The sequence below is a fragment of the Lygodium microphyllum genome, chromosome 23, assembly GCF_053477565.2.
Source record: "Lygodium microphyllum isolate KBCC chromosome 23, Lygodium_microphyllum_v1.1.10, whole genome shotgun sequence".
NCBI classification, from domain to species: Eukaryota; Viridiplantae; Streptophyta; class Polypodiopsida; order Schizaeales; family Lygodiaceae; genus Lygodium; species Lygodium microphyllum.
In genome coordinates this window covers 29,285,195-29,357,283 of record NC_141157.1, presented here as the reverse complement: position 1 = coordinate 29,357,283, position 72,089 = coordinate 29,285,195, and the positions used below count along the sequence as shown (strand labels likewise).

At 39.4% G+C, this 72,089-nt stretch overlaps 1 protein-coding gene across 1 annotated transcript; it reads left to right on the top strand.

The window, feature by feature from the left end:
* The first annotated feature begins 19,801 nt into the window (after positions 1–19,801).
* On the top strand, positions 19,802–53,348 carry CLPP4 (CLP protease P4). Its single transcript, XM_087664502.1, has 2 exons — positions 19,802–20,297; positions 52,787–53,348. Exons 1-2 carry the CDS (start codon positions 19,870–19,872, stop codon positions 53,268–53,270), a joined length of 912 nt encoding a protein of 303 aa, XP_087520628.1. The 5' UTR covers positions 19,802–19,869; the 3' UTR covers positions 53,271–53,348.
* Positions 53,349–72,089: the final 18,741 nt, after the last annotated feature.

Below are 72,089 nucleotides of genomic sequence, written 5' to 3'. Positions count from 1 at the left end.
TATCCTTATATTTTCCCTCCCACCCTCCCTTTTATAGGTTGACACACTGGTGATATGGCTTCTCCTAACAGATAGTCCACTGGGTGCTCCTATTATAGCAAGAATGGTGATACCACCAAAGATTTTTGACTTCAACCTTTGCTTCCCACACCATTGGAGTATATGCTATTAGTCTACCTATTTTAGGATTTTTCAGTGGGGATATAGATTGGCCATTCAATTTGGTAAGAATTACCTTGTCCCTAGTTTCTCGATCATAGGCATTTGTATGCCCACTCAAGCCATGTTGGTCATTGTAAGCATGCTTCCCACTATATCCACAATCCCCATTGTATCCATCCTACCCATTGTGGTCATGGTTCCCATTAAAAGCATGTTGCCCATTAAATGTATCTTGCCTATTGGGACCTTGTTGTTCATTGTATGCACGTTGTCCATTGTGGCCATATTGTCCATTATGTGCATGCTACCTAGGAGTATCAAATTTTCTATTTTGGCCATTGTGAGGTTAAAAGCAATTCAAAAGTGGGAGTTGACATCTAATGCCAAGGAGCTTAGGGAAAACACTCATCATCAACTCTTCATTCTTGGATGGTTCACCCACTTCAAAGCTGCCAATGGGGAGGTCTCTATTGTCGATAATACCAGGCTACAAGTTTGCATTGGGGGGTAGAGTGGGCTGCATTGGCTGAGAATTACCATTTGGGGATGAAGTGGGCCGCCTCAATTTGGTCTTATCTCAACTTTTTTTATCTTGCAAAATTATCCCAAAACTATCTCAAAGCAAAATCCACCTTCATTGCTTCATAAAGTGTGCCAATATTACTCCGCACAATAATACATTGTGGTACCTTGAAATGTGTGCCCAAAAAAGTCAATGTTAGTAATGTAATGTTGTAAATATCAAATATTTCACAAATTTCCATAACCAATCTATATTAATAAGCAAATAGATGTTGTACCTACACTTGTTTGCTACCTTGGGATGAGTGAAATGCAAAAGCCCCAAATTTTCTTAATCAAATTTTGAGAAATTAAAGAAATTTAATATTTACAACCTTATGATTTGATAAAATGTCATCTCAAGATGTGAATTGATTGCAAACAACAACTTCACTACACCTCAAGATGAGTGCCATATCCAAAGATCACACGCCCAATTTTATTATGAAATTTTAATGAAATTTCAAAAATTATGCAGGCTGATCAAAACCTCCCAAATTTATTGGCACTAACTATGAGAAATTAAAATTTCCTTTGAAATCAAAGATGAGATAAGCAAGATGGATGAGAAATTTCACAAATTTTCAAAAATCCCCAAAATTTTAAATTAGGTTTTTTTACATATTTAGGGTTTTTGAGTATTTTCTGCATAGCAAAAAATAGTAAAGATGCAAGATGGACCAAAAATTACACATATTTTTTAGAATCCCCAAATTAAAAAATTAGGATTTCTATGTTTTTTTAAAGATATGTAGAAAATGGTAGGCAAAGTTGAGAAATTGGCAAGGAGGGCTGAGAATATTAGGAGCAGGATAGAGAGGCTATGTGCACAAGGTTGTGTGCAATATTGCATACGGGATTGCATGTAGGTTGAGAAGAGCAACAGCTCCTCCAAAATAGCAACTTCCCTTCTACAACAATAGCTCCAAAATAGCAACTTCTCTTCTAAAACAATAGCTCCTCCCTCCAAAATAGCAGCTCCTCTTCCTTTCTGAGCTAAGGGGACTTTACGTGGGTGGCACTAGTTTAGTGGTGAGATAGGACCCATGTGTCAAGCTCTAATACCAACTATTGAAAATGGAGAGAGAGAGATTGTTTGTGTGTGTGTGTGTGTGTGTGTGTGTGTGTGTGTGTGTGTGTGTGTGTGTGTGTGTGTGTGTGTGTGTGTGTGTGTGTGTGTGTGTGTGTGTGTGTGTGTGTGTGTGTGTGTGTGTGTGTGTGTGTGTGTGTGCGTGTGCGTGTGCGTGTGCGTGTGCGCGCGCGCGTGCGTGCGCGTGCGTGCGTGCGTGCGTGCGTGCGTGTGTGTGTGTGTGTGATACCAGTTAGCACAACACATAGCGAAAATGTGAAAACACAACGGAAACACTGATGATTAGAGGCACAGTGACACCCAAAGAAGAGTGGACACAAGAGTCAAATATATATTGCTTAGAGAATGAGGATGCTCGATTACAAGGGGGTTCTGAAAAGAGTTCTAGTAAGAGTTTGAAAATAGTTGTTCCTTGTCTCTAGCTCTCGGTATTTATAGATTTTACAAGGCCGATGGGTTTGAGAGACCCCAATAATAGAGGTTAATGGAAGGAGAATAACATCTTTTAGTGGGCATCTTTGTACAGTGCAAAAGAGTGCGCACATTGTAGTGGCTACAGTGCCATTGTGGTTACGGTGGCTATACAGTGCATAGTGGCTACAGTAGTCAAGGTGGTCGATGGGATAGCAAATCTGCCACAATATTGTATTTCCCATTTACATGCTCAAAAGTCACAACTAGGTCATCAAAGAAAAGGGACCACTATAATAGTCTTTTGTTGCCAATTTCATTTGGAGCCTTTTTGGTCAAATAGCCTTGCACATGGTGTGAATCCATGCCGACCATGAAAGGCATGAATTCAATGAAGATTCTGAAGGCTTTGATAGCCTTGATAATAGCTAAAATCTCTCTTTGGTATGATGGGTAATTTTGCTATATTGAGAATATCCTGAAAGCATAACGGCAAATATTCAATTGTTTACTTGTTTGGGTTTTGGCTTCTTCGCAAAAAAGTGCTCCCCATCCAGAATTTGAAGCATTTGTTAAAAGGACAAGAGGTAACCGTGTAGGGAGATGCAATGGCGGCAGATGTTGGATGATTTGCTTGATTTTTTGTAAGGCTAACATATGTAGGGGCTTCTAGTTGAAGTGGCCTTTGCACAAAAAGAGGGTAAAGATCTTTGGTATACATTACCAAATTGGGGGTTGATGAATTAATCTAATGTAGGCAGCCCGACAACTGTTGTAGTTGCTTTGGAGAAGTTAATTCTTTAGGGAAATCCAAATTTTTTTAAAGAACATGATCCTACAAATCAATCATGCCATGATGAAACTTCAAGTTTAGAAATTCTACTTTAGTAGTGAAGAGAATGGACTTGGTAGGAGAGAGCACCATTCTAGCTTTTTCGACAGCTTCAACAATTTTATATAAGTGTTTAACATGTTCAAAAATGGTTTTTGAGAAAACAAGAATATCATCTATATAAACAAGGCAAAATGGAAATTTAGAAAAAACCATAGCAGTCCAACCTTGGAAATAAGTAGGGGCAGTTTTAATTCCAAAGGGTAACACCATCCACTAGGAGTGACCATGTGGTACACAAAATGCTATCTTACAGCAATCTTCCTTTTTTAGAGGTAGTTGCCAAAAATTTGACTTGAGATCAGACTTGCTAAATATTTTTGCTTTCTTGATGCGTTTGATCAATGCATCCCTTAAGGGGATTGGATGCCCATGACCAATCAAGTACTTATTTAGGGGTTTGTAGTTAATGACCAACCTTTTCTTACCTCATTTTTGCTCCAAATGCTTATTCACATAAAAAGCTTGACATGACTAAGGAGAAGTTGTTGGCTCAATTAGTCCTTTGTCCAATAGTGTTTGGATTTCTTGATTGCAAAGCTCCATGTCAACCTCTCTCATGCCTTTGTGTACGGCTTTAGTGGGGACTGCATTATCTTTGAGAGGTAATCCAATAGCATACTAAGTTTGTTTCTCCTAGAAGATGAGGAGATCCTCATGTATGAACAACTGTAATTTGGATTTGACTTGCTCTATTTTAGTGTCATGCTTTGACATTTCTTGTTGAAGCCATTCTTCAGTTTCATTAATCTTCTAGTGAGGTGCACTTTCAATAAGATAATGAATACTTCTGCCAATTTTGTCAAGGAGAGGAATATCCGCTTTAGCTCCCAAATACGAAATAGTAAAATGATCCTACCAAAAAGTACATGGGACCAAATGTTGTAAGTTATTTGTTCCTAAGAGCAGATCATACCGCATTTGCTTCATGAGTTGAATTTCTATAGGCACTTTGATTTTTCCTAAATAAAAATATGCTTGAGTCATGTGTGTCAAAGTAATTCTTTTGTTGTTTGAAAGTTCAACAACAATAGGACTATTGGCTTTGCATACAATCTGGAGAGAACAATTCAAAAGGGGCAAGTGTGAGATTAGAGCCAATATCAATGAGGGCTCAAGATAGAGACTAGATTTTCCTGCACTTTTCAATTTCATAGAAATGGTTGGGATTGGCCCACCATTATTCAATGCATTAATTTTGTGCCTAATTGAAGGAGACTGCCTAATTTGATTTATGGGCTTAGGCATATTGTCTTTGGGAGAGTGCAAAGAAGATGTTAGTTTTGTCAAAATCTCTATAGAAGTCACAGATATCTGCTTCTGTGCTCTTAATGTCCTTTTTAGCACTTTGCACAATGAATATAGCTCTATTTGCATTTGTCTAAATGCAACAACCATAGCTTCACATTCACCTTGAATCTCTCTTGAAGCCTTGTGTAGGTCTTGGAGGAAATGGGTCGCTCTCCTAGGAGTATGCACATGTTCTAAATTGTGAGGGACAAAGTGATTAGCCTTTTTCATTGTCTCAAGACTTAACACACCTTGTTTTGGTAAATCATGCAGATTTTTAAAAAACTATTCTCTAATTTTTGCTTTGCCTTTTTTAGTTTTCTCAGAAGATTCTTTAGTGCTTGAACTAGAACTATTGTCATTATCGGAGTGATGGCCAACTTCCTCTTCATCTAAACTATTCTTCTTAAATTTTCATTTATGTTTGCCATAAGATTTGGAAGGCAAGGGCACATTAACAAGTGTAAACACAATTGGAATTGGAGACTATGACTCTACATGTACAGAACCTTTTGAAGGAATAGAATCATCAAAACTATGAAAACTTTCTTCATCTGAGTCACATGAATCATTCCAATCAGATAGGATACTTTTAGTGTGTCAAAACTAGAAGAGTCCACATCGAAAGAGAGAGAAGAAACACAAGAATTGTCTTTAGAATATGATCACTATCACTAGTGTAAGAGTTGAAAGAACTTACATTCTCTGAGTCAATTGAATCATGTGAGGGGAGATGATGTACATTGGCCTTCGCTTTATCTTTTCCTATATTGATTTGTTGATCTTTGCCTTTGGACATTTGTTAGCAAGATGTCCAACACACACACATGCGCGCGCGCACACACACACGCACACACACATGCACACGCACACACACACACACACACACACATACAAATTTGAGATGTTACATTTACTCTTATGATGAATCTATCGATTAATTATTACAAATAAATTTATTATTTAGTTAAATAGTTTTTTGAAAAGTCTAAAAGTATTTGGGTGAAAATGAAATTCCAAATTTTGAATAAAATTTACTCTAGTTCAAAACAATAATGAAAATAAAGTTAGATGTCATTATGCTAGATTTAACAAATGCATACATTATGTGGTAGAGCATTGCCTTGTGCTAATTTTTTATTTCCTCTATGTGCTACTTTCAACATTGATAAGGAAAAAATCAAAGAAAAAAGAAAGTTACAAAGGGATAGTTCACTAACTAGGATACTATTTTCCTCCAAGAACATGGTGGATCCCCCTAACCATTTCCTCAAGAACAGGCTAAGACCCCAAAAACCATTACTATAGCGTGCTCTTTTTTCTCTTTTGTAATGTGATAACATTAAGGTAAAGTAGCATTATTGAAGTTAGAGTCTACATTAAGCATCAATATATGTAAGCTTCAATAGAACAACGTTAACGAAGTTATCTTTTCCAAGGCAAGCCAAAAGCTTAAGACACCAATCGAACACCTTACTGAACTTATCTACTAAATTTATTGCAAGCTAAGCCACACCTTTTGATTCCTAGCCTCCCAGATAACTAGCAAGATCACTCCCCTAATCACACTCTAGAGGGGAGAAAAAGTAGGAGATATTACCTTTAACACCCAAAAGTTATTCTTTCAAGTGATTACATCATGTAAACCATTTTTACACCTTCTTCCAAATCGGCCTAGCACATTTATAGTTCCAAGATAGGTGATATAATGCTTTCCTTGATATGACATAGAGGGTGCACCAAGGCGACATGGCCACTTAATTTGACCCTTGAGGCCACTTTCTTTATCCCCACCTTCTAGCAAAAGAAATTCATGCTTGGGAAGGGATAAGCATACCAAAGCTTCTTAACAACCTTCCTCATCTCTTCCTCTAATTAATTAGCATACTTCTACTTCCTAAAATCATTTGCCACTTTGATCCAAGTGGAAGGATCACTCTGTTTCTTTATTTTAACCTTTGGGGGAGGGGAAAAGGGTATGGGAGGAATACATCATTGAGTTTGTAGAACTTTAGGCTAAACTTAGCTATATATCTAGGTGAATATGGCTAATCATCTCTCATAGCTAAGAGGACCTGCAACATCCGCTCATTCTTGTGATATGTCAAATATAATTTTTGAGCAATCTTCCCATACATAGCCAATCCACTTGGCCAAAATCCCATGGATCTTTCCATTCCCTAACTCCCTTCCCAAATATAGCTTTGACAACTTGTTGTTTACAAACACTATGGAGGGACCATCCTAAACCAAGAGACAATTCCACTAGATAGCTAAAGCCATTGGATTTACCAATTGACCTCCGCACTTTATTTTAGGTAGAAATTTAGACCAAGTGTCAATTATGGAATTGGTAGTCCTCGACCACACGATCATCAAGTGAAGCAACTTTCACATTAGACAATCCAACCAAGGTACATTGATACCAACAACTTTTGATAGTTCCATCTAAGATCTAAGTAGAATGGCCCAAGGTTGAGAAGATTCCAAATTACATGGCAATTTGCACACAAACGCAAAAGCATGGTCAGTGGGTCCAAGGACCACGAAACCACCACCTTGCTTTTGTGAAGTCAATTATTTCTAGCTAACGCTATGCCAAGATTTCTTCTCTCCATTTGACCATACAAAATCTTGGAAAAGCTATATTCTCTACTTGCAATCTTGTAGGGGAGAAATATTGAAGTACAAAAAGTTGTAGACTAAAGCACATATTAGAGTAAGGAGAGAGGTAGAGAATTCTGATAAGCAAGCTTTCCACCAATTTAAAGAAAATCAAATCTTTGGTTCTCAATAACACCAATGCCCACTCAAGAGCCAAGGTGTGTGAGGATCTGATTCAAAACTATATCCTTCACCTCATTCCCTTCTAGAAAGTGAAGCTTTAAAACCTCGGTTTTAGCAATCCTAACTTTAGATCCAGAGATCACATAAAAATATTCATACATCCTAAACAGAGTAGCCAAGATAGCCTCATCTTCTAATATGATGTTAACATTGTCATTAGTGAACATCTACCCACTAAAGATAGACCCACTAAAGATAGACCCACTAGGGAGGAGGAGACCTTTAAGCATGTATTTATGAATTAATAGATCCATTATTCCAAAGTAGAGGATTTGAAATTTGAGCAAATAGGAGTGGGTTGAGGGGGAAGCCACACCTTATGATTGTTTAAGAGGAGACAACTCTTGAAAATATCAATTACTCCTTGAACATATCATGGGGGACTCACATTTGTGCTTCTTGTCAGGCCGCAAAATTGATATCTAGACCACCTTCAACTATAATGAAAATTATCTCAAACCAAGAAATAGCTTAGGCCATAGAATCAATATTTGAACCTCCTTCAACTCTAATGGAAATTATCTCAAACCAATCATGTCAATCTTGCTTTGACAAAAAACTCTTGAATAGAAGTTGCAAAACAACAAAGGTAGGTCTTCAACTCGCTCTTAATTCCTATTCATATTCATTTCATATAGATACCTAGATTAGTTGGGTAGCCAAGTTGTGCAAAGGTTGATGTAGCTTGGCACACTTTAATGTATAAGACATCTTGAGGAGCAATGCCATCAATTTAAGGCATAAAAGTAGTTTGATTTTTCCCTTACTAATATATCTTGAAACCCTTACCAAGTACATAGTAATTCCACATCACAAAACTTTGCTCATCAACAACAAGATTACTTTCAAAAGAGAGTTGAAAATTTGGGCATAAAAAGTGATCCAAAAGTGGGAGAGCTCTTTAATCATGTTTCTTTGCATTTTTTACAAAATTGTCAACATATATTAGCAAATTAATGGTGTAAGAGGACAACTTTATCTAATTCGTAAAAGTATGTGTTATGCAAACATTTGTTGTTTGAAGTCATATAAGTAGCATTACTAGCAAATCCTCCTCCCAAAAAGAATATGATTTGAGGAAGTAATTATTTGCTTTTTCTCGATGCACAAAAATTGCAAGGTCAAAACCCCCTAATGTGTGTGTGTGTGTGTGTGTGTGTGTGTGTGTGTGTGTGTGTGTGTGCGTGTGCGCGCGTGCGCGCGCGTGCGTGCACGTGCGTGTGTGTGCGTGCGCGTGCGTGTGTGTGTGTGTGTGCGTGCGCTTCCCTCCCCTTCATCTCTCCTTTTCTTTTCTCAATTTATTTATGTCATGAGATAAGACACATAGACCTAAATTCAAACAAATGGGGTGCACCCTCATAGCATCCCACATGCAATTCTTTGAATCATGCTCAATTGCTCTATCCATAATCCTATGCTAATTACAAGCCATCGTGTGTGTAGCATTACATTAAGCTCAACGTGATTAAAAAATATCATTCTAAAGATTGGCCAAAATAATAACGTTGTTGATTATCTATTACTAGAATGGGATTATATGATATCTTGATTTATGTGATCCATGGAAGGTTTCGACCTCTCTTCTCCTTTTGTCATTCATCAACATGAAACCTATGGGACATGTCCAATTAGTAAAATTCTACATTTTGCTTTGTTGCATCAAATGGTTCACAAGCTAAATAGTAAAATAACATTAAAATAAATTTATGATGCTATTTTAGACAAGAGTAAAACATGGCCTTTCATAATCTATCATCTATAATGGCAAATTGTTCCATTAAGGTGCACTCTTTCAATCAAAAGAATATTTTAATGGAAAAGTTTGTATATGTTTTCAATTAAGCTCTTTTGTATAGAGATCTATCTAAAAACATTCAACTTTGATGAGTATTTTCGATTATTTGCAACAAACAATACTTCTTCCCACAAGGAATGAGGTACTCACAAGGATATCACCCTTTTCATAGCATTCTTGTAAGAGCTCTCTACAGAGGCTTTCAATGGTATAGTTCATTTGAGTTTGCAAGTTGGTTAGCTTGATGAATTCCTAAGCAAGAACAGGTTTTGAGCATCATATTTTACAATATGTGGGGGTTTGGCCATTCCTTGCTAATGTGAGCTTCACACATGTAGGAAAAGAGAGTTTAGGAGGATTGTGGTGGTCGTGATCAACTACCGAGACCCATGGACCTCTTATTGTTTCAAGTGTTCCAAGCTGAGCACTAATGGCTACCTCTCACTTAGCCGATGCGCCGTCCATCTTTACGGGTGTAGTGAGCTTACCTCCATGCCTGATCGAGTTACCTCCTCTCCCAAGCACTCCCGTAGCTCCACAATCCAAGTGCAAGCTTCAAGCAAGCTCCATCCTCAAGCTCCACACTCCAAGCTCTATTGCCGTAACCAAGACAAGAGAAGAGAAGAGAAGAGAAGAGAATAAGAGAGGAGAAGATGGAGAGCTTTTCCACCCCGGTCCCTCACCCTCACACACTCACACCCTCACACTCACTCACTCCCTCACAAGAATGAGCTTCTCATTCACTTTTCAACTTTATATACAAAATCTTAAATCCCTTTTTGGGAGGTCATCCCCTTATCCCCTTTTTTACATGGCTAGCCGTGGCATAGGCCCTTTTTCCCATTGTCCTCCTATCTTCCTAACTTCCTTCCTACCGCTCATCTACCTTTACAAATTACACGGGTGAGAGCTAGGCACTCTTAAAATAAATCATGGTGCGCCTTGCGCTTTTTTACAAAAGTATAGACTCACGCTTTTTCTCATGCGCATTTTTCCTTGATTTAGGACTTTTCTGCACTTCTTGTGATTCCAGATTCTTCTTGGCCTATTTCACTTTTGCCTTGGCCTTGTCTTCTACTTTAGATTTTCTGGCTTTTCCACCTTGTTCGTTTGAGGGTTAACATTACCCCCCTCCTAGATGAGTGCCAGTCCCATGGCACTCACCGTCATAGGTAGCAGACTTTAGCATGCACCGAAGACTTGGGTGGCAAGGACGTATGTGGTTGCCTTGGAGGAGTTCTGGTGGTGGTGCACATGAAGGTTGTTGGGGCCACATTGTTGGTGTGGGTGGCTGGCGATAGGGTGGTTGCAGTTGGGGGTAGGTCTGTTCATTGTTGGGAATTGCGCTGGGGACTGGCATAGGTGGTGGTTTGTGGGAATTATGCATAAGATGTTCTTTGGTGGGCTTGCATGATGGGAATGGTCAAGAGGTCAAAATTGACTAATGATGAAGAGCTGACGATGCATTTGATGAAGTCTTCGGTATCTGCGATTGAAAACCTCGCATGTGTGGTCTCTCCCTGGGGGTAGTGCTACTCTTCTTATCATGCACAAGACGTAGTTTGATTAGTTTGGGAGACATGTGGAACTCTAAGTAAACTGAGAGTAATGTCCTACACTTGAGGATCCAAACTGTGTATAGGTTGTGGTTCAAATATTATGTGTGTGCATGTGCATACTTAGATATTACGTAGTTCGAAGACTATTGGTTGGGTGCCTCACAGCAACGTGTGGATGAAGCAAGGGTTCAATGGGGTGGAAAAAGTTATCAAGGTTGGGGAGAAGTACACATGAAGGCATATGAGACTTAATTTGTGCTGTGACAACACAATGTAGCATGGTTGAGCTCATCGACACCTTACTTTCAATAGCAGGTAGCTACTTATACTGCTTGACGAGTGCAATGTACTTTCTATGGTTGTTCGTGTGTTGCTTACCATGATCAATTGCAATGGTACTAAGGCGAAGTGCAAAAAGGAATCATGCAAGTGGGTCAGGGTGATAGGTCTAACCATAGGCAAGACAAGCTCTCTAGGTATGTCCTGCCCTTGATGTGCCCTGAACAATTGTGGGGGATGTGTAGAGAGCTAGGGGACTAGGGACGAAGCCAATCGACCAAGGTCACTGGGCATACCTAATTTGAGGACCCCTAGGTGTCGTATTGTGATTGTGAGTGTTGTTTTCTTATTTCTTTCGTTCTTTTCTTTTCTTTTCTTTCTTTAAAAAAAAAAAGAATAACATGTGTACAACCATTGCAATACGTCGAGGCTATCAGCCTTTCAATTGGATTGGGAAATGTCGAGATTCAAAGGTTGTGAAAATGGATATTATAGCGATGATTGTGTCCTAGCCTCGTTGCTAGAGGAACAGTTGTTGAGATGGGGAGATACACTGGAGATTTTGCAAAACCTTTTTGTAATGTGCGATGTTGGTACAATTGAGGTAACAGCTGCCGTGAGTGCCAGGTGTAGAGTTTGACCTAGAAAGACGGAGTGGCCACTGATCATGCTTTGCGCCATGCAATATGGGCGATTGGAAAGGGTGATTTTTACTTTTGACATTGAGGCTTCCGTCATGGCTCTTTGTGAGGTTGGTGATCTTGCGGTGACTTGGGCATTAAACACTTTCATACAAAGACCTGTGTCGTCCTGCATCCATTGACACTTTGTGAGAGTATATACAAGTCACATGCGTCAATTATGACAAACAGATGCAATACAAAAAGATATTACTTTATCTAAATCCTATGGTGTTGACTGTGATGCATCTCATTAGCACTTATTGAAGACATGACGTGTATTAGTAGTAGGTAAGGGAGGTTTGTACAGTTTGGGGAGCTTACCCCTTTAACCACTTAAGGACAAAAAGTTATGGCAAGATGGCCTTTGGTAAGCAGCTTCTACAACATAGGGGCTATTCTATTTGTATGAGGCGGGGTGAGTTAGTATGGTTGGGTGACTGGGGCTGTGCCAGTGAGGGGCTCCTATCAAGCCGGGCAGGGGAGATATCGGCTACGACCACCCAAATGGTGTAGTCCCCGATTGCTGTCGTTTCAAAAATGCTTTTAAATAATTCATCAAATTCCCTCTTGTTTCTAGCTCCCTTTTCCTCTTTCGGGCACCTAGTGCCCAAGCATCTGGGGAGGGCCTGCATGGCAGGGGTCACTACCCCCCATGGGCATTCCCTTATGCCTTCCTCTTCCTGGCCTAAGGAGTTTGCGGCCTGTGTCCCGAATGGTGTCTCTTTGGGCCTCGTTTCGGCGTATACCTCTTTAGGGTAGGTACATAGCACTCTACTAAAGGAGCTTGTATCGTATGCTCCCTCCGACGAACGGAGAGCTTCCTTGCAGGCTAGTTGGACTATGTGCTCCATGATGGTTACTGTGGGGGAACCTACAAAATGTGAAGGGTTAGGCCCTAAGGTAGGATAGAATTATTTGCATGAAAGGTAGGATAGAATTACTTGCATGAAAGGGGTTAAACAATGGATTATTAAGCACATATGACGAGGAGGGGTGAGGTGAGGCATGTAGTGGTCATTGTAGAGGGACGGCCCCCGTGATGATGTTTGCCATGCCTTGACTACGGGACGTATTCTAGCCAGTAGCAGATCATTGCTCACTCCCAGTTGCACGGCTGGTTGTGACGGAATGGGGCAGGGCTCGTCCCTGGAAGGATGGATCGGAAACGAGGAAAATCCTATAGAAGGGGACGGTGCCCTATATACACCCTCAGAGTTGTTGGTCAGGGCTTCCCATGGTGACCATGAGGACTACATGCCCTCTATCCAGAGGTGGGAACGGTCACACAACTTCTAGACGTCTGGTGAGAGGAGGACCTTAAGAGCTCAGCCTGTCAAACCCAAACTTTTCTCCCTGTACTTGTCTATCATTACTTGTGTGTGTGCTTGCTTTTTTTTTGTATTATTTATACACAATCACAAAACACATTGTTCATTTATGTACAATTTATGCATCCATGTCACTTCACGAGGATAAAAACCAATTGTAGAACTCAAGATTGTACTGGAGTATGGCACATGCATCCAGTATTTGTGGCAGCTTACTCAATAAGAATAGATGTTTTACAACATTGAGTAGCATGGTACCTTGTCCAAGTCTACTTGCAACTTGTAGCTCCTCTTCAGTGAAAATCTTATCAGCCAGAGCATTTTCTTGGCTAGTTTCGGCTAAGTCCATATCCCTAATGGTAGTCAGGACTCGAAAATAAGTTGGTGCCACATAGGTTGGGTCTCTTTGAGATCACCATTTGGCCAATCGCTCCTCTGAGACCGTCATAATATGGGCTCCCAGTTCAACCATTGTAACATAGCTTTCAAACCAATGTTTTTCGAATTGACTTCGACCCTCTAATTGTCACTTTAGTTACTCTATCTCTAAGAGATTTGGCAAAGCACATCGTTGAATGTCACAATTAAGCGTAAGTCGTCGGCTTCCTCATCAGAGATCAGTTGCATACGCTTATGTAGAAGCTTGTCATAGTGCTCATCAAGATATTCTTGCTCTTTCCAAGATAGAGGAAATGGTAAGTATTCCTCAAGCTGCTCCTTAGGGAATGCATCCATGTCTACAAGGACGTAGACACGTGCAAATAATTTGAGTTTAGCATCCAACTCAGTTAAGCATTTTGTGACACTTCTATGTTCAATGAGAGCTTGCTCGGTTGCTATCTCATGCAAGGCTCTAGGAGTTTCCCTAGGCTTTAGCATAGCTGGGGACTCAGGTCTAGATGAGCAAGATTGGTCAATAGTAGAATTGCTTATGTACTCGAGGTTTCTATGTTTCTCCTAAGGCCTTGGTGTTATTGTGTCATGGTTCTCCTTGGATGTGACCGGTATAGTCTTGTCACCCTATTGTGATAGTGTTGTATCCACTCTTGATTGGTCAATGAGAGTTTTGTTGTTGGTGGATTGAGTATTGCAAGCAACCGTTGATGGTAATGGTTGCTTTGACTTCTCAGAACACATGGATGTGTCTGAGGTTTCACCGCTACTAGGAGAGATGGCGATGGGTTCATTGGTGGATGGACTTGACATTTTATTCCTCGGCTCTTTAATGCTCTTGGTCTCGATCTTCTTGGCATCTACTGCCAGTTGCAACTGCCGTTGTTGTTTTCATTGTTTCCTCCTCTTTTTCTTAGGCAATTGAGGTGTATCCCTTGAAGACTTGGGACCCTGAACTAGGTTAGCCGTTGATGTGCTTGGTTGGGCATCAACATTGTCTTTCTCTAGTGTGTCCTCATGGGACATAGTTGTGGCCTGTTGAACAGCCTCGTGAGGTTGTGAGGGTACGACTGCTGCTCCTCTTGGGGAGTCTAGCTCATTAGTAAATTTTTCTTTGTTTAGCTCCTCCTCCAATTCCTAATTAGAATCGGTAGCCTCTAGTTCAGTGGACTGGCGCAGTGCCAAGTCCTTAGGTAGATCAAAAGTGTTCATGTCTTTTGTTGCCCTTTAAGGATTCACTTGTGTAGATCAAGCATTAGTTGAGCTAGTCATAGTGGATTGCACAAGCATATCCTTAGGCTGAGAACTAAGGGTGGTGTCATGTCCCACCTCTTAGACTTTTGGAAGTTTAGATGGAGATAGAGATCAAAATTGAGTAGCTGCACTTGGCGATTTGCTGACGTGCTTCCTGTATCTATTTAAGGAAAGAGGGTGTAGGAGATTTGGGGCTCCTAGGTGGGCTTGACACTAGCCGAAATATTTGCTCATGGCTATTAGACGACTCTACCATTTGCTTTATTGAGCAATTAGCCTTATCATGAGAAACATTACACCTGTGGTGCCCATTATCCTCTTGGGAAGTCAAAGGCTCCTTGAGCACTAGTGCCTTTTGTGCACACTCGATGGTTACATATGATATCCGCTTGTTAAGCACGCTAAGCTTAGGATCTACCCTTCAAATACTCCCATTTGGTTTCTTGATTTCAATCTTGAGGGGCTCGATCACTCCAATGTTTTTGACTCGAGACTTGGTTTTCGTTTAGACTTCCTCCTGCACTTCTTCGCTCTTGATATGTCTTGGCCTTTAGCTATCAAAGGTGGTTTAGCAGGGGGTTTTGGCACCCAAATCCATCGGTTACCTGCGTAATACCCTTGAGCACGTAGCAACGCTTTGGATATCCATCGCGGCGTTGTGTTGGCTCTCCAATGATGCCTTCGTATATAATGCTTGGGCTTCTTTTGTGGTCTTCTACAATATTTGTAGGCCCAAAGCCTATCCTTGGCATTGTCTGCTAACCTTCTTGTTTCAAGCATGGCCTCGCTCACTGGTTCTCTCTATTCAACATGTGCTTGTATCAACTCTTCCAACAAGTCATTGCTCTCATTAGTAGGCTTACCTGTTATGTCTGCACATTCCTTGTCTTTCCCTCGAGGTTAGATGAGGTCACCCTTGCTAAAGGTTGTGACTATCCTCACACTTGGTAGTGTTAAGTGCATCCTCTGTGCTACGTAATCAGCCTCACACTTTGTCGCCCTTTTGAAGGGTCTTCCTAGGAGGGTTTCTTTTCCACAATTAGCACTATTTAGAGGGACATGAAAGAGGATAAGCAAGCTTTCCGTTTCAATAGTTATAAGGATTTTGCACTTCTCTATAAGTGCTTGTGAGTGTCCCATGTAAGGACTAAGAGTTGCATTAGTCGGTGTGAGCTTTGCTGGTTGGCCTAGTAGGGTCCATGCGTCAAAGGTCAAGATATTAAAATCGGCTTCTTCATCAATGAGAACATCAACAATGTACTCTCTTTTCGCAGTGAGTTTGACCCTAAGATAAGCAGGCGGTACTATGTCTTCATCTTCTAGGTCTTGGCTTGTAAATTTAAGCCTTCTAATGCATACTTTTGAGTCCCCAACTGCATGATCAGATGTGGATTCTCCACTGATGTCTTGGGTCTTCTATGCAGTGGCATTCAAGGTGCATCTATCGTCAGGACTGTCATGTCTAGGCATCCTCGCAGTTGTAGCTTGATGTTGTTCCGTTCCACTATGTAGTCTGAATGTAACCTATACATGTTTTTGTGGTGTGGCATTTTTGCCCTTGTTGGCCCATTGAGGTTTTAGGGTTTTTCGCTGTGTCGTCTTACTCATTTTAGGTTCATTTCTGGGTCTATGACTCCATTGGTTGCCGTTAAGGCGTCGACTCTCTCAACAACCTACTCAAGTTGCTAAACAGATGTGTCTTGCGAATTCGCCTATTCCTTGTGCCAGAATCGAGTTCTGGGCGTCGAGGTGGCTCACAAAGGTTTGTGCAGTTGAAACCTAGTTGGGTATGGTACAAATTTCCAAAAATTTTGCAAAAATCCGGCTCGGCCCAACTCGTCCCAATTGTAGGTCTGTTTGGATGGGCCGAATTAGCCAAATGTAAGAGGGCCAATTCTGGGACTCGGCCCAGAACCAAGCTACTTGGACGAGCTGAGTCACATGCGACGACGGCAGCGCTGATGATAATTTCGTTAAATCCAAATTTCTAAGCAATCACAAGGCACACAAACTTCTAGATCACAACAAGGACGTAGGAGGAAGGGTTTGATATACCTGACGCGTGCGAAGAACTCCCTGATAGCAAGATCGATTCGAATCACCAATGGAAGCTCTCTCTCTCTCTCTCTCAATGCTAGGGTGAAAAATGAGCTCTTCTATGGTCTCCTGGCCTCTTTTTACCCTGCCCAGGCCTGCATTCACCTTAGTCTTGCTCCCCTTACCAACATTCAACCCAAAAAATTCATTTTTTGTCCTTCTTTTCCTTGTTTTAGCTTGTTATACAACAACAGAAAACCCTACTGCATGCTCAATTGTTTTGTTCCTATCCTACCTAAATGCGAACAAAAATCATAAAGAAAGTACCTACACTACTCTAACCTACCTTTCCAATTAAAAAAAAACCAAAAACCTACTTGCTAAGGAGATCAAATACCTCTTCAAACTCCCTCGCTTCCTACCTATCTACCTTAAACACCGATTTAGGGAAAACCATACTTCAATGCTCGATTCGAAGCACGCAAGCACTCAAGGCTTGAATCCATTTGTCCCGACAATAGAACTAAAATGTGGTGGCGATCAAGCGTCGAGATCCACGAACCGCTTATTGTTTCAAGTGTTCCAAGCCGAGCACTAATGGCTACCTCTCACATAGTCAACGTGCCATCCATCTCTACGAATGTAGTAAGCTTACCTCCATGCCCAATCGAGTTATCTCCTCTCCCGAGCACTCTGATAGCTCCACGATCCAAGTGCAAGCTTCAAGCAAGCTCCACGCTCCAAGCTCCATTGCCATGAGCAAGAGAAGAGAAGAGAATAGAATAGAAGAAGAAAGGAGAAGATGGAGAGCTTCTCCACCCCGGTCCCTCATCCTCACACTCTTACACTCCCTCTCTCAAGCACAAGCTAAAGCAAGCAAGAAGAATAAGAAGAAGAAGAAGAAGAGAGCTACTTTTGGCCACACACAAGAATGAGCTTCTCATTCACTTTTCCTCTTTATATACAAAACCCTCAATCCCTTTTTGGGCGGTCATCCCCTTATCCCCTTTTTTACATGGCCAGCCGTGGCCTAGGCCCTTTTTCCCATTGTCCTTTTATCTTCCTAGCTTCCTTCCTACCACCCATCTACCTTTACAAATTGCACGGGTGAGAGCCCGACACTCTTAAAATAAATCATGGTGCGCCTTGCGTTTTTTTACAAAAGTACAAACTCACGCTTTTTCTCGTGCGCCTTTTTCCTTGATTTAGGACTTTTCTGCACTTCTTGTGTTTCCAGATTCTTCTTGGCGCGCCTTCGTCTTCTGTTTCACTTTTGCCTTGGCCTTGTCTTCTGCTTTAGATTTTTCAACTTTTCCACCTTGTTTGTTTGAGGGTTAACAAGGATGCCCCAAATGCTACAACTTTGAAGACTTCAAAATTGGATGGGGTTGGCATGGAAGTATAATCATATGCTCACTAGGTCAATAATGTTCAAATGGATTTTGAGGCACTTTTCAAAGCACTTGAGGTCAACATGCAAAAGTTATGTGAGGTCAAGAAAAATACATTGCTTGTTATTGTTGTTTAAAGTAATAAGGTCCATCAAGTCATTGTTATGCTCCTAGAGGAACTATGTGTTCATTATTATGACTTTGCTATTGCTAGTCTTTTCATGTACTTCATGCGTAGACTCTCCGCAAAAGAGGAATTCATTCATTGGTTTAACTTTGCATTCCAAGCCCGTTGCTCATTGGTGCATTTCAAGTTTATTACAGGAGGATTCTTCCAAGTGTGGGTTGGCTTAAAAGTAGAGAGGGACTAGGTCCTTTCTTGCTTTATGGGCTACAAAGGTAACGTTGTCCATACCATGACTTGGTGCACTAAATTTTCACAAATTGATGTGCACCTTTAGAGTGTTTGGTCAGGGTTTCCTTCCTTGGCCTCCATACAATCTTTGATGCCCACATTTGGGAGATCGCCCCAATGGCCTGTGCAAAGTCTATATGTTCATTGCCCACATTAATTTGAAAGAAGATGAGAGGGCATGTATCCTTTGAGATAGAAGAGTGGAGTCTCAAGTTTAACACCTACAAGATCCAAGAGGCATTGAAGTGCTTTATGAAGTTGAATTTTCTCCATTCTCGGATGCTTTTGACCTTTGCCAATAGGTCAGACACTTTGCTAAGGAATGCCTAGAGAAGGATAAAGGCAAAGAAGATACCACGAGCAAGGAGGCCCCTCAGAGTATGGCCGATGATCTCAAGAGAAAGGCAAATGTTGATCGAGTTAAGCTCAAGAACAACACATTGAAGGAGCCATCTATGTTTGCCGTGCACCAACCGCTTCAATTGAAAGATGGAAATGTCCACCCCTCCTCAACTCTTGCAAATAAGGAAAACAAGGTGTCTGATGAGTGTATCAATAAAGAGAGGAAGGAGAGTGGTAAGGAGATGAATGGATCCAAAGTGACACTCAAAAAGCTTGCAAGGAATACTATGGGGTTCACGTCTTTTTTCTTTATTTCCTTTTTTAAATCTTGCTTTTTCTAAAGAACTTACAAATAGCAAAAGCACTTAAGTGCATACAAGAAAATAATCGAGGTGACAATAGTACTAACCAATGCAATCCAAGGATGATGGCACTAATTAATAGCTTGTTTGAGAAGCGAGATGATGAATATTGTTGAGAAGGAAACCTTAGCTCAATGCTTGAGTAATGGTGATGAAGATCTTTGAGCTTGTTATTAAAGAAGCATTAGGTGATTCTTCTTGTTGAAGATAAGTGTCTTGTGAAGCAAACCATCAAAGAATTGAGTTTTCTAATGCAAAAGTTCTCACATGCTCCCATCATTAGAATTTTCCATCGCGAGAGGTGAGGTCTATTTTGCTAGCTCTAGGTGGTGGTCTTCATGCATTCCACAAACATCAAGGTAAGAGATTGATGTGCATTTGCTTGTGCGTTTCACGACTTGCCCTCTTACTTCTAATGCAAAAGTCCTCACATGCTCCCATAATAGGAGGTGAGGTATGTTTTGTTGGCTCTAGGTGAAGTCTTCATGCACTCCACAACATCGAGTTTGCAATGTTCCTCCTTGTGATAAGAGATAAAGGTAAGAGATTGATGTGCATTTGCTTGTGTGTTTCACAACTTTCCCTCTTACCCTAGTCGATTTGCTTGCATTTTGGGGGGGTGTTGAGTCGAGAGGGGAGGTCGATGGAGATGCCCATGGAAAAATCTCTATGGCCGAGGGGGTCTATAAGGGGGTGGGTCACCACCACCATAGAGGTGGCCAAAAGAGAAAACATACACTTACCTACACACACAAGTTTTGCTAGGAAGGAACCAGCAATGGCTTCCTGCACTTCATCGGCCTTCCTCCTTCACAGCCCTTCTCTCAAAGCCTTATGCACGCATTCGTCCATCCCTCGCTTTCCTTATGCCCCAGCCAAGCCGTCTCTGAGCCCTCTCACCCTGTTCTGTTCATCGCGGTCTATTTCTGCAAGACCTCCTTCTGCCTCCCTTCTTACTTCTTCTTCTTCTTCATCGTTGCCATCCTTTTTGTCCTTCGACTATGCCGCGCCGGCCCCTCCCGCTGCTCAGAAGGCAGCCGAGGCCGACGTCATGGGTCTCCTCCTCAGGCAGCGCATCGTGCTACTCGGCTACACCTTGGATGATTTTGCCGCCGATGCCATCATCAGTCAGCTGCTGCTGCTCGATGCACAAGACTCCAAGGCTGACATCCGGCTCTTCATCAATAGCTCCGGAGGAACCCTGAGGTAGCCACCACATCCTTTTCATCGCTTATTGTTCACCAGAAACATCATGGTTCGCCGAACTATAACCTAGGGTTTTCTAATGGTCACGTCATCACTAAAAGACTCTAAAATTTGAAATAAGAAGCCTTCTCTGCAAAATTTCAAGGGGCTTCTTTTCTGAATCAAGAGTTCTCTTGACAGTAGATGTCGTTCCTTATAGTTTCGGTTCTCTTACTTCATTCATTTGTCATAGTTGTTCAGCACTGAATGCTTTGAGAGAGAGAGAGAGAGAGAGAGAGAGAGAGAGAGAGAGGAAATGATTTATTACGGTTTGCAAGAGGCCAAAATGATCTATGAGAACTATATAACTGCAAACCAAAGTGATCTATGAGACCATAAGCTACAACTATATATTAAACGATACATGTGTTTGGAGATGCAATTCAGTAAAGAAAACCTAAATCTAAACGTTGACAACAAAACAAACTAGTTGATAGTATGAGAGTACATATCATCTTAGAAAATCGTCCTCGGTTGTTGGAGCATACTCTCAATCTCCTCTCATGTCGAGAAGACCTTGGGTGGTCTTGGCTTTGGCTCAAGAAATGATGTGTTGTATCCTCTTGTGCATATGTTATTGACATAATTGTTGGGCTCTAGGAGGTGTGGATCAGCCAATTTGGATTGCGTGATCAATCAGTGTCCCTTGGATATATGTAAGCTGAGGCTGTGCAAGGGGATGCCTCTTAAGAGTAGTTTGAGTTTGGTTTGGTGTTGTGTGGGTGCTTTTCATGAAGAAATCAGTGAGCTATCTTTGGGTAGACCCTCAACAAATCGATGCCTTGCCTCTTTGTACTTGTATCTCTAGGAGATAAGGACCAAGGCAGCTTTGGTTAGTGTAGTCCATGACTCTTGTCAATGGCCCAAATCCATCCCCAAATAAACAATGAGAGTAGCCTAGGATCTCATGGTATCTTGGGCTTTGATAGATGTAATACTTCATAGGTGAGTATCCATGTATCTTTGATGTATAATAAAACCATCCTCAATGGTGCGAAAAAAATGGTCTTGGTAGAAAGCCACTTTATTTTCATCTTATGTGTTGGTGTTAGGCATGCTCTCTTGGTCTCTAGCATGGTAACCGTGAAATGTGATTCATTGGCATTGAAGCATAGAATGCTTGAAACATTTCACTAAAACACAAAACTCCTTGAGTGAAACAATTGACTGAAATATGAGTTTTAGATAGAAAAAAATTATTATTTTTTGCCTTTTGAAGGTTTTTGGACACTTTATATACATGATACGCATCATTCGTTGATATGAAAGGATTTGCATCGTATAATTGTGTAAGTTGTAACTCATTATTTATAAAGAAAATTATCCATATGTATTATTCAACTATTTCACTTGATGTTTCACTTGGAACTTGCCCTTAGGTGAAACATTTGAGGTTGGAATGCAACGTTTCAAGAACGAAATGTTTTGGGGGTGAAGTGTCTTACGATTACCTTAGGCTCTAGTTGAATAAGATCTTGTTTGATGATCTTGCCAATCTTTATGTGGCTTAGAGTGAGAGATAGTGCATCAAGGGAGTATTGAAAGGGAGGTAGCCTATCCATGATAAGACGATATAACTCAAATCATGATGTCATCGGGGCATTTACCAATATGATGTATCACCATGTGCATCAAGTTGTCTTGAGGGCTCAAGGGCCAATAATGCATATCTGTATGAGGCAATCTCAACCATGATGTCATTGGGGAATACCAAGATAATGTATCACCCTTTGCATCAAGTCGAGGGTTCAAGGACCAATCATGCATATTTGTATTGGGGGATCTTGTTAATGGATATGTCAATTCATGTGTGAGTCTGTGTAACCAGCCTTCCTTCCGTGGATGGGTGGTAAATCCTTGATTACAACTTAATTACAGTAGCAAACAGTTAATGCAAATCTGAAAATACAAATTTACCTACTGATCTTGGACAATAGACACCCAATTGGCCCCAAAATTGGTGCCCCTTTTGATACAATGGGATTCTTCCAATCCCTTTTGGTATTTCAACTCCCCTTGCTGTGATGAATCACCAGCAAGACTTTAATCCAATTTGCCTCTTGATTCGGGCAATCAATTGACCTTCACCCGCTTTGATGGAGATGGAAATTGCCCCAAATTCAATTTTTTGCTAGTCCCTCCACTTGAATAGACTAAAAACAGCTTCAGCCTTGTTAAATCCAAGTCTTGGAGCTTTCAATTTTTGACACACTTTCTTTGCTAAACCCTAATTTTTGTTGCAGATTAGGGTTTACGGTAGAGAAATCTGAATTTTCTCAGTCTCCAATTGGCCCCAAAATTGATCTTGGACAATAGACACCCAATTGGCCCCAAAATTAGCGCCCCTTTTGATACAATGGGATTCTTTCAATTCCTTTTGGTATTTCAACTCCCCTTGCTGTGATGAATCACCAGGAAGACTTTAATCCAATTTGCCTCTTGATTCAGGCAATCAATTGACCCTCACTCGCTTTGATGGAGATGGAAATTGCTCCAAATTCAATTTTTTGCTGGTCCCTTCACTTGAATAGACTAAAAACAGCTTTAGCCCTGTTAAATCCAAGTCTTGGAGCTTTCAATTTTTGACACACTTCCCGAGACTGCTGCTAAACCCTAATTTTTGCTGCAGATTAGGGTTTACAGCGGAGAAATCTGAAATTTCTCAGTCTCCAAGGGTTCAAATGCTAAGATCTTCGGAGCAAAGTTGTGAAATGGTTGGAAGATGAGAGGGAAAGTTGCAGAGAGAAAATTCAGAGTTTTGTTGCGAAGAATGACTGAAAATCAGTCAAATGCAATTGTTGCCCTGCCACAACAGCTTGTAGATGCAAAGAACTGAAGATAATCAATTATTTATTGTTGGTGCCCTGTCTCAACAGCTTGTAGATGTTGTTTGCTGCTATTGATTGGTCTTCTCCTGCCCTTGGCAGTCTCAGAAGGTCCTCCAATGGCTACGATTCAGACCAGCAGTCTCTCCTCCCTTTCTCTTGCAGGCTGAATTTATAAAAATGTATCTCTCCAACCTCTAAAGACGTTTTTCAGTCTTGCATGGGCATTTTTGACAAGTGGTAGCCTTTTTAAATGGCTTTTTCAGCATTTTTTATAATTAAATATTAATTTTCAGTCTTTAAATATTTAAAAATAATCTAATAATTATTTCGGTGCCTTGAAAAATAATCTGACTGGCCAATAATTAAATTGGCTAGGTAACTTCCATTTCCAAGTGTCTCTGCGCCATCTTTGAGCATCAGATTTGTGTTAGGTACCACTAAACACCACTTTTCTAGTATCACTAATAACTGACACTTATGGCCAAATGGATGACCTAGGCTAACAATTGGCATCAGATACTACCAAGTACCTGTGCGGCATAGCTTATAACAACTTTTGCCTTTGACATCCCGTGATTTCTTCGGGTCTCGGGCTCGTAAATTTACTTTAATCCCACTTGCACCTCACATGTGCAACATTTACTTTATCATGTGATTAAAAATTAATCCACATGTTAAGTGAGGTTTCAAAAATACATGTCCTCATGACAGTCTATGCATGCCAAAGAGGGCTAGGTACATCTTAGATATTTTAGGCATTTTATATGTGCTATTTTCATGGTGTTTGGAGCAATTATTACTACCTGACTTGAAATCATTTATGGCATAGATTTGGCCTTAATATTGGGGCTTCTCGTCCTCAGTCATCATCAATCATTCACCTCCTCAGATTTTGGTGGAGAGAGGGAGCCATTGTTGGTGCCTTTACAGCTAGTGACTCATGTTGGATGTGTATTGTCTCATATCTTGGTATTTGGATTCCATTTTTTGAGCATCTCTTTGCTTCTAACCTTTGTGTAGTGCTATTTTCTTTCGCAGTGTTTCTTTTTTCCTTTGTCTCTTGTGTTCAGTAGTCTATTTGAAACCGGTCTATGACTCACATAAAGCGGTAGTTCCTTCAATTAACACCTGGTCTTTACACACACACATATAAGCAGAGACCTCACTCCCTCGCTAAATACCAGATTGGCCTCAAAGACCGGCACGCCTCTCGGTATTTCTTTATCAATTAAAAGATGGAAAATTACAAAATGTTCCAAAATACATAACTTGTGAACAGTTGGTTTTCATCTCTTCTGAGTAAATCCAAGCTGCATAAGAACAGTACAATATGTCCAGATCAACATCCCTTTTAGGAAAGCATTTTCTGTGACCAAAACTCAATGATTTTTGTATAGAATTGCAGTCTGCAGATCTCTGAATTTACTGTTCTTATTGTCTAGCATGTCCAGAGTTCACTGTTATTACTGTCCAGCATGTGCAGAATTCACTGTTCTTACTGTTTAGCATGTGACCAAAACTCAATGATTCGTGTGCAGAATTACAGTTTGTAGATCTTTAAATTCACTGCTCTTATTGTCTTCTGTGACCAATACTCAATGATTCATGTGCAGAATTTCAAAGAAAACACATGTACATTTGATGGAATCAACCCATGATGTGGAGCATTTCCTTTGAGAATAGAGAGAGAGTTGATCAGAGGGAGCAAGCTTTACCTCTGTACTTGAGTTAGAGACGTAGAAGTACTCTCCATGGCTGATTTTCTTGTAGCAATCTGTCCTCAGCTTCTCAAAACTTCATTCTCCCATCTGCCTCTTATGCCTATTACGTTTTTTTTAATGCTCTCTCTCTCTCTCTCTCTCTCTCTCGGGAATTTGTGCCACATGGTATACATGTAACAATTTTCTCGTTTAAACCTTTTGGTCTAAAAATCTCCATGATCGGTGTAAAATTTGACCTTGGTATAAGCTAGAGAATTAATCCTCGTGCAAAAACAAAGATAATGATGCGATGTGGCTCAGTTATGGCGACTTTTATTCCGTGAGCATTCTTATATGTGCATCTTCTATCTTGGTCAGGCTCATTGTCCTGCACTATCTCCAGTAGCTAAGCACACAATCCCAAACCACTGACATTCTATTCTTCAGTGCCCATTCAATATGGAACTGGTCCTAAGGCTCACCATTAGTCCAATTTGTCCCAATGGCTGCCTCTTCTGGCCATGCAAAGATCCCGTCTTAATCCAAGAGAACTTTGGGGGTAAGAAGCAACAGCAACAAAATAAAAGAAAAATAAAATATTTATATAAGTAAATAAAAAAAGCAACTGTAAAAAGTATCACCACTTCGTGACACTATTACAGCAGTTTTCTATGCTTCCATCACTACATCCACTTCAGTCAAGGTATTGGATTTCAGGATCGCTCTTCCTGTTACTGATGGTTTGTGCTGGTGCAGGTGTGAAGATATGCTCTAACCATAGAAAACATAAAACCAATTGTACGATAAAGCACAGATTGATAAACACAGAACATAGTTAGGTTAGGGTAACTCAAAGATAGTAAACACAATGAATAATGAATTGAACAAATATTGAATATGGAATGCTCATGGAGCAAACACACTATGAAGTGTGTACTGAATCTCGAACTCTCGTATCTTTGTGAACAAGGTAGAGGTTATGAGTTGGAGAGTGTGTCATACTTTGAACGGATATTGAAACGCAACAAGGTAGCCTTTGTGTGTCAAAGACCAGCAAGTGTATAAGAATTTGCCAATTCTATGGGTAGTGCCCAATGTTTTAGTCTTTAGTTCTTTTTCAATTCTTAGTTTGAACACAATTAAAGTTCTAAGTTGTGTCACCACTCTTAGAGTTAGAGTTGGAGTAGGTTAACGATACTTGAGTTAGAGCTAGGTCTATCTAAGACCTATCTTGTACCCTTCATTTTCATTCTTTTAGTTCAACAAGTATACTCTACTCTTTGCTTTAGCACACTCTCATTGTCTCTCTTTTCTCTCCTCCATAGTTGGTTGTCATTTTCTAACATTTGGTGTCAGAGTTGGTCCTATGCACAGATTCTGTTTAGCCATTGTCAGCCGGTGCCGCTCCACCTAAGGTCATGTTGTTGACAACGAAGGAAGAGAGGGATGAGTTGCTGTTGTTTTCAGCCTGCACGTAGGCCTACGTGTAGTCCTATATGTGGCCCGCACGTAGCTTGAGCTACTATTTTGGAGAAGCTATTGTCGTTTTCAGCTCTGCCCCTTATTTTCTCACCTTTGCCCGCCATATTCTCAGCCATGCTTGCGATTTCCGAAAAACCCTAAAAAGTGCAAAAACCCTAATTTTTAGATTTGGATTTTTTTCAAGATTTTTGCAATTTCCCATCCATTTTGGACGTCTCTTTCCGAATCTCATATTGTGTCGCCCAAAATTTGGGGCTTTTGTCAATTTTAGCTCTTGGAGTGCAAATTGGCAATCAATTCGAAGAAATTTCATAATTTCTTTGATATTCATGCTAAAAATTTTGGGGCTTTTGCCCGATTTGTAGTCCAACATGCGAATCTTCTTTGGCAACGCTGACATTGCACAGTTTCATTGACATTTGTGTAAGAAATTTGGGCCTTTTTGTCCTAGAGGCTCCAACACATATCACAAGGCAAATTCTAGTCGCTTTTTGCTGTTGGCACGCATCCCAAGGTGACATTACTGCAGAAATTCAAGCTATAAGGTACAAATTTCTTCAATTTCTTTGAAATTTTAAAAAGTAATTTGGGACTTTTGTCCGACACTCATTCCAAGGCAGCAAACAAGTGGTACAATAGCGTTTAATTGCTGTTACAATCAGATTGAGCAAAATTATTTGGAGAAACTTAGTAAATTTTGGTAAGAATCAACATTAAGTTACTTTAATTTGTACTTTTTAGGGCATGCATTATGAGGCAAGTGTGATACAGCAGTGCATTGCTGTTATTTCTTGGCTGAGTGTTGATTTGGGTCAAATTGGGTACACTTTGGCATTTGTGTGATAGTTTGGTACTTATTGGATAATTTGGAGGGGATTTTTGGCGCTCTGAGAAGTACAATCTATACTTCAAGAGAAAAGTATTTGGCAGCAGGTTTTTGTTCATTACTGATAGCATTGCATGCCAGCGGACTAATGATCAGAGCAACATTCTTGGTGTCCTCACTTAGGAGGACAAACTTGATGGATCAAACTACCCGTTGTGGAGTTTTATGGTTTGCAACCTTCTTGTAGCGAAGGACTTGTGGAACAATGTTACCAGTTATTTGCAGCGACCAGGAGGTCTTGCACCTCAAACACCTCAGCGTAATGCTAGAGGATAGGCTATTGGTGTTGTTGCTCCTTCTCCCGGTTCTACCGAAAAATGCATTGTTAGAGATAGGGAGATGGATTATGCACTCTGGCTGTTTGGGACCTTGTATAAGGGCTTGTTTTTGTTGGATACCTACAATGCATAGTCTCATGATACTTTGGTAGTCACTATTTTATTGCCTGCTATGTAGAATGTGGAGCTAGGGCATGCTGGCTATGGAAATTTGTGTTTTGGGAGTTTGATGACCCTTCAGAGGTGTCATATTGTAGATGCATTCCCTCTAGTGGAGATTCCACCTCCTCATGCATGCGAGGGATGCATTTTGGGCAAGATGCATAGATTTGCCTTCGAAAAGGATGGTGCAGTGAGTGCTGTTTGAAAATTGCAGCTTATTCACTTTGATGTTTGTGGTTCCATGAGGACACGTGGACTTGGAGGTCATCTTTACTTTGTTACATTTATTGATGACTACTCCCGGTATGCATGGGTATATAGGCTGAATGCAAAATCTGATGTGTTTATGCATTTTAAACATCCCGTTGCAAAGCTTGAGGTCGAAACTAGCTTGAAAGTGCAAACACTTCACACGGATAGAGGGGGTGAGTGCATGTCTCGTGCTTTTAAGACATTTGCTTGATCATGACATTACACATCAAGCCATTTTTAGAATGACTCCTCAATAGAATGGTGTTGCTCAAAGGAAGAATCGCACTCCTATGGAGAGGACTCTTTGTATGCTCAAAAGCAAGGGGTTGCCTCATAAATTTTGGTTATAAGGCCTTCAGTTGCAAATCATGTGTTGAATCGTGCACCCACTAAGGCACTAAAGACAATCACCCCATTTGAAGCTTGGCATGGCAAGAAACCTGAGATTGGCTACTTTCGGGGGTTTGGTTGCATAGCCTATGCACATGTTTCGAAAGAGCTTCGTGGGAAGCTTGATGACAAGGCTGTAAAATGCATATTTACTGGCTATAGTTCAGAAAGCAAGGGCTATTGTTTGTGTGACCCATGCACAAAGAAAGTTTTTGCCAGTAGGGATGCCATATCTGTTGAAAATGTTGCATTTTCACATTAGTCAAATGCTAGCCATCCGCAACATTGGTGATGTCTTTGAGGGTCTCTTGCCACTTTCTTTGGAGTCTGTGCCTACTGTAAATGGCCAGACAGACATAATAGAACAAGCTGTTACTGCACCATATGCGCTTGAACAGCAGGGTATTGATGATGGTTTGCCACATGTAGTGGAAGATGCAGTACAACATGAAAGGGCTGCCGTAAATGCAGCAAAAACAGTCTCGAGATGGCTATTACAAACTCTCCAAGAGAGTAAAATAGATGCTCCTTTAGCTCAACGCACTAGAAGGGCTGCTAGACATGCAACACATGATGCAGGGGGAGCCCATTTGGCTGATTTTACAGAAGTAGATAATTGTGACGAGCATGTATTTATGAGCTCATTGTTGGATGATGATGAGTCTACTTCCTTGGGCAAAGCTTAGCAAGATGTACATTGGATGTAGGCCATGCAGGATGAGTAGACCCTATTGCCACTAACAATACATGAGATCTTGTGGATTCACCACTTGGCAAGAAGGCCATTGGCACAAAATGAGTTTTTAAACTCAAATGCAAGGCTGATGGTACCATTGACAAGTACAAAGCATTGTTGGTAGCAAAAGAGTATGCACAGAAGAAGGGCATAGATTATGAAGAAACTTTTGCTCCTACATCCTGTATGAGTACGGTGAGATGTATAATTGCTATGGTTGCAAATTATGGTTGGAAGGTACATTAGTTGGACATTAAGACAACATTCTTGGATGGGGATTTGTACGAGGATGTTTATGTGTCACAACCTCCAGGGTTTGTGGTTAAGGGGAGAGAGCACATGGTATGCAAGCTAAACAAATCTCTTTATGGTCTCAAACAAGCTCCTCATGCATGGTACTCTAAAATTGATGCATTTTTTGCGAGCAAAGGGTTTAAAAATAGTCCGATTGCTCCCACTCTATACATTATGAATGAAGGGGGGGACTTGTTGATTATCATTCTTTATATAGATGACATGTTGCTCATTGGACCTTTAGAAGCACAAATTGCAGATTTCAAGGCTGAATTAAAACATGCATTTGGTATGTCAGATATGGGTTTTCTATACTATTATTTGGGGATTCAATTCACCCAAAATCAGCATGGTATCATGTTGTCACACCCATAGTATGTAGATAAGGTGTTACATAGTTTTAATATGTAAGATTGCAAACCTATGTGCACTTGTATGGAGCTAGGCTTAAAGCTGTCTATGCATGATGGTTAAGAGATATCTAATGTTGCAATTTGTAGCCAGGTTATTGGCCGTCTTATTTATATTTGCAACACATGCCCTGACATTCAGTATGCAGTAGCAGGTATATACATAGCCCATGGACTATACATTGGCAAGCTGTTAAGTGGATCTTCAAATACTTGCAAGGTACTCAGTCACATGCATTTTTATTATTCTAGGGGGGAAAACTTGCAATTATAGGCTTACAGTGATTCAGATTGGGTTGGTGATGTAGACACTAGGCAATCTACTAGTGGACATTGTTTCTTTCTGGGCGGTTCATGAATTTCATGGCTAAGCAAGAAACAACCTACAATGGCTACCTTGTCTTGTGAGGTTGAGTACAAGGCAACCTTCATAGCAACAGTGGAATGTGTATGGTTGAATAGATTGTTAGCTGATCTACATTTACCATTGGAGGGTCCTACACCCAAAGTGCTATTGCAATGGCATGAAATCTTATGTTTCATGCTCGCACGAAACATATTGAGGTGCATCATTCCTGTACTTTACCACATTGGCACTATAGGGGGGTGTTAGAATTTGCCAATTCTATGGGCAGTGGTCCAATGTTTTAGTCTTTAGTTTTTTTTCAGTTCTCAGTGTGAACACAACTAAAGTTATAAGTTGTGTCACCACTCTTAGAGTTAGAGTTAGAGTCAGTTAACTCTAGTTGAATTAGGTCTAGGTCTATCTTAGACCTATCTTGTACCTTTCAATTTCATTCTTTCAGCTCAGCAAAGTACACTCTACTCTTTTTCCTCAGCACACTCTCATTGTCTCTCTTCTCTCTCCTCCATAGTTGGTTATCATTTTTCAACAAAACGCAACCAGGGAAGGCTGGATTTGATGCATATGGTAGTGCAGGAAAGAGAGACTAAAAACATTGGTACATGAGAGAGGAATGTTAGGGATAAAGGGCCATTATGCCTTTTACATGTGCATGGGTGTGAATGACCCTTAGCACCTATACTTGACATATATGTATCTCAAAAACCTGAAGGAGGTACACTCTATTATACCCACACATTGTGCATCTTTCTCATTGTCTACTCTCTACTGTTGCTCATGTTTTTTTCTCTTTGCCATTGCCATTGCTGACCGTCGCATCTCCATTGCGTATCGGGCTCTTCAAATTGGTATCAAAGTGTCGGTCATTGCGAGTGCTCTTCCCGAAGTTCGCTCGAGCCATGTTAGCTCCTCCCACACAAGAGAGCAACAAGTCGCCTTAGTTTGGATTAGTCTACAGGTCACGCAAGACATGTAGACTAGGCGCAAGTCTCAAGTGTAGTCGCAGGTCAACACACTATTGTAGTTTGGTGCAGGTCACGGTGGCAGTTCCTAGGCAAGACACAGGTCGCATGCAACATTTAGGCAGTCCACGTTTTTGTTCTTGAAAATAATCACCTTTTTTTTCAAAAAGTTTATCCTTTGGTAAATTTTACGGGCTGTCATGCATGGATATGCATAAATTGACAAATCTTAGTGATTGTGCATACATTTACTCCTGAAATTTGGGGCTTCTCATGCATGCTCGAAGATTTTACTCGGCTGACTAAAATTTGTAAAATTTGAACACATTCGGGTGTTAGAAATTGAGGCTTTTGATTGTATTTGTGAAAATTGCACAGTGACAAGTACGTTCTCTTGAAATTTTGACAGACCCCGCGTAATTTGGGGCTTTTGCAAAATTTGTGTCAAATTTGGTATTGACATGCACTTGCAGCACAATTTCTATGCAAATTGAGTACATTGGACCCTAGGCAAATTTGGGGCTTTTGCAAAATTTGTGAAATTTTGGCAAAATTGGATTGTGAAATCTACTTGGGAGTTATGTTTGATGCAATTTGAGCAGAGAAATTATGGGGCTTTTGATAGTGAGTCAAATTTGTGCCCATGGAGTAGAAATTGCAGCTAAAATCTGGGGCTTTCTCATACAAGTGATGTAATAGCCCATGGCACAGCTGCAATTACTTGTGGTGTGCTGTAGCACACATTTTGTGTCCCTGAAAATTGATTTGGAGTTCTGAAATTTTTGCAATTACTTGGTTTTTTGTTGCTGGTTGGTACTTGTTTTGTACCTTGGTCATTTGTGTGATAGTTGGGCTTACATTTGTTGACTTTTGAGTCACTTTTGAGCTGTAAATCATGGCTGGCAGTAGTAATAGCAGCAATCTTTGCACATTAAGAAGCTTGAGGGTACAAACAACTTTGCTATATGGTAGAAGCAATCTTTTGCACATTAAGAAGCTTGAGGGTGCACATAACATTGCTATATGGTAGACGTAGTGCTATAATGTCTTGTTGCAGAAGAAATAGGTGAAGCCCATAAAGACAAAAGGAGTGAAACCAGCAACCATGGATCAAGATGATGACTTATCCTATTGGCACAAGTTTTGAGGTGGCTGTTAAACCCCAATTTCTGCAGAAATTTAGGGTTTACAGCAGAGATCCCTTTGCTGTCCACTGAATTGGGCTGGGATCAGCTCAAAATGGCTAAGAAATGTTGAGATCTCTTGAGAGTGGGTTGGAGAAGGTGAGAGAAAGCCAAGATGAGAGAGAGATCTGATTTTCTTCGTGAGAAAATCCTAAATCTGCCTGCTGCCTGCTCCAACTTGCATTTTATGCAGTCACCTATTGCCAAGCACTTGCAAAATGTTGTCATGTGATCTACAATGTTGTTGCTAGCCCTTGGAAGGTGTCTCCTTGCTGCCCTTTTCTTGATGAGACCCTTAGATGGTTGTTCCCCCCTTGGTGTGGCCTCTCTCTCTCTCTCTCTCTCTCTCTCCCCCCAAGTTGTAAATTGACTGACGGCTAAGGCTTAGCCCCCAAAAACTTTTTTACAAATTGCATGGGTATTTTTACCTAGTGGCAATCTTCTAAATCCATTTTTCAACATTATCTAGCCATTTAATTAATTTTCAGAATTAAATAATCTTGAATGCGACTGTCATGTGCATCATATATGCTAAACAACCTTGCATATTTAATTAATATCTTAATTAAATGTTATTGGCAAGATTAGAGCATCTTAAAATTTCACATTCTTGTGATAGCGAGATTGTCCACATAACTGGAAATGAGACTTTTGAGAGTCTCTCCCATGGTGGTCATTGCTACTCCTACCATTATTGCCTCTGATTGTCAAAGCATGAGAGGTGTGGGAAGTATCTATATTCTTTCTGTTAACCTCTTCATTCAAGAGCGCACCCTCTACATCTTGCAATTTTAGCCCATTAGCAAGCATATTTGCACACATAGTATTACAGAATGTATCCTATGGCTCATGCATTGTAACTAGTTAGAACAAGAAAGAAAGATTGTCCTTAAATTCAAGTCCTCTGTGAAGATAAGTGGTTGAAAATAAAGTGAAACTTATTTAAGTTGCTAGACATGGAACTCCCCCTCTGCATACAAAAGGTCCATGAGTTGCTTCAGCCAATACATTTGAGAGGCAGTTCTTTGCTTATTATAGATATTATGAATCTTATCCTATAATTGCCAAGTGGTTTGCCTGTCAGAGATAACATTATAATAGCCTTGCTTAGAGAGTGACAAAATGATTGTAGGTTTATATAACTCATCTAGTTCAGTGTTATGAGGACGTGAAAATTTGATGCTTTGCTTATGTTTAATTGATATTTGATTAAAGGATTAATCAAATGTGCAATTAAAAGATGCACATGTGTTGCACATGTGAGGTGCAAGCTACTTTTTCACAGTTGAAGGCCGAAGGAGCCTGTGAAAAAGATGGGTGTCAAAGGCAAAAGTTGTAACAAGTTACACTTGTTACATTCTAGGTGAATTTTGGTGTCAGTTTGTCCCTAGGACCATTAATTAGCCATTAAGTGTCAGTGGTGACACTAGGGACTAGGCATTAATTTATGGATTAATGCTTGTCCAAGGGTCAATTAATGCATGGGACCACTTTGGGTTGCAAATGGTCTAGCCAATTAATTTTTGGATGGGCAAGGTCAATTTTCTGGGCATGGATTAAGGGCTGAATTAATTTTCAGAATTACTTAATTTTGAAAATTAATTAAATGATTGGAAATTGCTGAAAATGGATTAAGAAAGCTGTCACTTGGCAAAACTTTCTCATGCAAGTGGGGGAAAGGCTAAATAGGGTTGGAGGGAGAGGGAAATCTCGTTTTTTTCATTTTGGAACTGCTGGGAAGAGGTGTTGGAGTGTTGCTGCCAGCTTTTGGGGCCATTTCCAAGCCATTGGAGACCATTTTGGTGATGGAGATTGCATATTCTTGACCTTGGGAAGTTGGCAATTGTTGTTGATGCACTTTCTCCCGAAATCACAGCCTCTGATGCTCCTATTGTTGTTGGTGTATTTGTTTGGGGTTGATACAACAGGGCATTAACTGATTTTGATCAGTTCTTCGCGACAAATCTTAGAATTTTCTCTCTCTACAGCATTCTCTCATCTCCTTCAGCCTAAGCTCAGCCATTCTCAGTAATTCTCAGCCATTTGGAGGAGATCTCAGCCATTTTTGGTGGGTTGATTTGTAATTTCTGCAGTAAACCCTAATTTACAGCAGAAATTAGGGTTTAGCAGCCATCTTGGGATCTGTGCCAGAGATTGAAGGCTAAAGGGATTGAAATCAACAGCTGATAATTGAAGATTATCAAGGGATTTTAGGAGCCAGCCCATCCCGAATTGATTTGGGGCAGCATTTGGCCAGCCAAGGGTCAAATTGGAAAAGAAGTCCTGGGTGAATCAAGGGGCAAATGATCCAAAAGCTTGCTGGTCATTTATGATAGCAAGAGCAATTGGTTAGCAGGAGGAGATTGAAGAATCTTAAGTTGTACTCCTTTCAATTGAATGAAAGTTAAAGACATACCGCAAGGGGCGTCAATTTTGGGGCCAACAGGGTGTCTACTATCCAAGAATGTTATGATAAAGTGTGTATTTCATTTTATGTGCATTTATTTATTGTTGTAATTAACTCTTAAATCAGGTTATCACCACCCATTCCAAGAAGGAAGGCTGGTTTCATTCAGCCCAATCCTCTGCATCAATGCGTCAGGCTTGACACTCTCATGTCTCAATGACTTAATCTGCAATTTTTTTTGAAATCAACTTTCCTTTCGTGGATGGGTGGTAACTCCCTGATTATAACTTAGTTATAGTAGCAACATTTATTACAAAACTAAGAAATGCAAAGCAACTCACAATCTTGGATAATGAACATCTTATTCGCCCCAAAACTAGTACCCCTTTGGGTATTTCTTTAACTTAATTGAAGAAAAAGATGATGTATAATGGGGATTTTTCAATCGCTTTTGGTATTCCAACTTTTCTTGTTGTCCAAAATGAACAGCAAGTTTTCAATCCAATTTGCCCTTGATTCGGATAGTCAATTGGTATTCATTCGCTTTGATGGAGATAGAAAGTGCCCCAAATTCATTGATTTGCTAATCCTTCCATTTGAATTTGATTGAAAACAGCTTCAGTCTTGTTGAATCCAAGTCTTGGAGCTTTCAATTTATCACGTTTCTTAAGGTTGCTACTAAACCCTAATTTTTGTTGGCAGATTAGGGTTTATAGCAGAGAAATCTGAAATTTCTTAGCCTCTGGTGATCTCAATGCTGTAATCTTCGGAGCAAGGCTATAGAAAGGCTAGGAGATGAGAGAGAATGCTAAGGAGAGAGAAAATTTAGACTTTCTTTGTGAAATAGTGAATAGAATCAATCGTTTATTATTGTTGCTCTATCTCAACAACCTGTAGGTGCTATTGTTTGCTGCTGCAGATTGGCCTTTTCTTGCTCTTGGCTACCTTAAAAGGTCCTTCAACGGTTGCAAATCAGACCATCAATATCTCCTCTCTCTTTCTCTCTCTCTTGCAAGTTAAATACACTAAAATGCCTCTCTTCAGTCTCTAAAGACGTTTTTCAGTCTTGCATGGGTATTTTTGACAAGTGGCAGCCTTGTCAAATGGTTTTTTCAGCATTATCCATGATTAAATATTAATTATTTTTAATATTTAAATATAAAAAATTAATTTAATAATTATTTCAGTGTTCAAAAAAATAATTTGATTGACTAATAATTAAATTCGCTTGGCAACTTTGATTTTTGAGTGTCTCTATGTCATCTTTGATGATTGGATTGACGTTAGATACTATTAAATGCCATTTCTCTAGTGTCACCCAAAAATTGACACTTATGACTAAATGAATGACCTAGGGCACAATTGGCACCAGATATCACCAAGTACTTGTGCATCATAACTTATAGAAACTTTTGTCTTTGATATCCTGTGATTTCCTCTGGTCTCGAGCTTGTAAATGTATTCTAACTCTAGTTACACTTGACATGTGTAACATTTACTTAACCATGCGATTAAAAATTAATCCACATAATAATTGAGGTGTCAAAAATACATGTCCTTATGACATTTGCACTAAAACTTGTCAAATTTGTGCCTTCCAATAGTTGTAGTTGGTGCCATCCAACTTGTCAATGTTAAAGATCATGTCATGGGGATATTAAATTTTGAGATGCTTTAATCTTACTGATAACATTTGATTAAGTTATTAATCAAATGTGCAAGGTTGTTTAGCACATGTGATGCACATGGCTATTATTTCATGGTAACAGGCCAAGGACCCCAAGGATGCAGTGGGTGTAAAAGGCAAAAGTTGTGATAAGTTATGTCAGCTGGACTTTGGGGTTCAGTTGGTGTCAATTTTGACCCTAGGACAGTTATTTGGCTAATAAGTGTTAGTGGTGACACTAGGGACTAGTATTAGTTAATTAATTAATGCCAATCTAAGGGTCAATAGAGGTTGGGGATTACTCTAGTTTGCAAATGGCTCAGTCAATTTAATTATGGATTGGCATATTTAATTTTGGGTAGGGTTAAAAGGGTTGGAATTAATTTTCAAGATAATTTAATTTTGAAAATTAATTAAATGATTGGTTAATGCTGAAAAATGGGTTTAGAAGATTGCTACTTGGTAAAAATACCCATGTAAACTGATAAAACGTTTTTGGGGGTAGGGTATATAATACATGGAAGTTTTGGAAACGAGGAAAATGGACATGGAAAAAACGAGAGTTTTAGAGTTTCGGTCAAATTTTGGAAATTTGGGTATGTAAATATATCAAGACCTACAACAACATGTATTGAAATTTTATATAAAACTTTGAGTCTTTATGTCATATGATTAAAATCATGATTCATTGTACATGTCACGACTTACGAGTGATGATTCAGGAGTCAAGACTTAATGGTTGAAACTTAAGACAGTTTAACACAATTAAGACTCAAATTTCAAAACTTAAGACAACAAAATGAATTATAATTTATGACTCATGAATCATCGATGATCTAAAGAGTAGTAAAGACTAATATCAAGAACAGTGGAGATTGACATCAAGAACAATTGAATAAGAATCAAGATGCATAATAAGTTAAATCAAGATATAACGATACATATAACTATGTCATGCAAATAATCTGTTAAAACTCCAAAGTTTAGTGAGCATTGAGCACTATGTACTAGTCTCTAGACTCTAGTAACTACTGAATAATAAGTATTAACATCAATGAACAACTGGTAACTGTAGTTTGCAATGCTAAACTGACTCTTGTATATCATGAGTCATGATTCATCCGAACTCTAAGGATCTGTGTACCGTCCCCTCGTTCGACTCTGGAAATCCTGATCGAGAAGTTGATGAAGCAGTCTCAGCCTCGGCCTCAGACTACTTTGGCTCAAACTCTGCCTATGATGCACGACCACGTGTGGCCCTCGCTCTCGTGGCTCCAACCCTCCTTTGTGCACGGGTCTCATATATCAGTGTCGATAGCTCCTTATAGAGTACAAAGTAGATATGCCGCTCCTCTTGTGGTATCTTTAGGATGTCACGCACATTCTCTATATCAATCTTGTTAACATTCACTTGTAAAGGTGAACAAGACAAAGATATATGATATGAGAGAATATTCAATATGTTTAATGTTCATCCATATCACACTTTACAATCCAACTTTCAAGCAATGTCAAGTGTCAAGGTTAAAAAGTTAATTATACATAATACTAATAATTACCAGTTTACATGTGAAGGCTCAATGGATAGAGCAATCATCTCAAGAAGGTGGAGATTGTAATGGCAAAATACTAAATGCTCCAGCTGAGTAGTTGTGAGCTTGTTTCTCTTTTTGGTGTGGAAGGGGGCCCATGCGCTGCAGTTTCTCTGAGCAAACATTGAACTACAATCTTGCGAGAGGACACGAATGACAATGTGTTTCTATTCAAATTTAAGAGAGTTGAGGCTAAGTGATTGGCAATTGCTAACATGTAAGCTACAAAATCAACATTTAAGTGAGCAATAGATTATAGAACTTGTTACCTAGATTGCATAATACATTAGATTATCAAAATTCAAAATATGAAAGTTACTAGTCACATATCAAAGTACGAGCACAATTGCCGTATTTCTCCCACCAAGAGACAAGTTGAAGCTGTGTCTCCTAAGGCCTAGCTATACGTCAATCAAAATGAAGAGAATGATTGCGGAATGTCAACAAATCATCCTCTATTCTCCTCATCATATATATATCATCCCTTGTGAGGTGCCTTATGTACTCCATGAAGCCCTCCTGTAACTCCTCATTAGTATACTGCTCCTTGCTGTGCCAAAGGAGATGCAAGATATCTGTGATAGCATGGATTGGTTTTATGGAACCAATCCCATCATGCTTTCCACTGTGCACGAATCTCATCAACCCTTTAGAGCGAAGGATTATGGATCATAGATAAAATAAGTTAAAAACTTAGAAGTTAGAATAATGATCAATCATCAAGGAGTCATTAACACTAAATAATTATATGTGTAAAATTTAAACAAGAACTTACTTGTCTTGGAGCAAAAGGTTGTTGCAAAGCAAAGCCTTGCTAATTTTATCCATATACTCATATAGAAGGCCTAAAGTACTCCCCTCCATATAAGTGATGCGCAATACAGTGTAAATAGGATTGAGACTTTTCACTAATGCCTTTGCCTCAACCCACCAACTCTCATTTAAAATATTGCGCCTAAAAGCAAAAGCCTTTGGAGACTCTCTCTTACTCCATATGAGCCATTCCCGACATGCAATGGTCTGTATTAAATTTGGATGGACCCGTATCAACCTCTCCAATACAATAAACATATAAGCAAATCTAGTGTACTATGCTAGGAGACTCCTCCACAAGCATATGTCTCATAGACACACAATTGCTTCCATTATTTATCACGAGGTGTACTAGATTTTGGACTCCTACGTCCGTGATGACTTGTCGTATGTGCTCCCAATGAAAACTCCTATGATTGTAAGACTTGAGGCAGAGGCATTGATGGCCTTAATGAACATGGTGCCTTTGCATGAAGACACCAAAACATTGTAAACATTCATTCGGTGCATATTTGACCATCCATCACATAATATTGTGCATCCATATTTTGCCCATGTCTCTTCAAGGGCTTTAATTGAGCCTCTATGGATGCTTTCTCCTTTTGAAGCTCCTGTGTGCATAATGCATCTGTGGATGAACGTTTCTACTCACACCCTATGCGGTTCATTGCTTTGATTGTCTTCTTTCATCGATGTGTAGTGGCCACGTTGAAGTGGCTAGCACACCGAATAAATAAGCGTGTGAACTTCCTAGTTGCCTCCACAATTGTTTGTCTCTGAAGTCTTGCATGGACACTTGCACCATGCAAGGGGCCCTTTTGCCTACCACCACTAGAAGATGGCAACGGGGTCCTTTTTGCACTTGGACCCAATATGGCTATGGATGCACTTCTTTTTGATGGGCCACTAGCACCTCCAATTTGGCTAGTGCCACTAGGCCCACTATTCTCTCCTTGCCCCACTTGTGCTTTTTAGCCCAATGTGGTGTTGAATGAGAGGATTCATCCTCTTTTAGCTCAATACCCATACGTTTTCGGTGCCAAAGATGGAGACTTACTGTTACTTCTGCCGGCACATTTGTGCAAGGCCCAATGTCCTTGTTGGGAATGCATGCCAAGTGGTCTTTCACGTGCGTTACACTCCTCGATTTCTCTAGTCCACAATAGTTGCACCGCCACTTTTTTGATCCAGAGTGACGTGCCTCCAATATGGATCCGGTGCCATGATTAGGTAATGGGAAGAAGAAGAAGAAAACGAGGAGGAGGAGGAGAATTGAGAGCGAGAGTGCGGCCTGTAGGAGATTTGAGACAATCGCCCTGAATGAAGAATGCCAAGTATGTTTTCTCCTTGGACAACTTGTGGGCTGCTGCCCGTTTTGAACTGCAGGATGTTAAAATGCCAGTTTGCTGTTTTTGTTATGGTCTGAAACGGTTGGTCCGTTTCGGCAGCCTCGAAACGCGGTTTTGGGATACTATGGCTAGGTATCAGCCATTTAATTAGTTTTACAGCTTTTGGAGAGAGAGAGAGAGAGAGAGAGAGAGAGAGAGAGTTTACGAAAAAAAGAGAGAGTTGTTGGTCCATTTTTTCAATTAGAAAACAACAATTTGCTGCAGAAGACAGCCATTTGGGGGCCTTAGCAAGCAGGGGACAGCAAGGAGTCACCTTCCAAGGGCTGGCAACATCATTGTTGGAGGTGTTTGTCAATAGATGATTGCATTAAATGCAGGCTAGAGTAGGCAACAGGCAGAATTTAGGGTTTTCTCGTGAAGAAAATAAGATTTCTCTCTCATCTTGGCTTTCTCTCATCTTCTCCAGTCTATTCTCAAGAGATCTCAGCATTTCTCAGTTGTTATGAGCAGATCTCAACCAAATTTTGTGGACAGCAAATCTTAAATTTATGCAAAAATTAGGGTTTAGTAGCCACCTTGAGACCCATTCCAACAAGAGAAGGCATCGCACATTGAAATCTCACTTGACATTCGTAGAATTGACTGAATTTTAGATGCTAGGCCATCCATTTTGAAATGGGGCAACATTTGGCTAGTTGGTGGTTCCATTTATGCAATTCTTGGGTGAAAATCAGATTGGCCCAAACTGCTTGCTGATTGTATGTACAGTAAGGGGCTTTTGGGATCATTAAAGGAGATTGTGGAATCTCAACTTGCACTCAATCCATTAGCAATTAGTTTAAAAAATGTTGAAAGGGGCGTCGGTTTTAGGGCCAATCAGTTGTCTATTGTCCTAGATTATTAAGGTAAATTGTGCATTTCAATTTATCTTTATTTTTTGATTGCATTAATTAAGTGCTTAATCAAGGAATTACCACTCTCTCCAAGAAGGAAGGTTGGTTTCATGGTTTCATTGCTGGGATACCACTCAACCCCTCGATTTGGTGGGCCCGAGGCACTTGATTGCAAGCCAAAGCTTTGTTCTAGTGCTGATTTTTGTTATGAGTTGAGAAATTACAGCAATATGTCTTCATATAGTGAGATGCAATCAAGCAATGACGATGCTTATGAACATTCACATGGGAATGAAGAAAATGCCATGCCTAGGCTCAGACCATGGACAATGAATTGAAAATGTTGCTGCTAGGCAAGATGTAGGGCCTTCAAGGCATAATGAGACTGATGACCAGCAAAGTGAGGAGGAATTTGATGACTAGTTTAAGAATCGGATGAGGACAATAGCATATCTCTTTGCTGATTTAGCAAAGGATTCTCAGTTTACCCGATTCTCGAATGCTCCGAAGAAGGACAGCAAAGGTAAGAAGAAGAAGACATCTTCTACACCTTTGGGACAACAAGGTGCAACAAAGGTAATGCCAAAGCCTTCATTTGAAGTGCCTAAAGATGCTAATGAAACAAAATAGTTGGTACCTATGGGGCAAGGAACAATGGATTTTGGAGAGCTGGGCATGCATGCTATGATGGGGCAGCTAGGATACTTTGGTGGAAGCACGAACGATTTTTCATGCTATGGTTGGACATGGACCACATACGGGAATGTATGGCACAAATCCCTATAGTATGCAACAATCAATGCACGGTGTGCAAGGCCCAATGTATTCAAGTATGACTGGAAATGTGCAAAACCCTATGTATGACAGCATTGGTTTGATGCTTGGGGCTCAAGGAATGAGTGCCGGTTATGCAAATGCTCCATGTGTGTGATTTTGACGTAAATTCAGCGAATGCGCCGTTTTAGCAATAGCCAGTGTATGATAACTATAATGAGGGTGGAAAAATAACGAAGTTTGAGTCCTTCAGTAGTGTATAATATAGACTGAAAGATTTGGCTTTCATTCAGTAGTTTGATGCTGCCTATTTAAGGGGGAATTTTACTAAGTCCTCAAAGATTTGAAAAGCAACCACTTTCTTGAAAGGAAATGCATTGCAATGGTGGTCCACTCTTTTAATGCAAGGTAGAGTACCGTGAATGTGGGTACAATTCAAGCAAATGTTTGCATCGAATTGGTTGACAAGTACCTTTGAGGTGGACATTATGACAACTTGGAATAAGCTGAATGCTAAGGAATGCAAGAATTTGGAGTAATATAATAAGAAGTTTTGGGATGCATTGCTGCCTATTACTTCTTATTGCCTTGCACCCCTTTATGAGCAAGTGGAAAAATATATTTATGGGATGTCCAAAGGAATCAAGGATTTTTGCATTAAATCCACTGTATCTAGCATGTCTCAGCTCATAGAGATTGCTGTTACAATTGATGCTTTGTTGCGTGGGAAGGATTTGGGCTTCCTAGAATGTGGGGAGGAGCCGAATAAAAAGTTGTTTAAGGTTGAGAAAAGGGTCATATTTGAAAATTAGCCTAAAAAAGGTCAAAACAGCTAAAAAAGGGTTTGAAAACATTGGCACAACGTAGGGAATTGATAGTTGCAAATAAATGTTTTATTTGTGAATAGGAAGGAGACATTGCAAGGGGTTGCCCCAATAGGTGGCAAGTTGGAACATCAGAAAATCAGGGAGATTCTAAAGGAAAGAAACCAAAAATATCAGTGAGATTGGTGCCTAATGTTGTTAGTGATTAGCCCAATGATGATGCTACTGAGTTGTGAAGAGCATGGGGCAAAATTAGGAATCAGCATACATTGATTTTCTTTGTTAATGATGCACGTGTCAACTTCATCTCTGTTGATATGGTAGTCCGTCTAGGCATCAAAGAGGATGAGATGGGACCCATGGAAAAAGTTGGAATGGCATGTAAAGGCCATGCAGAGCTTGTCAACCACTCATTCGAAAGCTTCGGTTGCATATTCAGGGATATGTGGACATCGAAGAGTTCTTTATTGCTCCACTTGAGGGTTATGATGTATTGCTTAGTATGCTGTGGTGTCACCGTATGGATGCAGTGATTGATTCTCATGTCAAAAAGATCACTATTTAGCATAAGGAAAAGGCACTCATACTTGATGTAAAGTTAAAAGGTGAATCTGTCCTTATTGTATCTGCAGTTGCGATTTTCAAAGTACTGAACAATCATCTTTCAATGCACTTGGTTTTTACTAGGGATAAAGATGATAGTGAGAACGTTGGGAATATGTCTAAGTTAGAGAAAAATCACATGTCGTTTCTTAAAGTGTATGTTGAACGCTTCTCTCAGTCACTTCCAGGCCAGTTATTGCTTGAACGGCCAGAAGATCATGGCATTATCTTATTTTGAAAGTAGCCCACCTAACAAGCCGCTCTACAATGTCAGTGCAGCCCGACAGTAGGACATTATGAGTCAGGTTAATGAGCTATTAGAAAAAGGATCGATTTAGTCTAGCTCATCTCCTTTTTGTTCTCCAGTGCTTTTGGTGCAAAAAAAGGATGGTTCATGGCGTACGTGCATTGATTATCGCACTCTGAACAAGATCATGATAAATAATCGCTTTTCGATTCCTTGGATCGATGATGTTATGGATAGATTGTAAGGGTAGCTATATTTAGCTGTATAAATTTGAAAAGTGGGTATCATTAAATATGCATTAGATTGGAAGATGTATCTAAGATGTTCAGGATATCTTTTGGGTTGTATGAGTTTCTTGTTGTGCTTTTTGGGCTTACGAATGCTCTTGCACTTTCGATTGGATGATGGATAAAATTTTTAGGCCACATAGAGGATTTGTGGGCACTCTCTTTGATAACATGATTATCTATTCAAAGAATGAGACAGAGCACAGAAGACACTTGGATATTGTGTTCAATGAATTGCGTAAGTATAGGTTGGTTATCAATGATAAGAAAAGTGAATTCTTGTCGCATGGACCCTGCAAAGATTGAGGTAATACAATCATGGCGACCTTTGAGAAACGTGCTTGAGATCCATAGCTTCTTGGGTTTATGTTCTTACTACAGGAAGTAGGTATGTGGGTTTGCTGAAATTACATCTCCATTGTATGCTTTGCAGAAGAAGGATGCGCCATTTAGATGAACAATAGTGGAAATTTCAGCATTTGAAAAGTTGAAGGAAAAGATGACTTCAGATTCCCAATCTAAGGAAGTTATTTGCAGTTCAGTGTGATGCATGTGGTAATAGCATAGGAATTGTTTTTATGCAAGATGACGGAGTTATGGCTTATGAGAGCTGAATTCTCCACGATGCAAAAAAGAATTTGTAAGTCTATGAGAAAGAGCTCTTGGCTGTAATTCATGCACTGTTTACGTGGAAACATTATTGGGGGCTGATTTTATAGTGCAAACAAACTATAAGACTTTGATGTACTTTTTGATGTAGACAAAGTTATTAGAGAAGCATATGAGATGAATAGATTTTCTCTCTATGTTTCATTTTCAGATTCTATATATTGATGGTAAAAAGAATGTTGTGGTTGATGCACTGCTATGTAAGCATTAAATTTCAGCCATCAGCCTTATTTATCACGTTGAGTTGGATGCCATGAAAGAGCAATATGCTGCTGATTCGGACTTTGCTAATGTTTATGATCAGCTTTGCAATGATTAGAGGCATGAGCACTTTGTGCTAAGAGATGGATTTCTAATGATACATGGATGATTGTGTGTCACTAAGCAGTTAAGGCCTAAAGTTATCCTTGTAAGTTATGCTTTTCCATATGTAGGATACATAGGTATTAATGCCATGATCAAGGCAGTGGAGCATTTTTTTTTATTGGCCAATTTTGAGACATGATATAGAGCAGTTTGTCAGAACATGCATCGTATATCAGAAGGTAAAGCATGATAGGCAAAAGATGCTGGGTTTTTTGCAGCCCTTACTTATTCGAGTTAGGTCTTGGCAAAGCATTGCAATGGACTTTATTTTTGTGCTTCCTAGGATACCTAGAGTGAATGATGAGATATTGACTATCATTTGTAGGTTCAGCAAACAAGCCCATTTCATTCCGGTGAGGAAGAAAATAAAGGTTGATCATATGGCACGATTGCTTTTGCAACACATCTTTAAGTATCATGGTATGTTAAAGTTGATTGTCATTGATCAAGACCCTCGGATGACCATTTTATTTTGGAAGGGGTTGTTTGAGAATATAGGTACCATGTTGAAATTCTCATTATTCTTCCATCCGCAGACAGATGATCAGTCTGAGGAAGCAAATTCCACAATGTTAGATCGTTTGAGGTGCTATGTTTCAAACCACAAGACACAGTGGGAGTCGTATTTGCTCTTGGTTGAGTTTGCTTACAACAATATAGTGCATAGTTCCACTGGCAAAGCTCCATTTGAGATGTTTGAGGGTGGCAAGAAGGTATCACCTATCTTGCAAACTAAGGATAAGATCTTTGAGACTGACCGTTATGTGGAAAACTTGGATGCAACCTATGCAAAGATTAAATCATAGGAAAAGTAAAAGATCACAGCTGATCATCATAAACGTACTTTGCAGTTTGCAGAGGGTGATTATGTATTACTGCATTTTGAAAAGTCAAGGCTGAAAAATATAAAAGGAAGAGAATGATTGTATCCGAAGTTGAGTATGAGATACTATGGGACCTTCCAGGTGTTGGAGAAGATCAACGATGTGGCATATCGGCTGAAACTACCTCCACATTGACAGATATACAATGCCTTTCATGTCAGTTTGTTAAGGCCTTTTCATGGTGATGTACTAAAGGATATATCTACTGAAATTGAGCTTGAGGTTGAGAAGCTGGATGAGATTTTGATACCCAAGCGGATTTTGACACATAAGGAAAGAAAGGTCAAAGGTAAAGTTTTCAGGAGATGCTTGGTGAGATTTTTAAATTATTCACCAATGGATGTCAAATGGATGAAAGAGGATGACTTAGCAGACCATTCTTAGTTGTTGCAACTTAACCTAGATACCTTTCAATTAGAGCCGGCTTTAGTTCGGGCTCAATTAGGTTCAGTAGAGTAGAGATTCGAAGCATTGCTTGATACTCAAGGGGGAGGTAGTACTTCCACTTCGCTAGTTGTGGACAGCTCTTGTATGTAGTGGATCTCAGATGTATTTAGCATGCATCCAAGGTAGTGTGCTGATAGTATGTTTGCTAGGAGGTCACTACTTAGTGTATGAGTCACTGTGAGATGTATGTAGATGGGTATGAGTTTCACCCGTGTACGGGAACTATACTTTTGCATCAGCTTATGATTAGTTTGGCATGAATTTTGCCTCAATTTTGAGACAAAAATTTTGATCAATCTCAACTTAGTTTTTGATCAGTTTGAGAATTGTTTATGGGCATTGAAACTATATTTTTGAATCAGCTTATGATTAGTTTGACATGAAATTTTCCTCAATTTTGATACAAAAATTCTGATTAGTTTTAGCTAAGTTTTTGATTAGTTTGAAAACCATTTATGGTCACTTTTGGAATTAGTTTTGCATTGATCGTTGGTGAGTTTTTGCAATGAGTTTGTGATCAGTTTGGGGTCTCATTTGTAGCAGTTTGTGATAAGTTCTTTGATTAGGTTTATGCTTAGTTTTCAATGGTTTACAGTTTTCCATGGACAACAACATGTTACTAAATGCCATTGATAGTTTCAGCCATGGTTTATGCTGAAAATATACTTTAATGTGGTTTTGAAGTCAGAACAATTGAGAAACATGAGTTGTGTATGTATCCAATGGGTGTTTAGTAACAGTTCTAGATTGGTTATGCTAGTTGGAAATTTTCAATAAGGTTTGGGGCATGTAGTATGGTTGGATAATAGTGTGCAATGTTGAGATTGTGATACCTCATGGAAATTTCAGTGTAGTATGCTTTTTCTTTGGCACAATGCAATGCAATCTAGGATGATTGCAGGGATTTCAAGGGAAAGGTCTGTCTTGGGGACGTGAGATTTTGAGATGCTTTAATCTTGCTGATAATATTTGATTAAGTTATTGATCAAATGTGCAAGGTTGTTTAGCATGTGTGATGCATATGGTAGTTATGGCTTCAAAGGTAAAAGTTGTGATAAGTTATCCTAGTTAGACTTTGGGAGTCAGTTGTGTTAATTTTGACCCTAGGACGGTTATTTGGCCAATAAGTGTCAATGGTGACACTAGGGACTAGCATTAATTATTTAATTGATGTTAGTCTAAGGGTCAATAGAGGTTGGGGATCACTTCAGGTTGCAAATGGCCTAGCCAATTTAATTATGGATGGGTACATTTAATTTTGGGTAGGGTCAGAAGGGTTGGAATTAATTTTCAGGATTATTTATTTCTGAAAATCAATTAAATGCTTAGGGTTTTCTCGCAAAGAAAATCAGATTTCTCTCTCATCTTGACTTTCTCTTACCTTCTCAAATCCATTCTCAAGAGATTTGAGCATTTCTCAGCCGTTTCGAGCAGATCTCAACCAAATTTGGTGGACATTAGAGAGATCTTTGTTGTAAATCCTAAATTTTTGCAGAAATTAGGGTTTTGCAACCATCTTAGGACCAGTGCCAACAAGAGAAGGCATGTATATTGAAATCACATCCGTATAATTGACAGGGATTTCAGATGTCAGGCCATCCATTGTGAATTGGGGCAACATTTGGCTAGTTGATGGTTCCATTTGTGCAATTCTTGGGTAAAAATCAAGGGGCAATTGGCTCAATTTTCTTGCTGATTGTATGTACAACAAGGAGCTTATTGGACCATTAAAGGAGGTTCTGGAATCTCAACTTGTACTCAAATCATTAGCAATTAAAGTTAAAAAAATACCAAAAGGGGTGCCAATTTTGGGGCCAAACCAGGTGTCTATTGTCTAAGATTATTAAGGTAAATTGTTCATTTCAATTTATGTTTATTTGCTGATCGTAGTAATTAAATGCTTAATCAGGAAATTATCACCGTCTCCAAAAAGGAAGTTTGGTTTCAGATAGTAGTGTAATTCGATCCACTAGCCATATTGGAGTAAATGAAAGCATACTCTAGGAGAAATGGGCTATTGTAAATGATAGAAAAAACAATTCAAAAGCACAACCAAGATAGTGTGTAATAGAGGAGAAATTACAAAGAGTAGGGCTGTTTACTAATTGTCAAAGAATGACGGTCAAGTCAAAGCATCTGCCCTCATAAATGATGCATAAACTTGTAATTACAATAAGTTGAAAAATAATGAAAGTAGTAAAACCCAAAGCCAAGTGTGAGCAATCAACGTATAAAATCCAAGCTACAAGTGTCAGGTTTATCTTGCAAGAAGTGGGATATACACAAATCACTAGTAGTCATCGAGCATGCAACCGGTACCGAGAATTGTCAAACTCAATGTATCAGAGAGAGATACATCCAATAGGCATAATTGTCATGCATATAGTCGGTCTCAAACTAACGAAAAAAAATGGCCAGATATATGACTGATTGAGCAAGTGTAATGGAGCTCAATACATGGCCATATGAGGTTTGCATCACTGACAAAAAACTAACAGAGGTAGGTGCCGGGCTCAAAGCATAGATCAAATCAGCCCACTAGGCAATAATTGCATTCAAATAGTATCTAGAGAGCATAGACATAACTCAACCGAGTTCCATTGGCTCAGTGAAGTAAGCATAATTACATAAACCCAAAGCTTTACTCAAATGCAAAGTATCCAAGTAGCATAAGCAACTCCCATTGGAACAGAACTGGATGCCAAATGAGCAATGCAAGCTCAAAACATCAAGTATATGACCATTTGAGCATCCAAGATACATGAAGCATAAGATGGTAGCATAAAACCCAATAACTGCATAAGCCACTGAAGTAACAAAGGCATGTAACCATAGCCAAGATGAACATTACCAAGCTCAAAATCGAGGCTCAAGAGCATCCCATAGCATATTCGAGTGCTCAGACCAATGCTAAGCATCAATACATTTATATGAAGCACCCAAATGACATCTAGGAGCAATAGGCATAAAACTTCCTTTTGTAAAAGCTTGCTGTCCACTGTATTACAGCAATTAAATAACCTTTGAAATCTAAGCTAAATGAGCTCAATGCAAGCCACAAAACATCTCAAGACATTTCCAAGCATCTACCAATGATTTGGGCACCAATAGGTATGACGAGAAGCTTATAGAGCTTCAAACTTTGATAAAAATCCTTCATAGGTCTGTGTTACAGTAGGTCTACTATTGTATATAGTAGATAGGAGGGTTATTACCACTCCAATAGGTGCCGGATCACAAGAACCAACTGATGGGTGTGAAGAAATGCTCTAAATGCAAAAAACACAAAATCAATCGTATGACAAAGCACAGAGTGATAAACACAGAATATAGTTAGGGTTAGGGTTAGGGTAACTCAGAGACAGTGAACACAATGAATAATGAAGTGAATGAATAATGAATATATAGTGCTCATGTAACAAACACGTTAAGTTGTGAATGTTGAACCTTGAACTCTCGTATCTTTGGGATCAAGGCAAAAGTTATGAGCTGTAGAGTGTGTTGTACTCCGAACGGAATCCGAATCGCAGCAAAGGCAACCTCCATGCGTGGATCACTAGCAAACGTAGCTAAGAAAGGCTAGATCTAATGCACACGGTAGTGCAAGAGAGAGAAATACTAAAAACGTAGGTATCTGAGGAGAGAGAAATTGAGCAACTGTTTATAGATGCAAATGTAGTATATAGAAGAGAGAGAGAGTTAGGGCGGCAGTTAAAAATTATAAATGCAGACTGTGGAGGAGAGAATGTTAGGGCGGCAACTCTAGATTGATGGTGACAGCACTAGATGATGACATAAGTATCAAACGCAGCAATATGACTGTAGGTGATAGCTCCAGGGTACCAGGTGACAGCTGCAGAGTGAAGGTGAAGGTTGGAATGATGCTCCAGATGGTAGTAGATGATTGGTTGAAGCTCTGACTATGATGTTCTATGTGAACAAGATATGGACAGCAGAGATATGGCCCTTGAAACTGCAAAAACGAGATTGAGGGAGAGGTGGGTTGCATGCCTATTTATAGAAAATTTGGGGCACCCAAATTAGGGTATTACATGTGGGACATAGTAACCCTTTAGGATCATGTTTCTTTTTAAAATAAGAAGGTTTCTTCATTAATTAAGTGTGTTTTGGGGCTATTTAAGTCAAGGTAATGCATTTTTAGCTAACACTAGGATGCTTCACGGTGATTGCCAAGAGTGATTTCCAAGTGCTAGAGACTTGATGAGTTGGAGGAGTGTCATGAGCCTTGAAAGATGGGCAACATAGTAGGTGCTAATCACACTGACTATGTTGGTCTTGTTGCTGGTTGTCTTGCTTAGTTTAAAGGCTCAATCACTGATGGACAAGGCTCAATGCACACTTAGAGCAAGCCTTAGGAGGAGGGAACAAGTAGGGAAGGAGGGAAAGATCAAATGCATACATTTGAAGGTGAAGCCATGGTTGCCATGAATGAAGAGCTAAAGCTTTTCAAATCTGGGTTGAAGTAAATTGAAGAGAAGCTCCTTAAACCAATACTTTGATATCAATTGAAGGGAGAAGCCTTGAGTGGAAGCATGCGAGTGGAAGCAAGAGCTATGGTGGGAGGAACAAGAGAGCAAGAGCAAGAGATACAATATGTGGGAATTCCAAAAGGCACAATGTGTGACCGACTTGCCCTTATTTAAATGTCACTGAAAGAATAAAGAATGAAGTGACAGTGATAGGCGCTTGCTGTTGAGAAACCACTTCTTTAGTTTACACCACTTCATTTAGGCTTTCATGATAGCCCCAAAAAGGACCGGTATCCACATTTTGGTCACTTTTTTAGTGGGTGCCCACACAGTGACGCACCACCGTAGATAGCTTATGCCTATAAATAGGTAGTCACTTCATTCATTCTTCACCACTCCTACCACTCTTCAGTCATTCTTCATCCCTCTTTCTCTGTCATCAGACACCCTTCTCTTCTCTCACTAGTCCCTTCCACTGCCCTCACACCCCTTCAAGAGGACATTGTGGTTCGTGGCTCATGGTTACCTTCACCCTTCCTCTTCTGCTTCAGGCGCCTTGTTCCTTCATTAGGCCTTGTGTTTGGAGCATCTTCCATCTGGCGTCACCATCATCTTCTTGGTATCAACATTCTTCTCCTTCAAGCTCCACCTTCACTTGTGTTTTTCACTGTGGAGACCTCCTCCTTGCTTGGCATCATCATCTCTAGGTTGGCTTCGGCATCCTAGCCTCTGGCGGCAGTCTTCATCACCCAACGTTAGTGATTTCATCACTCATCTATCACAATGGCTGTTGGAACCTACGTTTTTGCAGGGCGGCTCCTCCTCCATCACTTGGCATCACTCCTTTATCACAAGGGTCGTTGGGACCTACGTTTTTGCAGCCAGACTCCTCCATCACTTTATGCAGCTGGTTTTCAGCCACCTATGGCTAGGTGTTCAAGGAATTATCATGGGGCATTGCAACCCGAAATGCACATTGGCATGCATGGTAACATTGGTATGTAGACAACAATGCAAACTTGAATGTTTGGTCAATGGGCAGGCTCTACTAGGCATATGCTAAATGCAAATGCAACAACGGCATCACCTAGGCCACCATGTTTGGAGCCACCATTGTATCATAACCGGGCACCTTTGAGTAAAGTTAAAGACTACAAAGAAGGTGGGGGAGCAGTCAAATTCGAAACCTTTATTTGTATGCAGGACAGATTGAAGGATTTGCAAAACCTTCTTTCAACAATTTGATGTAGCCTACTTTGGGGGCAATTTTTTGGAGCATTCGAAAGCGTGCAAGCAGTCACCTTCCTAAAACAAAATGTACTTCAATGGCGGTTAACCTTTTTGGTGCAAGGCAAGGTGCCGGCACTTGGGTGTATCTAATGATGACATTGATGCTGATGTGTGGTGATGACGATGATGATTTTGATGAGGAAGAGGAAGAGGAAGAAGATGAGCATTGTGTGCTGAAACTATAAAGGCCAAAATCGTGACTGTTGAAAGATCCAAATTCCACATTTTGTGAGCGGGGGACTCCATCCTGAAGTTTGCAGCTGCCCTTTTAGATGTTGCTGCTGTTACTATGAACAATGAGTTGATGCTGAATCCTGATGTTGATGATGACAATGAGGATGATGAGAATGATGTTACTGAGATCGTGCATCGTGCCTCTCCACAGCTTCGTAGAGGAAGAGATGGGGGCAAGGAAGAGGAAGAAGATGCTTATTGAAACTCTCAGGCTAGAAGCTTGACTTCTGAAGTTGAGGGGCCCTTCATGCTGAAGTTTGCAACATTCTAAGTTGCTTTTTATGTGAAGTTTTCAGCTTTCATGCTTGAAAGCTGGAGGTTTCTTAGACTTGTCTTTAAGCGTCACAAATCTTCCATTGAGTGTTTTAGCAACTGATGAATCATGATGAAAGTCTCCCATTTTTTGTGCATCTATTTATGATTCAAAAGATTTGTGCATCTATTTATGTTTCAAATGTGTTTTGAAATCCTCAAGTAGTAGAATTTGTCACGTAATTTTCCTACACGTTTCTACAAAAAAATTTAGAGCCATGTTTCAGCCAGGGGCAACCTACCATACCTTTTCTGCACTTCCATACCTGTATGCATGTGTATGGAAAGTTTGATTGTGAATTGGAAAACAAGCTATGTTTTATTTACAACCCAATCTAGTTACAGTTCTAATGAGATCCTATATATGGTGTGCAGTGCTGCTATGGGTGTTTTCGATGCTATCCAGCTGTGCCGGGCTCCTGTTTCTACCATAGCTTTTGGATTTGCAGCATCAACTGCTGCTATAATTCTTGCAGGAGGGTCTAAGGGAAAACGGTTCTCAATGCCAAATGCACGAATTATGCTGCATCAGCCTATGGGGGGTGCAAGTGGGCAAGCAATTGATGTGGAGATTCAGGCAAAAGAGATCATGTACCACAAGACCAATGTCACACGCATTTTGGCTGAGATTACTGGTCGAACGTATGAAGAAATGGAAAGAGATATTGACAGAGACCACTACATGTCTCCTGTAGAGGCTGTGGAATATGGAATTTTAGATGGAGTGATTGACAAGGATTCAATTCTTCCTTTGGTCCCTGTCCCTGAAAAGGTTCCACGGCGGCCAGACTATAAAGATGCAGAAAAAGATCCTATGAAATTTTTGGTACCTGTTATACCAGATGATGAAATTTACTAGGTTCAATGATGAAATTCCTGTATTGCTATAGTTGCTTGACCACCAAAATTTTAATCTACACCACGCCTCCCTTTCAAACCTGTCTCCAATTGTCTGATCCGTGTTGAAGCTTTGCTAGGTACCTTTCTCTCATTCTTTTGATTTGTCTCACAGCTTGTACTGAAGTCGCTGTGATGACAGTGATTCAGTAAAGATATTGAGCCATCAACTTCGTCTACGAACATGGAAGTTCATAACTATCTGCAATGGTTTGGTAAGGTGGAATCCCATGCGAGGGTTATGCTTAAATTTAATTAAAGATGATAGCAAAAATTTTAATCGTGAGTGTCAAGTGTCATTGCTCCCAGTCATTTGATTTATCTTTTATGGAAAAAGCTCTCAAACCTTTGCTTTGGCCTACTACATCTTTCAGTGGGATAGGCCATATGCTGAGCTAATTTGAAGTGTTGAAATTCATCATTTCTAGCATTGCAGCTGCATATCAGTTTGGTCTTACCTACACTCACTCAGTCAAAGTTGGTTTCAAGTTATTCCAACTTTGCAAATTTTGTTGCAATGCTTTGTAAACCTACACTTCGAGTTGAAGAACTGGCCTTGCAATTCAACAATCTTTAGTTTTTACAATGGGAACAGGAATTTGACCAGTCAAAACATGCAATGTATTCACATGATGAAGGGTGTACTGAGAACAAAACATACTTGAATCAGTTAACAAGCCATCCATCTAAGAAGATATCATGTATGCTAAGTTGATGTCTAAGTTTTAACACCTGTCTAAACATAGGTTAACACATTTTTTTGAGCCCTAGAAATGCCATGCTTATTGTAAATTACGAGTTGAATGAGTAGTACACCTAGAAGTAAGGATAATAATTAGGGTAAAGATGTAAGGAGTAAAGATAACAATTAGGGTAAAGATTGCAGTTGTATGACTGACTCTGCAGCGTATGCAATGATGAAAGCTGTAGTAGATTTTCAGCATGTGATGTCTCTGCAGCTTCTGGTGACCTTGAAAGCTGTTGTCGATTTTCAGTTTGACTTTTTTGCTTACTTTCCTACTTCTTGAAGCTTATGTACAACACTTCAATCTCACATTCAAAAATTGTGAACTTTTGGTTTGTCATAGTTTGATGTCATCATATTTCTAGTTTGATTTGAAAAACCTCCTGCAATAAGAAATGATTTTTTGTGAGCAGTTGTAGCAACCAGAATGAGATGGGGTTTTTCTACATACAAACTATTGATGGGAAGGTTGGGAGGGGAAAGATTGAACATAGTGATGAGTTACAAGGTCCTTCCTACATAATGATGGGAAGGAGTGGCCACAATAAGTCTAAGCAGGGGACTTTTAGAGCATAGTGAATTGATCTAAACTTCAAATTGAAATCCATTTTAGACATGATGGGATATATTTAAGCATAAAATACCACCTTCAAATTTAAGTTTGGAGTTACAAAACAATATTTGCCAAGGGAAAGCAAGACCTTGGTATAATCTTACATTAGATCTTTACAAAAAAGATAGTAATATTACATTATACTCAAAGGTAATACATAAGATACGTGGAAGGATAACTTACAAACGACCCCATGTCAAGAGCTAGTTTGCAAATGATTGGAACTTCACTAGGAGAGATGAAAAACCTTGGGTAGCAATTTGAAAGCCACTCAATTCCTAGCTTCCTACATAGTGATCAAAGTTAAACCTCTAGTAATTTTCCATTTGGGTCATGGTGTAGAAATCATTCTCCCTTGCATCCCAGCAAAGTTTGCTTCTATGAAATAATGACAAATAGGACAAATAAAAGGAACTTCCAATAATTTTGCCCCATCCATCATCAGTGGGTAATTTCCTCAAAGCATCCTTTCATAACATAAAATTTACATTGTTGAAATAACTAGATTTCCAAACTTGGACCACCATTATTTGTAAGGCTTCTTTTGACATGTGCATTAGATTTTGTTGGGTGAAGATGCCAGTTTTGTTTTCATTCTTGCAAATACTTGTTGCAAGGATTGTTCTTCTCTAGTATTCAAGTTGAACTTTGTAATAATCACATCCATAGACAACCAATCAGTCACAAGTCCATCCAATAGTGGATGCCTTTTTATTCATACTATTTGCCAACTTCCCAAATATGCTTGCAAATTGCACATAACTGATTGCGAGTGACTTTAAGGAGATCAAAAACTTAACGGAAGTGTCACTTCTAAGGGTGTTCCCCTTACATTCCAGTAGCGCTAATGCATTCTTATGTGACTTGACAATAGGGTTGGTTCAATGTGATGCCAAAGGATGAACCATGAGTCTACCCCACCATTTGGCTTAAGATCACAAAAGCCCTTCACATCGGGAGGTATCAATTCAAAATTTGAGTAGTTATCCTGCAGTTGGGCGTTTCCCAACTCCTTGAGCCACTTAAAAAAAAAAGAAACATGCCCCATTTAAAAGATAAACAATCTTTGAAACTCCTTTGGGAAAGTGATGTATGGCCAATTAATAACATGCCCTTGAAATCTCTTTGCCTTCTCTTAGATATGATCCCTACAAGTCTCTACTTCTCACCGAGCAAATTTAGGAAAGGGAAAGATAAAACCTAAAAAGGCACTAATCGATTGAAAGATAGCTTCCATTATTGGATGGACTTGTGGCAAATTGGTTATGGATGAGCATAGTCTTTATCCATAACCTCCATACCACATTAAGAACTTTATGGGCCAAATCAAGTGATTCCCATGCATGGCATTCACATGTAGGGATGGGATTACCCATGTGTGATTTGTCTCCATTAGCCAAGTTCACATCTTACTAACAAGAAAAGTTATCATCCACTAATGAGAAAAGTATCATCCTCTAACTCCATTTGAGCAAGGTTTGTTATGAGAAAACATTAGGAGCATATTTATAAATAGTATTATAGTTTTGCCTCTCTAATATGATGGAGACCCCCAATGAGTTTACCTCTCAGTCCAATCAATTTAATCTTTAGACAGAGCCATGATTTGCAAAGTATCAAGGTACCTTGATTCCTCCTTATTGGAGCATCTATGAACAAAGTACAATCGAGGCTCCTTGTAAGTCCAAATCACATTTAATTTGTTATAGAAAAACCAATCAAGTTTATGATGTTGAAGGATGTGCTTAAGTAAATCCTTCTGAAGATTGAGGGAAGGATCCCCATGAAATTGCATTTCATTAATTTAATATCACACCAAGTATGTTGGGACAACCCTTCCAATTCATCAGATATGTTAGTTTATGCATGTCCTTTTCTTGCCAATGTTTTAAAGTTATTGTTTTCCCGAAGAGATTATTTTCTTTTCCCCTTTCCATCTACACGCTAGGGTGAATTACTGGCCATCATTTGGCATATTAGAGGGTGGCTTGTAATTCTTGGATTGTAGTAGAAGGCACCTTGGCTTACTGGCCTTTGGTCTACCTCTGTCATGTGGATTCTCCAATTGCCTTATTAACCCCTACAACAACATACACGTGTAAGCCCCATAGCTCAATGTTTTTTCTTTTCTATGCTTACAAGCTTTATTGACCGCCTTCTCTCTTCTCCGATAGTTTTTTTTGGAGTTCCTCGGCAAAATGGTTGGGAATGGATAGAAACACATGCTATCTAGGGCCACCACTTTTGTTTCCAACGACCACTTGGAAGAATATGCTTTTAACAAAACATCACTAAGTTATTGCATGCTTGTAGCTAAGGCTTGGAGGAGCACCTACAAGTTAACCTGCTTGTTCTTAAGTTGAGTTTCATATGAATCCAACTCCATCAATGTAACATTTGCATGTATGTCTTTGCTACTTTGGAATAGAGCATGTCACCTCACTCCTCCCTCTTGCCCTACATGTGCAATACGTGTACTAGGGCAGTCCAACATTGTGTTTCCTATCCTTGCAAGTTGAACTTTTTGCCTTCCTTAGTCTAGCAATGTTACTCTCATAAACCACAATCAATCTAGGACAATGTTTTGGACATGTTTCCCATCCTTGCAAGTTGAACTCTTTGCCTGCCTTAGTTTAGCAATGTTATTCCATCAACCATGATTAATCTTATCCTAGTTAATGTCAAGTTCCTATATTTGAAGATAAGTGGTTACATATATCAAAGCAATTTAGGCCTTGCTAAATCAACATACATAGATAAGGATTGTAAGTTTGAGTAAGCAAATAAATAAATCTCCATGCTTTAGATGTGTACTTGTGTACATTGGTGGGAATATCTACTATTGATTGTACATGATTGTTCAACATGATATAGGGTTTCCTCTTGTGTAGTCACATAGGTGCATTAAATATATATGTATGTAAACACTTGCAACACAAGTCCACCCTTGCAAGTTGAGTAGCAATGTTACTCTCATCAAGTATCAATCTTATCCTAGTCAATGTCAAGCTCTTATGTTCAAAATTAAATGGCTATGTACATATGAAAGCACATTAAAACTTGATATATTAGCATACATAGATAATTACATAAGTTTGAGTTAGCAAATAGATAGAAGCTCCATGGGTTACACATGTACTTTTATATATTGGTGTGGAGATGCATGTGTATTTGTAAATAATTGTTAAACATAACATAAATTTCCTCTTATGGTATAGCAACAGATGCGCACTAAATATATATGTATGTAGATGCTTGCAACCTTGTGTGGACACACACACACACACACACACACACACACACACACACACACACACGCACACACACACACACACACACACACACACGCACGCACGCACGCACGCACGCACGCACGCACGCACGCACGCACGCACACACACACACACACACACACACAGAGAGAGAGAGAGAGAGAGAGAGAGAGAGAGAGAGAGAGAGAGAGAGAGAGAGAGAGAGAGAGAGAGAGAGAGAGAGAGAGAGAGAGAGAGAGAGAGAGAGAGAGAGAGAGAGAGAGAGAGAGAGAGAGAGAGAGAGAGAGAGAGAGAGAGAGAGATTTTTGACTAGCACTTTGATTCCAAGGCAAGAAATTAATGAGAGGACTAAAATACATCATGTAACTGGTAAGACTATCAATAATTTTATTTTCTTAAAATATCTTTGCACTAACATAAGGAAACTTTAAAGGTCATACCCCTTCACAAAGGTTTACCAATGTCACAAAGGAAAACCATTTAAAGGATTTCAATTTTATTATATGTAAGTCCTTTTGTAAGAGTGTTTATGTTGCTTCTTCGTAGAAAATGATCGCATGAAAAATGAGTTCAATAGTTTTAATAATCATAGCTTATGGACCATCTCCCTACCTAATCCATACTTCACCTATACTTTAACTCTAATTTGGGAACAATTACATGGAATGAGAAATCAATAATTTTATGGTGTAATATATGAATCACCTCTTTTATACAATTTAAACTTACCCATCACGTGACCAGTTAAGAGGACAATCACATGGAGATGAAAATATTGTGGTCTTTGTAGTGAAGCTTTGACCACCTCTTTCAAACCCTTCTCTTCATAGTAATGGGAGAAAAATTGTATGGGTGGATTCATACATAGCATTACAAGGATTTGTAGAACAATTAATTCTTGGTACCATGATAGTACTTTCAACTTAGAGGATTGTTGTCAAGATATATGGGAACACTTTTGATAGAGTAGAGTCCTACTAGATTGAGCCTCATATCTAATAATACGATATATCCATATTGTGTGGTGTTCAAGAAATAGAACATGAGTAGGTGTATAGTTTAGGATGAAATTAGAGGTTTGTTGTCATTTTCTTTCATGAGACATGCAATACCTTGTGGTATGAAAGCCGTAAGTCACACCTAGGTTGAGTTTAGGCATAAGAATTAGCCCCTATTCAACTTGTATGAAAACATTGTCTTTCATGAGACATGCAATCCCTTGTGGTACGAAAGTCATAAGTCATACCTAGAATGAGTCTAGGCATAAGAATTAGCCCTTATTCAACTTGTATGAAATGACAACTTATACTAATACATGATGACCCTAAAATGACTCAATTCTTAGGCTTTCTAAGGTCCTCTATAATGGCTTTATCGCCTTGATAAAATTTCCACTTTTCCTCTTTTTAGCTTGCCTTCATCTTGGCAATTTCACCTAGTCTTGCTTCACATTGTGATGGTTTAAACTCATTTGTGATCACATTTTAGTCAACTTGGAACATTGGTTGCTTTAATATTGTAACTTTATCCTCTATATTTCCAAACTCCAAGGTTGCTTGATTCTTCCCTTGCTTAGTGATACACCACGGTACCATTGAACCACCCTTTTTCTTCCAATAGTGGGCTTTGTTTGGTCTCTATACTATATGACACTCAACATGTTTGGTACTCTCCATCATTTAGTTCCTCTTATTTTCTTTTCTCCCAGGGATGCTCCTACATGTGCATGGAATGGAATCTTCTTTTGCAATGTATCTATATTAGCTATTCAAAATATAATGTTTGTTATCCTTTCTCATGTACCTCTGTCCTTGTTTCAATTCCCATATGCACCTCATCTTGCAATTTGGTTGTCATTTCTTTGGATTTTTTTGTGATCTTTGCATTAAGTATAGCCACCTTCATTGCCGTTTTTTTTTCTAGCTCTACCAATTTTATAAGCACTTTGGCAAGTGAGTCCTTCAAAATCACATTCTTTACTTCCAAGTTGCAAACTTGTTAAGGTTTTCCTCCCATGGGCTCGGCTCTTGAGTTAGATTGAGTGGTGCCATCAAGAACCTTGAAGATTTTTTTGGGTACATCTCTTGAGTCAGCTTGGTATCAAAGCTTCCACCGCCTGGGAGCATAACACTCAATATGAGATCCACAAAGTTGCAAAGTCATCAACTTGATAGAAAAGTAAACTCATGTTCATATCTGTTATCTTGATATAACATGAAGCTAACCCTCATATGCCAATCAAGCAGTGAAGAAGTTGAAGCTAGATAGGGGAATGTACTTGTATGTTAGAGATGATTACCAAGTGGAAAGACTTGTAATTGGCTTGAAGATACATACAAGAAGGAGGAATTGTTGATAAAACACATCTATCAATCAAAGACGGATCCACAAAGGAATCAAGATGCTTAAAAATACCAAGACAAAGATAGAAGATCTAGAAGAAACCCTATATGTAACTAAACTCTATGGCTCTCTCCTATCAAAGTTGAAGCTATCTTGAGACTTAGTATCTTAGGTACAAGGAGACATCACCCTAATGTAATATTGGAAAGTTGCGTTTGGGTTTAGAGAAGCACAAGAGAAGGCGGACCTATACTTGAAGCAAATAAAGACAAAAAAGGTCAAAAAGCTAAAAGGCAGAATCAAGACAACCAAACAAGAAAGGAAAGCTAAGGAGAAGCCAAAGAAGGATAAGAGAAAGAAGAAGGTGACTTTTGAAGAAGACTACAAGTAGTAAAGGAAGGAGTACCAACATTTAGCAACCGACTAATTACACAGTCTAAGAAAATTGTGCCATTAAATTGAATATTGACTAGAAGAATACAAATCATCAAGAAGAAAACAATTAGTACTATGAAGAATATTCCATCAACTATCACATTTAGAAGAAGACTTCTACCTCAAAGGATGCCCCAACAACTACTATCCCAAAGGAGAAGAATTCGAACAAAAAGCCTATCCCATCAACTACCAAACTGAAAGAGGTCTAGAACTGTGAAGAAGAACTCTAATGTTTGAAGAAAAGGCTAGAATGAAGAAATTAGACTACAAGATGAAGAATTAAGATGAATGGACAAGGGAGAAGGATGAGCCCTCACAGCCATTGGTTGTAGCCCAACTTGAGAAGAACCAATCCAAGAAGAAGTGAAGTTAAAAATGGACAAGAGAGAGGAGATGGATAAATGCAAGAGTCAAGAAACACTCTACCTAAAGAGATTGGGAGGAGTGAGGCCATGTGGGGGCCCTCTTTTAAGGCACATAAGATGCCTTTGATGAAGACAATGAAGTAGACAAATAATAAGACTTGGAACATGAGAGTGAAAGGATGTTAGCATCTTCGGTAAGGGATCATGAAGATATGGGAAGAGATAGAAGAAGAGGATAGAAAGAAGAAGAAAAAGGTATGTTAGATGGAGCCATGGCTAGAATAAAAGAAAATGTGAGAGAAGAAACAAAGAGAAAAGATATTTAAGAAAAAATAGGCAAACAAAAGAAGATAGAAAATGATGAAAAAGGGAAAGAGAAAGAGACTAGACCAATAGAAGAAAAGAAGGAGAAAAAAAATTAGGAAGAAAGAAGACAAAATAGAAAAGGGTGGAGAAGCCAACTTATAAGAAAGAGTGTGGAGAGCTAAAAAGCCAAAAGAAAAAGATGAGTAGAAAGAGAAAGTTAAGTTAGGAGAAATGCAAGAAGAGATAGGACAAAATTAGAAGATCAAGGAAGAGAAGATAGAAAAAGAGATGGACTTAGAATCAAGGTGAAGGAAAAAGAGGAGAAAAATATAGACTTAGCAAAAGAAGGCCAAGGAGAAGAGAATAAGAAAGAGAAAGAGATACATGGGAAAGAGAAGAGGAAGTCGAAAACAACATCCTTGCAACCAAGTCTTGGTGTACAATGATGACTTCCTTGTGTAGGGACTCAAGAACATCGGTCGCCAGTAGCTCCAAGTCAACAAGGCATAGAAAATATATGGATCTTTCACAATATATTGGCAAATTGGATCATAAAAAGGTAGATGAATGCATACATGCAAATACTATGTCTAGTGATTTATTATAGAGAAAAATAAAACTAATTTAAATAAATAATGAACACGATATTCGTCATTACATATTATAATTTCTCATAATGAGTATTCCTCGGGCAATGCAACGCTCCCCCTTTTTGCACTAAAGATATTGACTAGGTTTTGTGGAGAGTATCCCCTTCTAGCAAATGCATAAAAAATAATTTTGGTTGAAAAGCGATTTGCATTGTGAGTATTTGGCATTAGGTATGAATGTCAATCTTCAAGGGCTCATTATTACATATCATATGTTGCTCATGCCATTGTAGTGGGGGTTTAGAGGACATGCACAATTTGCATCCTTACTCAAAAAAAGAACTTTTGTAATTGAAAGGGATACAGGAGACGCAAGAGAGAAGAGCACACACAATGTAGGTGCTATCAACAATGTTATGATAGCTTTATTACACTTTCATATATATATATATGAATAAAGAATATGGGTGGTCACTGTACACGGGCAGGCCCAAGGGCCTTTTACCCCAACAACTTTCCACTAAAAGGCCAATGGGCTAGGGAGTGAAAAAACAAAATAAAAGAAAAGAGACATGGTGAGGAATCATGACATCTCACCCAACGCCCAATCGGAAAGCGAACTGTGCAATAAGTGTCGGGAATCTCCGAGTCCAAGACATCTAGGAGGCAAGTGATCTCACAGCTCCATACAATGGAGCAATCCAGCACAACTCATGAGTGCGAGGCTGCACATCATCATCATCATCAGAGTAGCGCATAGCATCAACGTGGCACATACAAGACAGTAGAGAGCATCCAAACTCTCTAGAGTCAATCATTGAAAGAGGGCCAACATCTTGGACACAAGTCAGACGGGGTCTCAAGACAGTATGCGGCCTCAACGAAGTGGAAGACTGACATACGATTGTAGAATCAGCCATAAAGTGCACTGAACGTACATCAAGAGGCCTGAGAGGTGTGTGCATCTCATAAAATATAGCATGACGGATGCGTAGAGCCTGCTGGGCATCCAAATCCCAAAAGCTGTAAGCCGTAAAGTCACCATTTCCATAACGAAGGAGAAGACATCTGCGTGACATAGGCTCATGTGGCATACTGACAGATGCCTGGCAGCCAAACATCCTCAAGTGATCATAGGAGGGTCTCATACCACTCCATGCCTCATGCAGAGTAATAACATCCAAAGAGAAACACGACGTCTGATTAACCAAGTAGATTGCCATCATAAGGGCCTCAGCCCAAAAGCCATAAGACAACCTAGCTGTGGTAAGCATAGAAGCAACCTTTGCCTGTAAAGTCAGGCACATGCCATGAGCAATCCCATAATATTGTGGGCATAAGAAATCAATACCATATTGCTGACAAGAGATCCGTAAGTTGGGAGAGATAGCATGACTCTCATAATCCATCTGCAAGCATCTAGGTCTGCTATAGCAGAATCCATAAACTTGTCAAGCATAGTAACAGCATCCTCAATCCGTACCAAAGGGTAAGCCCAAACATGGTGGGTAGCATGACCCATGAAGGTCACAAAATATGACACTCCACCAAGTGACTGGGAAGGCATAGGTCCATATACTGCAACATGGACTAGATCTAGAGGAGCATGCCTCACATGATCGCCATAAGCCAAAGAGGCTCTACACAGACCATGAGTACAATGAGGGCAAGTAGCATGGGGAAGAGCAGGCAATAAGCCCATATCACATAAAGCATCCATCTCAGTGTGTCGTACATGGCGTAGGCGACAATGCCATAACAACGCATGTGGTATCTGCATAATTGCAACCATAGAATCTCCCACATGAGAGACATGCACTACATAATCACTGCCATATCTAGCACCTTTGGCCAATACCAAGCAACCATGCAGATTTTCCATGAAGTATCCCCAAGAGAGACATAATATCTTGCACCATGCAACTGACTGACAGAGATCAGGCTCTTTGAGTGTAGGTATATGCAAGACATCACAGAGCATAAAAGAAGACCCATTTGGCAAAGCCAAGTGTATATCCCCTGTACCAATAACATGACAATCCTGCTCAAGGGCCAAAGAAATACATCCATCAACCTCCTTGTAAGAAGAGAACCAAGCTCTATGCGGAGTAACATGACAAGATGCCATACTGTCTAAAAGCCAATCAAAGGTATAGGCCATACCACTGAGTAAGTAATCTGCAGGGTAACACGATGCCAGGAGTCTAGGCTTAGTTGCATCATCATGGGTAACTACATGCACCATACCACTATCAACAGTGGTCTCACCTACTGTATCACTGACTCTGCTCTCATGACCATACCACTATCAACAGTGGTCTCACCTACTGTATCACTCTGACTCTGCTCTCATGTCTAGTGCGGCGCAATCTTTTCTACTCTCTAATCCACTTGAATCATTTACGCTTCACATGCCATGTCTTTCCACAATGAAAGCAAACAGAACCTGTAAAACCTGTAGAAGAGGACAACTGCTCTGTAATAGCATGAGTAGGACTGTCCAATACATCCAAGGAGCTCAAAGAATGAGGGGAACTCTCATAAGAGAGAACAAGATCATCAAGAGGACTATCTGCATGACTAAAAGAGTTGGAAGTCGTCATAGCATACTGCAAAGGGGACTCATCCAGACCAAAAGGGGAGAACACAAAGGCATCAACCACGGATGCAAAAGCTCCCACACGGACAAGCCTAGCAAACAAAAGCATGACATATCCAACCACTGTATCTTGCAGCCATAAAAGCATAAGCATGCCTCGGAGCCATAAATGCATAAGCATCCCCGAAACATAGGAGTATACATAACTTTGGAGTGTCTCATACCATGTACTTACATACATGTCCAGCCAAGAACAACAGGTGGCAAATAAACCTGCAAGAATCAAGCTCCAATAAAAGCCCAAATATATGTGTAAAAGCATCCAGGTAAGAGGCTCTGTAAAATGCATAGCAGCAGACCATGTGCATACATGGGTGGCCATAAAGATCAACTGCTCCCTGACATACACGGACAATAGCAACCCAAATAGCATAGATGCCATACAACAAAGAAGCAAGACAACCATAACTATAAATCCCAAGCACTATCCAAGTCCACTGATTAGTAAGTATTCCACATATCAAATGCAAATGAGCAATCACAATTGAATAGGCAATTGCTAAAACAAGGGAGCAGTCACTGCTCAATACATGTAAGTGTATCCAAGTAATAGCCAAGATCCATAATTGGAGCATCAAATCCCATATAGCATCCAAGGTCGTAATGGAAAAAACCAAGTCGTAATGGAAAAATCTGAGTCAATGTCCAACTGCTCAAGGGAATACTCAAATGAGTGTCGAGATGAGGCTCAAACAACTGCCATCCACAACCAACCAAAAGCATTCACCAACACATCATAACCCGCATTGGGTAGCCTAGGCATAAACATGTCATGACAGTGAAATGCCTAATGCAAGGAAGTGACAGTGAACCATAAAATTGAGTTCTAATCTCAGCTCAAAACAATTTCGGAGCATAGAAGAACCAAATGTATGAATACATCAACCCAAGTAGTCGGAAGCACCTCGTATGCAATAGGCATAACTTGGCAAATCATTAAATAGCTTCAGCCTTAAAGTTTCTAGCAACATATAACCTCTGTAAAGTGAGAAAAGCAATGCTCAATCCAAGCTCAAATCCATAGGCAAACCATATGCATACATTTCCGTATGTATAGGCACCAACCGGGCATCAAATGCCAAGACCTGTAAGCATAAAATTGAAATAACAGGTGGCTGCCCTATTTTGGACAGATCTGGGACTATTCAAAACAATCAATGACTGAGCAAAATTAGCTCCAGATGCATCTCACATAAGAGGCATAACATCCACAAGTGATCTAGTATCAATAGACATCAGTAGAAGCATCACATAAGTCATAGGCATACAAATACATGCTGTCTCAGACCTGAAATCCATTGCAAAATATTTTGTCATCAGAATTTGGCAAATCTGACATCACCATCACGTTTGGAGTGTGCCAAAACCCCAACTTAGGCTCTTATCTTGCCTGAATCGGGTTCCGAATGTCCGAGATATGACAAAAATAGTGATTTTTGAGCCATTTTTGCAAACATGCGCAAATAAAACGTGAGCATGCTGCTGTACTTGAGGGGCCAAATCAGGGTGGGTAGGGGATAAGCAAGAGCCCAGTGAAGGCCTACAATAGGCCTACATAAGTCTATGACAAGTCCAAGCAAGAGGTGAAGAGAACATGCTTCAATGATTGAAGCTATGGCTGCCTCTTCATGAAACCTTGCTTCTCATGTCAAAGAATGGCTGAGAACTGAGTGAGAAACAAGCTCTCATACCTCGTGTAGATGCCGGGGAAGACTCGGAAGCGGTCGCCAAGGACCTGCTCTGATACCGGTTGAAAGGGATGCAGGAGACGCGGGAGAGAAGAGCACACACAATGTAGGTGTTGTCAACAATGTTATGACAGCCTTATTGCACTTTCATATATATGTGAATAAAGAATATGGGCGGTCACTGTACATGGGCAAGCCCAAGGGCCTTTTACCCCAACAATAATAGATGAAAGGCAAGGTTTCTTATGGAGCTAGTGTCTCCAACAATGCCAGCACCACATCTACAATTGTAAAACTCAGAGGATGAGAATAATGAAGATGATGAAATGCTCGCAAGGAAGATGAAATCATCCTCTTTGATTCCATATAGGGAGGAATAAAATCTTGTATTATCTGCTCTTTGAGCCCCATTTCTAGCCTTCTACCCTTGTCTCTCCGTAGAGGCCACTATTGTAAAAACTTCTCACTTGCACATGAATTATTATAAGCTTCTTGTGTCTTTTGTTTTGCCATTTGTAACACAAGGGCTATATCTAAGTTTTTTTCTTCTATTCTCATTCTATGCCATATTATTCTATAAAACCACCGGAAAACTTTCAGCAAGTTGTTTGCTTTTTATGAATCACTCCCATGACTTGTATGTCCAAAGTACTTGGTCCTTGCTTGCTAATGGACTTCTCCATCCCTTTGGTGGACCAAATTGATTAAATCATATACTATTACACAAACTAGGGATATTCACTATAAATAATATGCTATTCATAAGAAATGACAGATAGGCTTAGTTAAGAGTTAAGTAGTGATTTCAAGGCATAGAAATCAAATATGATGTTTCTTATTATATAGTGTATGAGATTATTTGATCCCCATGCATCCTTCATGGAGGTTTTTAATTTTTTGAGGGCCTTTTTGAAGCTTGGGAGATCCTCCTTGGACCAATGTGTTTTATCACGATAGATGAATACTATGTCCAGTGTCTTCCAAACTTCAGCCTTCCTACAACTTGGTTTTCCATCTTCCCCATGGTCTTTGATTGTGTAGTGTACCATTTTCCTTGGTTGTAATGAATGCAAGAAGAACATGCCCCATAGAAGCCCAAAAGTCTTTTGCCCTTAACTCCACCTATTGAGGGCTTTCTGGGAACACTAGTCCTGTGTTTGGCTCTCTTAGGATTTTCTTCGACAACATTGCCCTCGTGGAGACCAATGCCTCAAAAAATGTTCTTAATACCCTTGATAGCACCATCCTTGACCTTTTGGATTTGTAGTTTCCATGCAAATCCAATGTAGAGGTGCACAATTAAAGAAAGAGATGCCCAAAACTTCAATTGACTCAATTGAAAGTAGATAATATGGAGATGACATAAATAATTAATTGGAATGAACTTACAATCAAGTAGATTGTAGTGGAAGCAAATAATGTAACAATAGTAGAAGTGATTGGACACACTCAAAGAGATGATATATTGATTCAAGACATTCTACAATGAAATAAAGGGATAGATTAGGTCTACTCACACTCTCAGACTCTTGTACAAGATTCATACAATCTCTCATATATATTTTTTAGAGACTTGCTCAATATGTCACAAATTGCTTAGTTGATTGAAATATATAGATCGGTAAATGTTTCTTCTATGTTAGGTGAAGTAAAATCTGGAAAATCTGAGGATGTAGATCATGAGTAGAGGAATGAATTCTTGGAACTATCCAAGTTGATCCAATTTCTAGGTTATTATAGATCTAATTTGGAAGCTAAGTGTATGTTGCAATCCCTAGAATGTAGGAAAAGGTAGATAGTTGAGAAAAATTAGGCCTAGAATGAAGGAGTTCTTTGACCATCCATATGTGAAATGATATATCCAAGATGGAATATCTTTATACCATGTCATCTCACAATGATCTAGTCTCCAATCGTAGTCGTGGTACTCTATCTAGAAGTACCTATATAGGTAGTTTGCTTCTATGCTTAGGTACTTTGTTCCTATGCATAGGTACCTTTTTTTGTTAAGAATTATCTAGAACTACCTTGCACATGTACTTTTCTGTCAACATTGTCAAGAATTGCCTTACATATGGACTTCTTTTCTGTATAGAAATACCTATGAGGTTACTTCTTCAAAATTTTCTCATGGGATATTATGAGTGATAAAATATATACAAGAATAGTGATGTTATGGGTGAAAAAACATGAGGAAGGATAGTTCATGGGATGCTATAAGGGTAATCCTTCAACATATGCTCATGGGATGTTATGGGGATAGTTCTTCAATATCTACCCATGGGATGTTATGGATGACAAAACATGTACAAGGATAGTGATCTTGATAGCATGACTCTTGATCATTGGTTTTTCAAGTAGATAGAACTTGTATGGTCATGGAAGATGAAGTAGAGGTTGCAGAAGATGAATGATTTGATGTGAAAGTAGAAGGAATACCTCATATGTCTCCATGACTATTGTACGAGCAACATAAAACCTTGTGTAAATTCACTTCCTAGAGGAGCATGCTAGTCTTATTTTTCATGTATAGGATATATTTGTTTAGAGGTTTAGAAGATGGGTCTACCTCTAAGAAAACCTAGAGTGTTGCCCCACAATTGAGGACCTAGATTGTGCATAGGTTTTTGTGTAAATATTATGTGTGTGCATGCATTGATACTATTTAGTTCAAAGATAGCTTCATAGCTTCTTTTTGACCATGTAGTCAATGAAGCTAGGGAGTTTGGTAGATGGAAAGAATTTTTGGTGCTAAGAAAAAGTGTGCTTTGAAGATCGTGGAAGACACCATTAGTATAGTGAACAAGGTATGCTATCCAAGAAAAGATATTTTGAAGAGAAGGGTTTCCAATAGTGATCATATAACTATGTGTGGGTAGTTGAATAAAATGGTTTCATTTTCAAGTGCCTTTCTACCTTGCTTTCATTGTTATTGTGATGGTACTCAAGTGATTGAAGAATGGAGAGAGAAAAAGTGCAAGTGACTTAGGGAGACACGTTTAACCATAGGTGAGCCACGCTCCCTAGGTCGGTCTTGCCCTTGATGTGCTTTAAGTGAATATGGAAGAATTGGAAGAAGGGCTATGGGGTTAGAGATGTAGCCAGTTATATTTTTAATAGCATCATGTAACACATCTCTTTGGCTCAATCTGCTATCGTGATATGCAATTCTTCCTCTGTAAGAAGCTTGTCTTGAAGGAGTTATTGTTGGATTGATTTTGTTTGACACAGTGTATTATTACTAGAACCCAAAAGGAAGTGGGGCTTACATATGTTGTCACATGTGGCGGTTTTAATGGCTCTTAATAGTCATTTTTTGATAGCCAAGTTTTGAATTGAGATCATGGATGGAGTACATTCTCATTTAAATATGATTCAAAATCTCTTTTGTTTTGCATTTTATGTCTTCTACCCCATTGAAGCTCTTTTGAGAAAGCTCAGTTATGAAAGGATATGATAAATTGAAGGTGCTTGGCAATGTGGTTAGGGATGATATATAAATACTCATTCATAATCATTGGATGTTTCGTGCAAACATATTCATGTATTTCCCATGCTATTAAATATGCTAGAAGTGATTCATGCCCCTTAAATAGAATACCCACATTGACACGAGCAAGGGAATTAATCATATAGAAAGCTCTCAAGATTGTTTGGTCTCCTTCTTGAGCTATTTCTTGTGCAATCTCCATGATGGATCTCATGATGACCAATTCAAGTTTCAATTGTGCAAGAGGTTCCAATTGAGAGGAGAGATTTTAGCAAGAGCTAGGTTGATGGTACTTTCAATATTAGCACTCATATCCCATTTTGTTTAGCCACAAGTGGTTTGTTCCTGGATGAAGTTAGTCATTCTTATTGCAACTGGAGGGAACAAGTGTTGGGTTCCCACTTTGAATTTAAAAGTATTAGCTACAAAGTTGGTGGATTTGACAATGGTAGTAGTTGAAAATACATCATTAGTTAGATCCTCAGATAATTTGGAAGTATTCATGAACTCACTAGATTTGGATGTGCTTTTGGCAGCATTATTAGTCCTATTTGGTACACATCCTATGGTTGTTTTTCCTAAGGATCCTTTTTAACAACTTGAGCAATGGCATAGGGCTGTTGTTATTGTGCTTCCCATTTTTATTTCAAGGATGAGAGCTTTAACTTAGGAGACTTTGGTGGCTTGACTAAACTAGAGAGGCTAGGGTTGACTATTGTTGTCCACATTTGATATTTCTACCATCTCCTTGTTGAGGTTTTCTTGATTTTTGGAATTTGGGAGCTTTGTCTCTTTGTTTGAGGATATGATTGCTTGGATTTTCCAATTGTGTCCTTCTTTTCACAATTAGAGAGGGTTCATGGTAGTAACAAGGCTATCCCTTAGGGATTTATGTCCTTAAATTGGGTGGCTACACTAGGTTGTTGTTGCTAAACTTCTTGTTTCTACTTAGTCAACAATGGTGTTTTGGTTTTAGAAGACTTCAGACACTTAGAAGTACTAGTAACTACCTTGGGCTCTAACTTGGTAGCACTAGATGGATCTTTTGTCTTCTTCTTAGAACTTCTTTCTCTAATTGACCAACCTCACTAGGAGGAGGTTGCTTGATGCTTTCCATTGGCTTTTCAAAAACCATTGGCTTCTCTTGTATACTAACAACTACCTTGGGTTGCTACACATCTTCTTGAATATTCCTACTTTCTCTTTCCTTAAGCTTTCCTTCTCAGATATCATTTCATTTCCTCTATTTGAATTGATGGTTTCTTAGACACTATTAGTCTCTCTTTGGAATTGGCAACTACATCAAGTAGTTGTACCTCAATTGCATGGAGCTCATGTGACTTTTGTTAGTAGAAAAGATTCAGCTATTTGATTTGTATCTTGATGTGGCTTTGAGTGATTCCTTTTTGGTATTATGAGCCATCCTTTTTGGTATTATGTCTTTGGTTGATTCCTTTTAATTGTAGGTTATTATTGTATAAGCAACCCAAGCCCTCCAAAGCTAAAGATGAAGATTTCACATATACAATGAAGTTCATAAGATGCAAGTGTTTGTAATTAGAAGACACTAATTCAAGAAATGTGACATGTGAACTTAACATTATACTTTATGCAATTTTCTTTAAGCATTCCTCATTACTTTGATTAGCAAGCATTTTTTTGAAATAGTTACATTGTCTAATTGTATCATGTGAAATTATATATGCATTATCATGTCCTTCAAGGAATAATTTATAGCATTGAAAGTAATGATAACAATGTTTATATTCTCTTGGATTTAACCTTGAGCCTTAAGCTTCTTGGTAAGAACCATGGCTTCACCTTGGATTGCGATGAGCAAAAAGTATATCTTTTATCAAAATAATTCTATTACCTTAGTGTGCCATGCAAAATTACATATAGTTTTTATGTCCTCGACAAGATTTATAGTGATGAGAATAATGCTAGTTACAACTAGGTCGAGCTTTGTGATAAGAAACACGGTTTCTCATTTTCTCTTAAAACATTTTCCACATAAACATGCAAAAAAGTGTTGTGTCATTTAGTTGACATCAAATGTGTTTGAGCCCTTATATATGATATTTAGTTATCATTTTGATGCTTGCTTGGAAAGAGCTTGAGATGATACTAGATAATTTATATTTTTTAAAGTAAAGTGTTTAGTTTATAAAAAATATAGGATTTCTCACTCAAAATTTTGTGTATGTTACTCTATGCATAGTAGTCTCAAATGATCCTATTTCACCGAATTAAAGCATGCATGCCTTTGCAC

Bases quoted from the DNA above. Each gene is read 5' to 3' on its own strand.
- CLPP4 (XM_087664502.1), top strand. From the start codon at position 19,870: ATGGCTTCCTGCACTTCATCGGCCTTCCTCCTTCACAGCCCTTCTCTC. The intron at 20,298-52,786 runs GTAGCCACCACA...TATGGTGTGCAG, and splicing joins AGCTCCGGAGGAACCCTGAG to TGCTGCTATGGGTGTTTTCG.